Raw genomic sequence first — 72,089 nt, forward strand, 5'->3', positions numbered from 1 at the left:
TTTCATATCGCTTCAGCTGAGGCTTGAGCACTGAAGAAGAAACTCCAGTGTCACCTCATAACAATGGAAGAACATGAGGGGCATCAGTCTACCGGTTATAAGCCATGCCTCAATGCCAAAAAGCCAGTGCCAGGGGTTGCTTCTGATGGTTGGAGATGCCATCTGCCCAAGCTGGGAAGCCCTCAGCCAGTAAGGTAATCATAAGGTGGTTAACAAAGACAGAGGCAGCCAAAGCAAACAGTAAAAAACTGTTAAATCAAAAGCAGTACTGTCCAAAATGTAGCAGCTTTCCAAAATATACAACAGGGTGAGAGTATTTATGGCTTTGTAAACCATTAGTAATATTTTAAAGTCAGTTCTAAATTACACGGGTAACCAATGTAATGTCACTACAACTGGTGAGATGCTTCCTTCCTGCTGCATTCTGCACTAACTGTAACCAATTGATGTCTTTCTTAGGTAGTCCTGTAAGGAGTACATTACAGTAATCTGGTCAACTGAAAACAAAACCGTGAACTAATTTTTCAGCGTCTTGTAATGTTATGAGAGGTCTAACTTTTGCTGTATTCCTTAAGTGAAAAAATGCAGTCCTGCTAATCTGGTTAATGTGTGATTTAAAATTTAGGTCAGAGTCAATAGTTATCCCTATATTCTTTACCTCTGCCTTGACTTTTATTGCTAAGGGATCAAGTTTATTTCTAATGCCCTTGCTATATCCATTTTTGTCAATCACTAAGACTTCTGTTTTTTTCCTTATTTAATTTGTGAAAGTTGATGCTCATCCATTCGGAAATACAAGTAAGAGACGCGATCAGAGAGCCAAGACCATCAGGGTCATCAGGCGCTGTTGATAAATACACCTGTGTGTCACCGGCATAGTTGTGGTAGCTTTCCCTGTGTTTTGAGATATCATCTTTCCATGAGGGGCCATACATTTACAAAGCTATCCTTGAAGCATGTTATCACTGATGCCTTGTTGCTTTTCTGAAATCCCAAATGTTGCTATCCGAGTCCACCAAAGCCCTGCGTCAGTCTCTATTGAAACAGCATATATATTAAATATAAATAGGTTATGTACACAGTTGCGTCCCTCTACATTGCTTTCAACTAGTAGATGACCGTTTTCCGGAACTCTCCATTTATTTGTCTGTTCAGCTATTTATTGAATCCAGAACTCCCAATAGTGTTACAGAGTTATGGGAAGCCAAAGTCTACCTTTGCTATGCTGGGTTTAAGGCAGGGATAAAGCCCAATGTCTTATTAGTTGAAAACAAGAAAGTAATTTATTTTGCACTTAATTATGGGTAATTATTTCTTATGATATGGTGCTTTTGTGTAATCAATTACTTTTTTATGTAAATCTGTCATACATGTTTCCTTAAAACTTGTTTCCATAACATTTAATGAGACTAAAATGGATTTAACTTCTTACATTATATATAATTAATTTACTGTGATAGAGATCTATCTTATTTAATTGAAATTATTTAACATGGAATAACACAAAAACAAACTTGGTTTTCCACATTTTCATGTTGTGGCACCACGATATTATCATCAGAATCAGCTTTTTGAGGATACTAAACGGAGTAAGTATACTAAAGAACAGAGAGACAATTCCCTAAACAGCAAGCAGATTAATACATAAATTAACTGTATTAATAGAAATAAAATCAGAATATGCTAATGTAAGATTTAAGAATCTCAAAAAAAACAAGTTTTTCAAACCAAACTCCTTTTACCTCAGTTGAATCTCATGTCTCATTTTTCTCCAAAGCTATCTCTCCAAAGGAATTTTAGGAGAAACATCTGTGACAAAATGGATTATTGAATGAAACATAAATGAGAATCTCTTTTAAGTCTCATGAGCCACCAAAGATCAACCTTTCAGCAGTTCAGTTTTCCTAAGGGGACTCTGCTTCCTTACAATACATGATCTATTCTATTAATTTCAGTTTAGTTTTATTATTATGATTTTTTGTTCTTAATTCTTGTCTAGTCTTGTTTTAATCTCTTTCAAGACTCCATATCTTTTGCTTATTATCAGACTGATGCCTTTATCCTATCCAAGGTGACTTTCAACATTTGAAATATGATCAGTTACATTTCTTTTGTTTTTCCATGTAGATGAAGTGACTTTCTCATGGTCACATGGAGTCATTAGTGGGATTTGAACGCACAACCTCAGGGTTTGAAGTCCAAAGTCTTACCTGTTATGCCACTCTGCAAGCCCTTTCTTCTGGAATGTGTGTGTTTTAATTGGTGCACAGCAATGTAAATTAGAGTAACTAATCGTATTATTCAGACATGAGAAAAACAGCTTTGTAATCAAAGTGAAGTGTTTTATTGCCACAAACAACTCATCATTTATTATTGAGTACACAGTGCAAATGTTTTTAAATTGAAAAAAAATATCAAGACACTACTTGGAACATCTGAGCCTATTATGTGACTTTGTTGAGATCTCTACTGAAACCCCAGAGGAGACACGTGTGAGCATACTGGGGTATTCTGTGTTAGGAGAAAAAGCTGAGAAGCATGATACAAAGCAACATGTCTCCATTTTATTTCTTACAGATCTCATTGTTGTCTAGGAGAAACCCAAAAGGTATTAAGGAGATCTCTTTTTTGATTTTTGTTGCAGTATAACTGGAACAAGAAAGCAATCAACCTAGGCTTGGTTTGTAAGCGGCAGGACCCTCTGTCACACATTCACATTCACTCAAAAGGGCTAATATAGGGTGACCAATGTCCTTGAGAGGGTGAATGGAAACTGAAGTCCCTAAGGAAAGCCAAAAACGGAAATATGGAGAATGTGCAGTCTAGTATTTGAACCCAGGCTAAAGGCTGAACCAAGACTGAAAAACAGCAGTACTAATCAATAAGCACGTATTTACCTGCACAATTTAATTAACAAAGGAAAACATTTCACTGAATTTTACAAGTCCAAGTATTACATAGAAAAAAAAATGCAGAACTAAATGCGTGATAGTAAATGTGCCTGTTTCCTGTCCCTTAAATCTCATGTAATCCTGTTTCATAAATTCTCCTTTTCATCATATTTTAATTGCCATTCATTTGAATTTCTGCCATGCTTAATGCATGCATTTCTTGCACAAATCTTTAGGTAATTAAAACTGGTTTAACGTAATGTTTGCAAGTTCAGAGTGCCAGCAATAGAAATCAACAGACCTTTAGTGCCACAAACCTAGTACTGTTCAAAAAAGTGTCTTTTGAAAGTATGACACATTCAACAGCTATGGTGACAGATGGTACATTCTGATGATTTTGTACTGGGCCATTGCCTATGCTGCATTTTGTTATTTTCAGAAACTAGATAATCTGGAAAATAAATTGTATAGCTGTTGATGATTTCATATATCGATGCACGGAATTTTGGCTAGAGCTGACCGGCTGGCTTAATGACGGCCACTCAAGGACATTCTCAAAATTGTCCCTAAGCCACTCTTGTGTTGTCTTTGTTTTGTGCTTTGGGTTATTGTCCTGTTGGAAGGTGAACCTTCAACCCAATCTGAGATCCAGAGCACTCTGGAGCAGGCTTTCATTAAGGATTTCTCTGTACTTAACTCCATTCAGCTTTCCCTCAACTCTGACTAGTCTCCCAGCCCCACAGGATAATGCTGCCACCTTTGTTTTTCACCATTGTAATTGTATTGCAAAGGTGATGAGTGGTGTCTGGTTTCCTTCAGACATGATGCTTATAATTGAAGTCAAATGGTTCAGTCTTGGTTTCGTCAGACCAAACAGTCTGAGAATCCTTTAGGTGCAGGCTTTCATGTGTCTTTTACTGAGGAGAGGTTTTCTCCTGGTCACTCTGTCATGAAGTGTTGCATTGATGGTTGTCCTTATGGAAGTTTCTCCCATCTCCGCACAAGTTCTCTGGAGTGCGGCATGAGTGACTATTGGGCTTTTGGTCACCAAGGCTCTTTTCCCACGATTGCTCAGTTACTTGGAAGACCAACTCTAGAAAGAATCCTGATTGCTCCAAACCTCTTCCAATCAAGAACTACGGAGGCCACTATGTCCTTGGGAACCTCCAGTACTGCAAAAATGTTTTACCTTCCCCAGACCTGTTCCTTGACGCAATTCTGTCTCTAGGATCTGCAGGTAATTCCTTCCTCATGTCTTGGTTTCTGCTCTGATACACATTGTCAGCTGTGGGGCTTTCTATAGAGAGGCATGTGCTTTTTCTTAATCATGTCTAATCAATGGAATTAACCATAGGTGGACTCCAAACAAGGCGTAGAAACATCTCAACAATGAAAGATAGAACAGAATTCACCTAAGCCAAATTTTAAAGGCCATAGCAAAACATCTGAATACCAGTGTCAATGTGATATTTCAGTTATTTTATTGTTATAAATGAGCAAACATTTCTAATATCCTTTGTCATTCTGGGGTATTGTAAATGATTTTAGCACAAGGCTGCAACATTACAACATGTATTTCTTGGCAAGAGTTGGCCATAGGAAACCTTAGAAAAATGTCCATTGGCATTAACAATTTACGCCAGTATGTAACATTGCCCCAACATGACTCAAGGTGGCCTTTGGACTTTTATTAGTAAGGGCACCTTTGAGGTGTGGTCTACAGGGAGAAGAAATACAGAACTGCAGAGCAGCTAGAGGAGGACAGAGTCAGGGATTCTGATGTCACAAGTCGGTGCCTATATTTTTTCAGAACTGATCCATGAAAGAGTGACTCAGAGCCCCTTCCAGTTAGTCTGTAGATAAGCCTGGAGTCAAAAGTGGAGTGAGAGACAAGGGCTTGACTTGCAGAAGGAAATGAGGCCAGAGTTGTGGTGGAAGGAAGACATGGAAGGAAAATAGAGGGAGAATTCAGTTGTATTGTAAGGTGGGAATATGCGTAATGTAATCTGATAGCCAAAGTTGCCTGCAAACCTTGCATTAACTAGGCACAGCAGTGCAGTTAGAGCTTTGTTTGTTTGTTAGTTCCTATCTTTATTGTTCCCTTCCTTGTATTTTTATGTTTATTAATAAAAAAAATTCTTTATTATGCAATTATTTCTGTTTGGTAAAGTTTCATTCTTAGAATATGTGGGTCACTTTGGTAAATACTAGAACAATTAAGATTCCTCAGAAACACGTTATCTCTAAATTGCATTATATCAGTATCTATCTATCTATCTATCTATCTATCTATCTATCTATCTATCTATCTATCTATCTATCTATCTATCCATTTCCTAACCCACATATCCAGTGCAGGGTCACAGGGAAGCCCTATGCCGGTTGGATCCCACCAGAGCAAGCATAGGGGCACAAGGTAGGACCAATCTCTGCACAGGGCACTGGTCCACAGCAGAAAGAACACACACAAATACACATCAGAAGCCCATTTAGTGTCACCGATCCACCTAACCGCCATGTCTTTGGTCTGTGAGAGAAAACCAGAGCACCTGGAGGAAACCAACGTGGAAGCTGGGAGAAAAAGCAAACTCCATGGACAAAGCACCTAGGATGTGAACTACAGTGTACTTGTTTTAAGGCAGCAGTGCCACCACTGTGCCACCCATTATGTCATTATAATAGCTGTAAATTAAAACAGCACATTTCACTTTAGCCATTCTACCATTTTCTATTAAATTTTGTGGTAACTAGAAATTGGTAGAGGCCTGCTAACATTCACTGGGACAGTTTTTACTCAAAGATTCTAAATGTACTATGCAGTTGCATGACATATTCTTGTATATATTATCTGATGTCATATTTAATGTGTGGTGCTATAATAAGTTTCCTTTTTTGCATGTTGTTGGTGATATACTACTGTCACCAGTCTGAGGGCAGCATTCAAGTAGGAATTTTATTGTACTGTGTACGCATGCCAAAAATATGAACTAGTTTGCCAGATGTGCAAAGCTATAGTATGAGAAGTGCTCTAAATACTCAAATGTTACTCAAATGTCTATTTTTCTGGTGCAGCTTCTTCTAAAAGGTGGTTGAGGTAACATAATGTAACCCAATAACACCAGTTTCAGTGCTTAGCTATGAGTGGAAGCCAACCAATGCATGTACAGTTTAACAACAACACAAGAATTTATTTCTTGCATAGCCCAAAATCACACAAGGAATGCCTTAATTGACTGTTAATTGGCTGTTTTTTTGACAGCCCCCCAGAAAAGAACAAAATTCCCCCCAAAAAACCTTACAGGGAAAATAAATGGAAGAAATCTTGGGAAAGGCAATTCAGAGACAGACCCCCTTCCGGGTAGGTGGGGCATGCAATGGGTGTCAAAAAATGGAGTAACTACAACACACAAAATCAATATATCCATCCATTTATTAACTGAACTTGCTTTATCCAATTTGATGTTTGCAGGGATCCAGAGCTTTTCCTGCAGCAATGGTTCATGGTCTTTTTTGGCACATTGTCATTCACTTTGGATCTTACTTTGCCCCAAGGTGGTGTTGAAGTTGCTCATAAGTTAATTTATGATGTGTCAGATGCCACATTGCTTATACCTGACAGGTTGCATTCATAGCTTGTACAAACTTTCTTAAAAGTAAAGGAAAGGCTCTCCCTCTTTAGAAATAATACAAGAACTGTTTTGCTTTTTGCTTGAACTTTCAGGTTCAGGTCACGCTTTCTTGACTACAGTTTCTAGTTTTGCCATATTCTGAAAATGTATCCAACTGATTGACCACTACTTGTCTTAGGATTGCACTTAAAACTTTGCTACCTCTAAATTAAAAGAAAAAAATCTACTGAACCAACAATACTCTCTTTCTGTGACATTCACTCAAGTCATTTTTATTGATCATGGCCAGTCCACCACATACACATTCATATCAGGCTAGTTTAAAATTTCCTGTTTACCTAACATGCACGTCCTCAGAATTTACACTAAAACCGAAGTTCCTAATGGAAGCACACACAGACAGGTGAATTGAATCCTCATGAGCGGGCGGCATGGTGGCGCAGTGGTAGCGCTGCTGCCTCTCAGTTAGGAGACCCGGGTTCGCTTCCTGGGTCCTCCCAGTGTGGAGTTTGCATGTTCTCCCTGTGTCTGCGTGAGGGTACTCCGGTTTCCTCCCACAGTCCAAAGACATGCAGTTTAGGTGGATTGGCGATTCTAAATTGTGCTTGGTGTGTGTCCTGCGGTAGGTTGGCGCCCTGCCTGGGATTGGTTCGTGCCCTGTGTTGGCTGGGATTGGCTCCAGCAGACCCCTGTGTTTGGATTCAACGGGTTGGAAAATGGATGGATGAATAGCTCAGCACCCTGAGATGGAATGGCTATTTCCCAAGTCAAAGCTTTGTACATAGAGCTTATATACTTTCCTCCCTCAATTTCAATTTTCTAATACCCTGCATGCAATATGTCCAGGCATTTCTGTAAAGATTTAAAGTGCATATAGAATGTGCTTTTAATAAATCCAATACACCTTAAAGGTAGAAGTGTAGTCACATTTCAAGCAATCATCCCAGGAATTGGGTGTGTTTGCTGAATTTGGAGTTGCCTTTTCAATCAAACTATGGCCCCAAGCCTAAACACATTCAAAATGTGGATTTTTTTGTGTGATGGATGGCATTTAATGCCCCTAGGTGAGACGCGAGCTTTTCTTGGCTGGATCTCTTAGAGTTTTTTTTTTTTATTATCTGATGCTGACACAGGATCAGCAAATGGGAAGGCAAGTTTGTGCGTCTCTCATTCCAAACCACATGTATAAATTGAGGTTGTTCGGCCAAGGCAAACTGCCTTCCTGGAGGATTCAAGTCATAGATCTTACCCCGTACTGAGCTAAAATGAACGATTCAAAGTCTAGAATTCAAGGAGGAGCGGTGAGGTTCGGTGCCACATATTCCGGCAACCGAATCTTCTCTGGCAGCCGGACTGGAGGAGGAGGAGGTGCTGCTGCCTTTGGGGTCTCAAGAGCATTAGGGGCTGGAGCGGGAGCAGGATCTGGACTTGGCCTCAGAGGAGGCCTTGCCCTTGGTGGAATGGGTGGTGGCTTTGGTTTTGGAGGATTAGGTCTGGGAGCAGGGGGTCTTGGCCTTGGCATTGGATTGGGATCAGCAGGTGCCCTTAGTGGCCGAATGGCTAGTATGAGAGCAGGAATTGCCCCACTGAAGGCTCGTCTTGGAGGGCGTAGTTTTAAAATAGGCAGCTACGGCTTTTCTCCATCTTTTCTTGTCACTTCAAGAACAGTCGAGACAGGAATCTCCGACATCCCTTCCATAGACCCCTCTTTGCCATCTGTGGATGCAGTCCAAGTTACTCGGCTGAAAGAGAAAGAGGAGCTGCAGTTTCTGAATGATAAGCTTGCATCTTTTATTGACAAGGTATGTGCCACATTCTCTTTGACCTCTGATTAAACAATCGTATGTGGAATACATGATAACAGGCAAATATGAAGAAAAATGGCTTTAGAATTGAATGCACCTGTAGTCGTATGACCCCAGTGATAATACAGCATAACCCTGCGTGTCTTTGAATAAAAATTTTTATCTGTTCAGTCAGCATGCACTAAAATGTTTAAAGTAAAAGAAAGCCGGGCTCATCTGTCTCTTAAGACATTTTTTCATAAAAATTCAATAACTTTGCAAAATATGTGTCAAAAACTGTTTATAATGTTTATATATGGTCGTGGAATCAAATGACGAGCATTTAAAGTGCTCTTTGTGAGGATGACATCTGACATGAAAATGAAGGTGTGTGATTTTATTGGTCTGCAGTAACATAATGTTCCTGGGCTCGGAGCATATTTTATCTGTGATCGCTGAATTGCAATCCTTACTTTTGTCTTACTAATTGTGTGAACTGCTAGCCTGACCTCCTGTGCTGCATTTAATTATTTAAATTCAGATTATTCCAAAGATTGCTCTAATCTATCTTCATTTATGACTGTTAGTAGACCATTTAGACAGTGAGTCACATTGCACTTCTGCAGCACTGCAATAATGACTGGCTGAAAGTGTCAGTGGGAGACCGACACCTCCGGGTATGAGTGTTCCAAACACAAAAGCCGACCGGAGCCTTGCCAAGCTGGGTTTGTGGAGCAGATGAAGCTATGTCAGAGTGTTTCTGATGGAATTCCTGGCAGTAGCAGTATCTCCCTCAGCATGCTCCCTATTTAAAAGGCACAAAGAAAAATCCTTAAAGTGTTGCAAAAATAGAATTTAAAGGAAATTTTCCTGAAGATTTACCAGTGATTTTTTTTTTCTAACAGTAAACAGGTGGCATTTCCCAATGTGATAAAAAAAGGCAAGAGGAAGAGAACAAAAGCCACAGCATCACCCTGCGGCATGCAAGATCAGATCACTCATTCTCATTGTGAACAAATTGTCGTGCTTATTACATTTTAGCTTTCTCTAATTTGTGGGCAACTCTTGTCATGTTACAGTTTTGATATATGAAATATAGCTCTGCATAACCATAATCATAATTGCTCTTTCCTACTGCCAGTGTCAATACTGTAAACTGACTGAGGTTTCTGTAGAGCTCTTTATAGAAAGACAAATCGGGACAAAGTAACCGAATGGAATTCAGGCATCACAAAGAGATGTCAAAGATACTAAACAGCATTTGTATGTTGATCATACTGTAGGTCCGAAACTTAGAACAACAGAATGCCATCCTTAAGGCTCAGATCACAATGTTCACCAACCCTGAGCAGGCAGGAGCAGGCAACTCCACCATAATTGTGACATCAGCCATTGGAGCCTTCAAAGGACAGATTGACAACCTGACAGCCACAAAGGAGGCAATGGCTGCTGAGATCAATCACTTAAAGGGAGTGATTGAAGATGTCCAAGCCAAGTAAGTCACTCTTTCACATCTATTTATTGTAAATAAGAGGTGACACTCTTGAGGAGTAATGTGACCACTATCTCCAAAACACTATATATCAGTATATGTATCAGCCATATAGTGCTTTTCATATGTTCTTCTTTGGCTCAGTTCCATGAATCACTTTCTAAATATTGTGGTGCTGCTGTATCTCTACTTACCTAGTAGTGTTGGGTATGTCACAACACACCAAAGGGGACTCCATCAGTTGATATATTCTAAATATTAAGCCTTTCTCTAGTGATTTCTTCAATTTCTTGTTTTTATTTCTAAAGAGGTATACCTGACAAAAAGACAGAAAGAAAGTTTGACTAGTTCTACATTGGAAATGTATGTACTGTATTATACAAATATCTGTCATTTATGCATGTAAGCAAGTGGATAAACATCTATCTATCTATCTATCTATCTATCTATCTATCTATCTATCTATCTATCTATCTATCATTAATCACAGCTTATATATTATACTGTAAATTACTGTTCATATCTATCTGTCTTTATATATAATATGCTACCGTGGCTGTCCATTTGTCTGTCCAGGATTTTAAATCACCCACAAACCATTTGACCTATTTACCTGAAATTTGGTACACATATACTACGTGACGTCTAATATCCGCTTTCGGGGGGATGATTGACCTCCAAGGTTATTCCTCTTTATATTTTTATTTTATTTTATTGTAGAATCAACTCTCGACAGTGCTCAGCAGGGCAGCTGTGAGGCTCATGTGTATGGGTGCCGTTCTCATCCCTACCTCTTCATATCTTAAATCATTCTTGAGGCAGATTGAAGGCTTAGGTGCCAGCTAAAGTGAAAAATGAAAGAAAATGTACTAAGTAATTTCAACACAAACACTGACTTAATCAGTTTTAACGTGAAAAGATGCTGATGAAAGAAGAGAAGAAGCAGGCCGCTATGGTGGAAAAAAGAAGAGCTGCTCAGGAAGCAGCAGGCGTATCAACTCTGAGCAAACAAATGCTAAACGTAAAAAGAAAGAGTATGAAAACTAGGAATGCTCAAGTCAAGTGTATTCACTGCATGTTATTGTGTAGTGTGCTGTTACTGGTCTATCTATAATTAATCACACCTTATCTCTTATACCGTATATCACTGTTCATATCTATCTATCTATCTATCTATCTATCTATCTATCTATCTATCTATCTATTAGTTTCTATTATGAGGTGCTGGACAGATATTGGAGAAATAAGAGCAGTCAGACCTTCTCACCTAAGGCTTAAGCTTCCTAAATATCTTTCAAGTGGAGCTGAGTGAGTGTGAGCGCCTTGAAATCCATTTCTGTAAATATATTACTAGCTGAAACACAAATTCAGTATAAAATGGATGGAATTCAACCAACTTTATACACTATGTTTATCAAAATACAAGCTACGATTTTGGTATACTTGTCGTTTTCATGGTAAGTCATTATTCAAGAATTATCTCTGATCTAAAGGACATAAAGGTTAAGTGACTCCTCTGTGATCGCCCTATGAAGCACAATGCAAGTGCCGTCATTCTTAATTTTATTCTGTAGCCTGAAGCGTTTCCTTCTGACAGGAAGGTATCTAGTGGAAATCAATCAATCAGTTGGGCTATCACTTAACTGATTTGTCTGGCTTTTTTATTTGTGATAATGATTACAAATTAAATGGAAAATATAAATTAATAATACAAGTATTTTTATCCTCTGAAGAATAAAGACATGTACAATGTTTGTCCCCTACTAACCACACCTACTACTAAGCAATACATTGATGTATTATGATGTATGTAATGTAATTTACTGGACCTAAATTACAGATATTAAAAGAGTAAAGCTTTTTATCAGTGCCATGATTTCTTACAAATTCTATTTGCAGCTGATGGCCAGCACTCTTTGCACAACAAAAAACAATAAAGTCATTTAGAATGATATGAAAACATGTCTCTGTTTCTGCTACAGGGAAGAAGTGATACATCACTGTTCTAATCAGAACCATGACTGTGGAATTAAATTGGCTCTCTAATGCTTTGATCGGATTTGGTCTATTGCTTATAAGGTTGCCTAGACCACTACTGAAAATAATTATAGGCTCTGGTTTTAGACTGAATTTGGCTTTTACATATAGACAAGTGCAGAGCAGCTGTCTGCCTCACAGTTTGGCCTTCAGTTCACTTAGTTGTTTAATAAGTCTGGGCCTGACTGACAAGAATGACCCGCCGCACATTGCATCTCATTCGACTGCAGACAATGCAATTACATTTGCAGATGCAGGTGCCACAATGGATATTACAAATCTTTAAGAGACATTTTAGAGAAAATAAATGACAAAGAATACATTCACCAAGCTCAAACTATAAAAATTTGTTGTGCTATATATAGCAGAGAGTGTTTGCTTTTTGCTAGCAAAGAAGTCATTATTCACAACACAGAAAACAATAATGTAATGAAATGAAGCTGTCATCATTAAATTTAATAGCACAGCAGGAAAATAGCATTGATTTATTACTCAAGGATACATTTTCTGCATTATGTTTATATTTTGCAACCTGTTTGCAGGTATGAAGAAGAGACCTCTGCTACTAAGACTCTGGAGGCTGAATGGACAACACTGAAGGAGGTAACAGTTTATCACATTAGTAATGGTCATATACTGGATCTGAAACACCATGGCTCCTTGATTTCTGTTTATTTACTTCAGTCAAGTTAACTTTAGCCCCCATGGTGTATCTTTCTGGTACAGCACTATGTAACATATTCTCATATATCCCATGTCCAATGTGATTGAATTCAGGGGCCTACATCAGTGCTCTTTGTGATTGTATTAATTGGTTTCCATCTTAAAGTATTGTCCATGAATGTCATGTAGCTTTTACATGGTGACTACTGTCTTCTCATGGGCTGGGCCCTTTCTTAGTGCAGTTGCTGCCATAATTGAATTTGGACTCATATGATCTTAAAATCCAATTTACTAGCAATAATAAATAGATGTATGAATATATGAGGACATTTTCAACAAATTCCGTTTACCTCCTGCTTTCACTTCGATCTGACTGTGTTCTTCCAAAGCCATGCCAATTCTTCCATTCAGATATAAGCAGCTTTCTGAAATTCAGTATTTGTTTCCACTTATTTTCTTTAAACAGATGGGGATGGTCAGAATTCCACTCTGGAACCAAAAATACATTTACACAGGCTCACATTTTCTTGGCATTGGTCTGACTGCTTCCTCCTTCAATATGTTAAAATAGTATAATGTCCAATCTATAATAATAAAAGGCAAAGCCCTCACTCACTCACTCACTCACTCACTCACTCACTCACTCACTCACTCACTCACTCATCACTAATTCTCCAACTTCCCATGTAGGTAGAAAGCTGAAATTTGGCAGGCTCATTCCTTACAGCTTACTTACAAAAGTTAAGCAGGTTTCATTTCGAAATTCTACACGTAACGGTCATAACAGTCGATAACGGTCGACAACATCCGCCATGTTGAACTTTCTTATTTATGGCCCCATCTTTACGAAATTTGGTAGGCGGCTTCCCTGCGCTAACCGAAACCGATGTACTTACTTATTTCGATGGTATGACGCCACTGTCGGCCGCCATATTGAACTTTCCAACGTCACCAATTTTCAAACTTCCCGTGTAGGTAGAAGGCTAACCCCATCTTCATGAAATTTGGTAGGTGGCTTCCCTGCGCTAACCAAAACCGATGTACGCACTTATTTCTGTGATATGATGCCACTGTCAGCTGCCATATTGAATTTTCCAAATGTCACTAATTCTCCAACTTCCCATGTAGGTAGAAGGCTGAAATTTGGCAGGCCCATTCCTTACATCTTACTTACAAAAGTTAAGCAGGTTTCATTTCGAAATTCGACGCGTAACGGTCATAACGGTCAACAACGTCCGCCATATTGAATTTTCTTATTCATGGCCCCATCTTCACGAAATTTGGTAGGTGGCTTCCCTCCGCTAACCGAAACCAATGTACATACTTATTTCGGTGGTATGACGCCACTGTCAGCCGCCATATTGAACTTTCCAACGTCACTAATTCTCCAACTTCCCGTGTAGGTAGAAGGCTGAAATTTGGTACTTATTTCGGTGGTATGATGCCACTGTCAGCCGCCATATTGAACTTTTAACGGAAACCAATGTCCGTACTTATTTTGTTGGTATGACACCACTGTCGGCCACCATATTGAACTTTCCAACGTCACTAATTCTCCAACTTCCCGTGTAGGTAGAAGGCTGAAATTTGGCAGGCTCATTCCTTACAGCTTACTTACAACAATTAAGCAGGTTTCATGAAATTCTACTGTCACGGTCATAACGGTCAACAACGTCTGCCATGTTGAACTTTCTTATATGGCCCCATCTTCACGAAATTTGGTAGGTGGCTTCCTGAGCTAACTGAAACCAACCTTATTTCGTGGTATGACGCCACTGCCAGCCGCCATTGAACTTTCCAACGTCACTAATTCTCCAACTTTCCGTGTAGGTAGAAGGCTGAAATTTGGTACTTATTTCGGTGGTATGATGCCACTGTCGGCCGCCATATTGAACTTTTCAACGGTCTTTGTTACTTATCGGCCCATCTTCAAGAAATTTGGTACACGGGTTCCCAACGCTAACTGAATCCTACTTACATACATATATACGTCCATAGCCTGCACCTCGGTCACCGTGTGAGGTGGCGTTGGGTCCCCCATCCCAGCGCCTACCACTTTGTTGGCTGCCTGCCTATATAAGACCGTCCGTCGCGCCGGTCTCTACATTCCCTTCCTTGCTTCGCCACGGGATTCACGCCTCCCTACTGATAACTACAGCCTTTTGTTTAATCCACAGCTTCTCCCCTGTTTTATTGTTTGTTTATTACAATTATAGTTATTGTAGAGGTATTTTACACTTACTTTACATTGCTCAGGTACCCATTTCCTTTATCATTCCAACCCCCATTACCATGTCTATCGAGATGATCACCATCGATCAAAGAACTGTCACTTACCGAGTGGTTTCCATGCCCGGAGATGGCACCTGCCTTTTCCATTCTCTTTGTTACATATTACACGGCCATATCAGGCTCACTCTTGATATCCGGAGGAACATTCTGTCTTATGTATTGAATGACTGGGACAGGTTCAAGGTGTGGACTGATGACGGTACAGGAGATAATTATATTACACAGGAGCACTATAAGAGTGAAATGCTTAAGCCCCTCACCTATGGTTCTGCATGTTAGTTGATGGCTGCTGCTGAATTGTTCGGTTGTCGCTTTCAAGTGTACCGAAATGGCCAAATATTTTACACCTTTCGATAACCGCCAATGCCTCTTAAACATCTTAGATTCACAGGTGACGATTTCAGTAGTGCACACTTTGATGTTTATGAATGTTTAAACTCTCAAAAGCTGGATGTGATTTTATCGATGAAACTGTTGTGTGCTTACAACGCTTGACAGATGCCAAATGTCACTTCAACACAACAAATCCTGCAAATACTGTCGTAATTGAAACAAACCATGAAACTCAAACCGATTATGACAGCAGCAATCCAAGCTGTGAGATTTGAGACAAGATTACTGTTCACATGGCCAACTGTAAGTTACATGATCAAGAGTAAGCTCAGCGCACAGCTTGGTCATGTTACAACCGGAGGGCCGAACTGACAACATGGTATACAAAGAGATCCTTAACAAATAATTATTGGCATTTTTTCCCTCAGTTTAAAAAGGTTTAATTTTCTTCTTAATAAAAATTTTAATGCAGTACTTCGACGATGCGAAGCGCGGGTATTTTGCTAGTTAGGATATAATTGGTGGTGACACAATATAGGGGGCTTTGTGCTATGTAGCATTCATGATGTCTTTGAGAATAACTTGTTGATGCATCTTCTTATTCCACAAAAAATGGCTGCCGATGTTGGACTGTACTGCTACTGTAGCATCACACACCAAGTGGCATGTTCCTAATCTGACAATCAGCTATAGGGGGCTCCATTATTTAATATATCCTAAATAAATATGTGGTCCTTCTTCAGGGATTTTCTTAATTTTCTTGGTATTTTTTCTAACAAAGTACACATGGTTAATGGATGCTGCTGCTCTATCTATCTATCTATCTATCTATCTATCTATCTATCTATCTATCTATCTATCTATCTATCTATCTATCTATCTATCTATCTAATAAATATTTTGACCTGTCTTTTCAGGAAGTGGACACTCTGTACCTTACAATTTTTGAACTTCAAACTAAAATAACAGGCATTGAAGATCAGATTGTTCTTTCCAAGCAGTTATACGACTCTGTAAGTATACAATATAAAGCGTGCATTGTACGTGTATATTATTTGCTATGGCTATTACTTTACAAAATAACTGAAAATATATTTTAAAAGTTTGAAACAACAAATTAATAAAAAAAGAAAAGAAGAAAAGAAATGTACTGTGTATAGAAGGCTTCACTCCAATAGTAAGTAAAAAATATGAAGTCTTGAAAAGTTAAAAGAAGACAAGAAAGAGATCTATCAAAATATGCCATGCTTTTCAATCCAAAGTCTCAGTTTTCATTCCTTTTACCTCTTCTATATCTCAGGTCTACTTTTTGTCTGAAGCTATATAAGGAATCTGTTGTTTTTTAAATGAAACATAAATGAGGATCTCTTTTCAGTCTCATAAACCATCAAAGATCAACCTCTGAACAGTAAAGGTTTCCTGTGGGTAAAGGGTCTATGTCGATTCGGGTAGGATAATGGTCATGGGGCCACTCAAATTTAAAATTAGCAAGGAGACTTTACATCTTTTATTTATTTTTTATAATTTCTTGTAAAGCACTTTGAGTAGCATATCTTGTATGGAAATGTGTTATAGAAGTAAATGCTGTTGTTTTTGAGTACTCCAGTACAATCGTGAATTACAGTTCTTTACATTAAATACAATTAGTTTACATATTTGGAAATGTGGGATTAATGGCTTTATTTAATCAGGATATCTTAAACAAAGAAGTATTGTTTTATATTTTACCATTCTTTAATATATACCAATTTTTAATATTAATTTTGTATTGCACCCATCAGATACCATCCTATTACAAGGCACTACGTAAAACAAAAAAAGAACAATTCAAAAACAAAATAGATTATCCAATACAGAATACATTATAAGGAGACAAACTTTGAGGAATCTGCATATTTTACAGTATGAGGGCAGTGGGATGACAAGATGGAATAACAATACAGAAGGAGCACTTTCAGCACAGCACAGTTGGCATAGAAGGTTAGAGTATAAAAGCACAGCCTGATTATAATAAAGAGAAACAGAAGTTTAGTTTATAACCATGAGTTGAATGTGAGCACTGATGGAGTTTCACAAACAGACTCTGGGGGCTTAATTTAAGCACTGATCAGAAGATCAAATGTTTTCATGTTTTGTTTTACAACCAGAGCATAGACAGATGAAGTGACCATTTATGATCAGTCGTAGGTCACAACTAAAGAGAAGCTCATCTCACATCAGACATCAGTTGTTCAATTATTGTGCAAGCACATAATGGATTAACTGAGTATCTGTAAATGGCATGATGTTAAGAATTGCAATGCTCTAAAGGACTTCTGCTTAACAGGCTTCTCAACTATGATGGTTTTCAAACACTATATGTTTCCATGCAGACATACATATGTCTGTTCATAGATTAATTACTAAATGTACTTAATCCTATTCATGTTGGTTGGAGATGGTTCCAGAAGAATCACAAATTCAATATCTGGGTAGAGTTTCATGGCACATTAATGTACATATTGACTCTCCCCTGTTTAAAATAGTCATTAGTTTAAAGAATGGAGGACAACTGGAGCACACAACATTCTGGAGAATACGTGGAAACTAAACCTAGGACCCTGCAGTTGTGAAACAGCATCTCTGTCCAATGTACCAGGATGCTACCCACTATATCCATCCATCCTTTCATCCACAGGATGTCCTAATCCACTCTAGGGTTGTATGGAAGCAGAATAGACACAACTGGGTGCCAGGTGGAAACTAACCATGAACCAAATGTCAGAGCACACATCCCTACTCACTCACACTGAGCCAATTTGGTGTCATTACAATATATGTGATGTACTCCATGTAACCCTTTTTATACTAAAATTAGCATGTTTTTGGGTGCCCCTATTGTTTCTGTGACCGAATATTCTCTTTATATTGGGAGAATTTCAAAATATACCTTTGCATTTACTGTATATATTGAATACCACTTTTATTCTTGTCATTCCGTGTTTTCTGAAGGTAGACTAGACATTAAGATGATGTCTGTTCACACTAAGCTGGTAACACATGGTGTAAAAGGAGAAGGCAGTAAAGCCAAAAATGTAATATGTTTCTAGGAAATGCTGAGAACAAACATATAGCAGGAGTGGCTAATGGTAAAATGAAGAAATCAAGGCATGGAGCAAAGCCATCCACACAGAACTAGTTTAGGATGTTGCAAATATAAGCAACTGACAAAACAATGGGAGCATTCTTTCTGTTCTCAACAGGGTTTATTATTCGTTAAGTCACATTACACTATCTAACTGGCCATCAATTACTCCATACTGGGCTTGCTAGACTGGCGAAGTCGCCATGCACAGCTGCCTCTCATACTGTATGTATTGCATTTATTTGAATTAAATGAGAGTTCTTTGATTCCCTGTGATCTCCTCCATAAACATTAAATGCATTTATCACATTCTCAGTTTCTACTATTATCTGTGTTGAAGGATTCTACTGTCTTACAGTATATTCTGGAATAGGATGGCACAAAAATATTTACTTTTGATAGGCCATTGTACTCTCAGAAAAGCTGCATTAAATGTGCTTTCTGTAATATCCATGAGGAGACCCTGTTTACAAAAATTAGTCTTTGAGCACTTTACAAATGATATACAGTAGCTTCCCATCGGGATAAAAGACAAACTCATTTGCTTACTGCCCATATTGTATCAGTGTTATTTTCGAAATGCCCTTCTCAGGAGCTCTGAATTGACGTAGTATATGTTATTAGAATGTCTTTTCATCAATCATGGAAATTCAAATGATCTGAAAGCCTTTCAGCACCATCTTCTGCCTTGTTCAGCTAAAATCAATCAGGTAGCTACAGGGAATGGTAATGAAGGTGCAGGCTGTGAATGTTAAAGAGCTTTTAAGTGATACTGTTAAACATTCTGGTGAGTACGTCTCGCAGACCTGAAGTGTATTAACTCCCCCACTCTCTGCAGCCCAATGCTAATTTGTAGCAGTAGGAAATGTGGTTAATTAGCCCAGACAAAAATCTTCATGAAAGAGGTTTTGTTTCTTTAGTTATCTGCGATCATTCCTCTAGTAGCTCCTAATGCCCCTGAAATGGGCCAAGCGTCCCAGTTCAATACTCATGGTGCGTCATTAGATCAAATCTGCTGTCTCTGATGGGAAACAAGAATGAATATTTAGCAGCACACACTGTGCCATCTTTCCCTTTTTTTAAAATGTGTTGAAAAATGATAATAAAAAGACAAGAGGAAATAGCTGGAGCTGAATAGACAGCACTAGAGAAAGCAACAGAGAGGCAGAGAAAAATGGAACCATTACTTGTAAAAAAATTCTTTAGCCAACTGCACCAAACTCACCAGTGGAAAAATATACTTTGATATGCAGTCTGATATCTCAGACTCAGTTCTTCTGCCAAAATTCAAACAGCACCTCGGTACAGGGTGGCACGTCTATTTCAAATCAGGTGTTAGAGGCCTACTGAGAAGATTTATTTTTTATTAGGACTTAACAGAATGCCCTCTTTCTTTCACTAAATAAAATAAAACTGGTTTAAACTTTCATGCGCAATCAACCATTCAATTCAAACTTTACAAATGAAAGAGCTCAGCGAATGTATTTTTAACACTGGAGACCCAGCTCGGTTGTGTCTGCTTGCGTGTTTCTCAACGGTATTCTTCACTACTTCCCAAAGTCATGCCTGTTAGGCCAATTGGCAACTTTAAACTGGTGCCAAGTGAATGAATGCAAGTGATTTGCGCTCTGCTGGACTCACACTTTGCTCCTGATTGGTTCATACATTATGCCTGATGCTCCTAGTAAGACTCTGAATTAACCAAGTCTGATAATGAAGGATTTATAGTAAGTATTATGACAAGGTGCTTTAAAGAAAAGAGTATATTACTAATTAAACAGAAAGTATGATAAAGTACAAGCCAATCAGATGCCAAATCTTGGGGTTAAACACTGGAAAGAAACTATTAATTGAATGTTTTGACTTTGTATTATTTTCTATGCATTTTCCTTGACGTCAAAAAATGATTAAACTCAGGTCTAAGGGTTTCAGAGTTGAAGAAATCCTGCAATCACATATGTTTCTTGATTTGATGTATTTTTAAAATCATTATTTTTTTTTATTTTCAAATAGTTGTTTTTCACGGTTCCTTGTCATTGTTAGGCAGGATGGCTGGGAGTGTTTGACGTGTGACATCATTACCGGCATAAAAGATCAGCGTTGTGCGTTTTCTGGGCTGTTCAAGTTCGCGTGGATTCAAGTACATAGACTCTAGTGTACTTCTTTTTTGCATATTTTGATTTCTGGTTATGAAATATTTTCTCTCTTTATGACTGCATCATTTGGCTTACATTTTGCACAGTTCACATGAATATCCTGGTTTTTGAGTCTCCTGCTACCCCCCGATGACAACATTAGTTTTGGACTCTTAGCTGGTTCTCTAAATCCTCAGGCTCACAGTAGTTAACCTTAACTAGTTTATACTTTCCTCCTGATTCCATTTCCTCCCAAAACTGCTGTTTCCCTATTCAGTCAGTGCAGTAGAGGGCAAAGTAGAATGAACATGGGAACGGAAGGTACAAAAAAGTTAATATAAAAATAAATAAATACATATGGGCATATACAGGAAAGGAGACATTGTTAATTTTATCCTTGAGGTTCACCTTTCAAGTACTAGCCAGGTCTCACTCATTTTTAAAGGACTTATTAGGCAAGTAAACATGATATTCTGTTTTTAGGATATAGCAAAAAGGAAGCCTTTAACTATGTGGTGGTGACATCATGGTCATGGTTTCAGTCTGTGTCATTATGCAGCTGAAAAAACACTTACCAAAACACAGTTTTGAGCAATGAGATATCCCAAGTGCATTAGACCATTGTAGTTTGATTGATTTTGATGTCCATTATGTGACTTCTGCATTCGATGACTTGAAAAATCACTAAGAAGAATATATATAGGTAAATCTCTCACTCTCTCACTCTATTGCATAGATCTACATTCCTCAATTTATCTTTCAGTGATACATCACACACCCATCTTATCATACACATCTGAGACACAACTTCCCTAGGTAATCAGAGGACCATACCATACAGTATATGGCTATGAAGTCACCTTGGAGTTTATAGTAATGGCAGTACTTTTCTAAACTTTACCACCTCAGTCTGATGGCCACTGTTAAATCTGCTCCCCCAGTACAGCCTAAAATATCAACAAGATAGCAAAACTTACCAACCCACTCTAGTTGTATATTACCTCCAATCACAAAGTCTTCAGGGTCACTGACTGTCTGTGGGGTTCCATTGCTGAATCTTCTGTATTCGAAGGAGATGTGGATCTTTGCCAGCTTTTCCTTTATGCCCCTGCACTGTACATAAGCCTTTATCTCAAACTGTTCACTTTAGAGTTAGAACTACACCTGTAACACATACACTACACTGCATGGCCACCTTCCAGATTCTTCTACAGCTCCCATCATTACCTTAGTTTTGTCCAGGTTGTCAGTTTTAATCCCATCTCAACCAATCTGTTTTTCCATTTAAGAAACTTTTCTCTTAATTCTTCGTCATTATAAACAATTAAAACTAAACCATCCGCATATAGGAGTTCCATTTGGAAGTCCTTGTCTTATTTTTTAGTTACTGCTTCCGTTACGATAGCAAATAGCAAAGGGCTAAACTTTGATGTACTCCCAATTTCAAGCTAAAGCTCCTGCCTTCTGTCTCAGCACCTGCATCCATGGTCATGACCACTTTTATAAGATAGTCCTCCACTCCCATATACCACATTGGCCATCTGATAACTTCTTTTGGGATATGGTCAAATGTTTCTTTCTAAATCCACAAAAGTGAAAAACACTGGTTTCCATTCCTCTACATACCTTTCCTGAACCTGTCTCCTAATATAAACTGCATTGACAGTTCCCTTTCCTGTATTTCATCTGTGGTTATCATTCCTCTGATTCTTTGCTTGATGACCCATCTGATGAACTTCATTCAATGTTCAAAGAGCCTGACCGCTCTATATCAATCATAGCTCATAGGATCCCTCTTTTTCTTGTACACTGACAGTGACATACTTCTTCTTCACCATACCTCTGGCACCTTGGCTTCTTCGATGATAGCATTTCACAATTGTAAAAGTTTGTTCCAATCCACCCCAAATGACTAACGAGACAAAGGAATCAGCCCTTTCCTATTATCTCTCTCCATAACTTCTAAACATTTTGTTAACATTTCATTAGGCATATCACTGTTTCAAATGGAACCAAGTTAGCTGAGAAGATGGTGGTTCCAGGCCATTGACATCTCATTATAAAGTTGGGGTTGGTTAATAACATAGAAAACAATTAAAACCTGAATGCAATTGTTTAAAAATAAACAATTAAGAGTTCTGAATCATAACAAGTGTGCTATTAACTAAAATTAAGCTAAACACATATTCCTTTTGCAGAAAATAAATATATTCTAATTACGAAACTGGTTGAAGCATTTTACTGCAGCCACTGCAGCACTCCAAGCACATAACTGAGGACTCCTGCTGTAGGATACAAAGTACAGAAGAAAATAGTTCCTCAACTTATTCTTACCTCAACTACCATTTTTGGCAATTGAAGCTGCTTTTAGTTTTTCAGAAGTTTCGAATTAAAAGCTAAGTTGATTTTATTCAAAACTGAGTTCTTAATTAATTAATAATGAAAACAACAATAAGCACATATTCATAATGAACACTTTCATTCAATTTTAAATGGTTTGGCACCTGGATTATTTAGTGTCACACCTAATCACTTTAACTACTTGGCTCTAATGCACCAAAAATTAATGGAGGGATTATGCCGTTTAAACATTCATCCATTTGCTTTCTATCCTTCTGGGAACTGAATGTTAATCCAGCAGCAGATTTCCTTTAGATCTGTCGAAACACTTTACCTATAAAATGAGGCTGGGAAAAAAGATGAAACAAGAAGCGTATTGATCTATTGCCCTCTCTTTAAAGGAACCAAAATACCTCAAACCCCCATTAGACGAGTTTCAGTGTATGCTGTGGTCATTAGAGAGATGCCTTGTTCTTCCTTTTTCTGCCAGAATTAGTTTGTTATATCAGCTGATATCTAGCATGGCTGAAGTTCCACTAATATTTTCAGAAAGTAATATTTTATAAAAATGTAAATAAATTTGGTAGCCCTCTACTCCTCATATGTGATAGGAAAAGCATGAGCAACATTTTTAATAGGTATTTATTAATTAGTTTTGTCTTAAATGGTAGAATGAAATTGTTCCTTGTTTCTTTTTGTTTTCCTCAGAAAGTCAAGGAAGTTAGAAGTATTGTAACTGGAGGTATGAAGGCTGCATTCTCCATCTCAGTCGATAATGCCGCCCAGGCTTTGGACCTAACAACAGCTTTGAGTGACGTAAAGGCTCATTATGAGGCCTTAGCAGAGCGAAGCAAGCAGGAGTCCTTCACAGCCGTGCAAAACAAGGTATTTTGATGCATTGGTGATTAAAGTGATTGCATACTCACACATCTTTTTAACGCCTCTTTTAGAAGGGAAGACCCGAGGGATATGAGTAACACTTTTCATGAAATGATTTTCATTGCTGTAAACTGTCATTATGTCACCTCTTCCAAGATGTCTTGTGTTTTACATCTCTGTCTTGATCTTATACTTAACAAATAGAGGATATGTGGTTTAATCTGTAAGTTCAATTTCAGGCTCAAAACCAGTTAATGTGGTATATTAAGCTGTTCTCTTTGTTTTCTGCATACTGTGGGAAATACTGTATCATGATAAATTTTAAATCTTTTTTATTTACAATGGAATATGGTGAAGATCAACACTTAATGCTACAAGCTGCACATCTAAAACTCTGGTGTTAGTATGTCAAGTGCCAATGGATAAGGTACAAAACAGTGTAATGTCTGTTTAAATGAGGTCTGTTGTGGTACCAGCGTAAAAGACACTTTAGCTTCAGTGTACTATAATCAGTTGCCCTATTGCATGACAATCATGTTTTACTACATTTATTCCATTGTATGTAAGTTGGAAAGTTTGTCAAATATGCCTGACATCCATCCATTTTCCAACCCACTGAATCCAAACACTGGGTCACGGGGGTCTGCTGGAGCCAATCCCAGCCAACACAGGAACCAATCCTGGGCAGGGTACCAACCCACCGCAGGACACACACAAACACACCAACCCACCAAGCACACACTAGGGCCAATTTAGAATCGCCAGTCCACTTAACCTGCATGTCTTAGGACTGTGGGAGGAAACCGGAGCGCCCGGAGGAAACCCACACAGACACGGGGAGAATATGCAAACTCCACGCAGGGAGGACCCAGGACGCGAACCCAGGTCTCCTAACTGCAAGGCAGCAGCGCTACCACTGTACCATAGCATCTTCTAAGCCTGCTAAATCTTGAGGGTAGAAGCAATACTGTCTTCCAATAAGGAATACATAGGAAGTTATTTCTATACTTTCTCACTTACTTTCAAAATGTTCAGCCCCCAGGATGACTTTTCTGCCTCACTCTGTGCTGTTTGTGCAGCGTGGCCACAGAGAGCTTAAACAACTCAGCATATTTACATAAAAACTACATAAAAAGTGAGCTTTCATGTAGGCTTTTACTGGACGTACCTCATTGTACACTGAAATATATATAAAGGAAAATACAGGTATTTACAGGAAAGGCAATAAATAATGATTTAGAAAGCAATACATAGCAGAACATATACATTAAACAACAAAGCTTTAAAAGACACTTATAATGTGAGTGATTTACATGGGCAGATCGTGACAAAGAGAAGCGTCTAGACAAAGGTCCAAATTACTGTGTACCACAACTAACCAGACCCAGGGGTTTGTATACCTTAAAGATACGCTTCGGATGTGACCAAAACAAGAGATAAAGGGGTGCCTACGTGAGACACATGGGGTGCATTGTATTTCAATGTTCATTATGGGACCTACATGCTTTACATGAGTTTCATAGACATTTATAACACCACTGTGAGTGTGGGACGTGACTGACAGGTGTGATAATAAGTGACAAAACAAACGGGGAGCACAGTTCAACAAATAACAGTAATAGTTAATACGCAGGGCAGAACAATGACTTATGGAAGGTTTGGGAAAAGGGATCTTTTAATCAGAATTTCAGATAAGCAATCTAATTTGGCTATTCACAAGACAGGCCCCTCAACAATCTATGCGAAACATCATGTAATTCATCTAAAAACTGTACTACATTCATCTCGACTCAAGATCTCTAAAATGTGCCCAGGCCAAGACCCTAATTGTCAGTAAAGTTGCCATGTACCCAGTCAGGGTACCAGCAAGGATTTCGGAGGAGCATGTCTACAGCTAAAATCCACTGGCCTGGGTGCATGGCTGCAAGCGAGATTTCAGAAGGATCCTGGCTTAGATCAGCTTACAGGGTTGAGGAAAGTGAGTGTAGATGCTGTTACCTTCGAACATAAGTGAGGTGCGAGGTGTTAAGAATGTGCATACAAGTACTTCACAAAGTAGATGAGAGCATGTGGAATTGCATGGAAGGAGTCAGGGAAGTCCAGGGCACCAGCGCAGAGCAGATGTGGAGTGCAGAGAAATCATTTGGGAGCAATGTTCCTTTCTTTCTGCCCCAAAAAAACTTTAAGAACCCCCAAAACATAATTTCAGTAGATTTCACTTTTTGAAATTGTGAAATCACCTGCAAAATTACATTCAGGGTTAATCTCACTAGACTGTATGTGAAATATAACTGCTGTATTCAGGTATCAATAGTTTATACTTTTATTTTTTAGCTTTATCTACAGACGAATTAGGGTAGTTGTTTAAGCATAATTTGATAGAAAATATGGTCTTACTTAATATAAGTCAAATATTCTCTATCACATTATTTTTAATGTAGTCAATGTAATGTTAATAAAGGGAAAATAATGAATTTGTTTTTACTTTTGGTCTTTGATAATAGCCTGCTGATTATATGCCATCTTTCAACAGTGACATTCTCTTTAAAGCACTGGTATCAGTTATTAAGAAGTGACAGTCATTTCACGACTCTGTGGATCTTTGTTCTTCATGCATCTTACAATAAGTACTGCAACAACTTAGAAACTCACCAAAAAACATCTCACTGTATTTTCGTTTGATTTTCTTGAAGTGAATTTTGACATTATATTTGTTTATTTCCTTTTGATTTTGGTAAAGATTTCTGTTTGAACTCAGCTAGTCTGATTATATGTACCTCTGGAGAATTCTCTGTAAATGATGTCTTTGAAACATGAAAAAGTTCTAAAAAGATCACTGGGGAGAGATTGAATAAAATAAAATAATTGGGGACCATGTCTTCAAGGTCCAATATTTACATATCACAAAATCAGTAAGATGAGAAATCTGACAGTATGAGATGAAGTTATTGATAATTGCTGTACTGATAGTTTAAACTGTAGCAACACTACAAAAGTTTTACATCTGAACAAAATATTTATTACATTTTTTTAAAATTCATATGTCACAATCAATATTCATTTCTTTTAACTGATCAGGCATCATGGTTCGCATGATCATCTTGCTTTAAATTTGTTAACTTTCTTATTGAAGATCACAATGGCATCAGGAGCTTCACGGCCTAACGTTCAAGCCCTCACTTCAATAAAAGAAGAACTCCGACTTTACAAGCTGCAGATTGACTCCATCCAACGAGAGATTGATCGAGTGAAGAATGCGGTAAGTTTTCATGTGCCAGTTAACTGCAGTATTGGGCCACTAATTGAGCGTGGACAGTTGTTAACACAAGCTGTGGTTAATGGCATCTCATATTTCGTTAGTAGATATTTTTTTCATGTATTAAACATACAGTGTGATGCATTCAAACTTAAATCTAGTGGCGATCAATGGAAAATGTGATATCAATTAAAATATAAAGATGGAAATGAATAAAGTTCATAATTTATATTTTTACAACTGTTAAACTACTTATAGGGAAAAAGAATAAGGGCTCACCCTGAAAAGTAAGAAAGTATATCATTCTTCTTTGGTAAACACTTACTTCTATAAATGGTTTCGTGCATACAATATTTTAACAGTAAATATTTGCAATCTGTGAACGGTTTTTCAATTAAGTTAAAATTAATTGTAAATATGGTTGCATTATAAGGATTGTACTGAAATGAATGCCTCTTGGGACATAACTCTTTTATTAACAACACAAGACATGTGCAACTACATGCATGTGTAGAGTAACTCTTTGTCTACAACATGGTATAATTCAAAATGGTTTCTGCCAATAGCTTTGCATTTGTACCACCTTTGAAACCACTTATCATACCCACTTTGGAAAATCTCCAGTAAGCGTGAATCATGTCATCCACTCTGATTTGGTTTTCCTCGGTGACTGCAGTTGATGGCCTTCCACTGCATAGTCTGTCTTCAACACTGGTTTCACCATCTTTAAACTTTTTCATCCATCTTCACACATTACTCTCATCAACCATTGCTTCACTGTACACATTTCTAAACCTTCTGTGGATGATGGCAGCAGTACATCCTTCTTTGGTCAAGAACTGGATGACTGCTCATTGTTTCCGCTTCATATCCATAATAAGAAATGATGCCAGATATGCAATATCTGGTGGTGTAAAACCATCACATTTGGGTTAATAGTTTTGGAGAAAAGTACTCCAGTAACACCCTTGCAGTTTTATTAACTAATATAGTATCCTATTGATACAATAAACCAGTTGTAAAGTGAGTAAAATAAATAGTAATATAAATAATCAAATGAAGGATATTTGGCCACTAGGGAAAAGAGTAAAAAGATAAACAACTTTTATATCTATAATTTTTAAACTTTTTTTTTTCTACCAAAAGCAACATAATAGGCACACATTTATCACAAGCTATTTGCCAACTACTTCTTATGCGGTGTGATTTAAGGAGTGCACACCACTACAGTAGGCGGAATAAAGCTGCTGGCTCAGTCTGTTGTGAGTGATTTTAATTAGACACTGCTACCTGCTCTGACCTCTTTAGACAGATTGCAGTGACTGCTTTACGCTTGGTCTCTGAGGTGTAATTTACTCAAAGCTTAGCTAAGGTTTTATCTCTGCAGCATCTGTTTCTTTAGGCTAGTGGAATGACTTCAGAGCATCTTCTCTACTTTTCAGGTTTCCATATTATTAAAAGTTTCACAAGAAAATGAAAAGTGTAATCCATTTCATACATTCTTTAAGACAACTACTTCATTATGAGCTGGGCTGAGGGGCACCACAGCCGATCCCAGCTAAAACGGATAACTTGTTTGATGGAACACCCATTTGACTTGACCTTTATTATGAAAAACATTGCTCTCTGTTTGCATGCAAAATGAATAGTGCATCTTATTGTGCTTCTCTCTCAGTATACACTTTTGGGGGAATTCTGGGCCACTGTACAAATTACTTTAAGTGCTCTACCAGTTAACAGCCAGAATAACCTCTGTTGCCACAATTGGAATAACCGCACTTGAGATCGTTAGGTTATGTTATTCTTTACTGGTTCAAAGGCTGGTCTGTTACGGCACAACGGTCATGAAGCGTGTTTCCACGAGGGCCCATAAGATCCTCATTGTTGGGGACCCGAGTGGCTGGACCAGGCCAAGGGGTCACCCATGTAACACCTGGCTGCAGCAGATAGAGGGTCATTTCCAGAGGGTGGGACTGGACCACATGTCTGCCCAGGAGGTTGCCAACTGGGATCCCAAGTTGCATGCTTCCCAACTTTACTTGACTTCGTTAGGTTATGTTATTCTTTACTGGTTCAAAGGCTGGACTTTACTCTAGCAGTAGTTAGCATGATGGAGAAGATGAACCTTGAACGGAATTCACAGTGCCAGGCCATTTTAAAATAAACAGTTCAGCACTATGTCTTTAGACAGACATACCAGCCAGGAATTGAATCACACACCATGTTCTGCAAGGATTTAAACCATAAAAAGATCAAAATAATGTTAAAGAAGAAAATGAAATAACATTTATTCATTCACTTTCTGAATTTAATTATTTCAGTACAATAGTGAGGGGGAAGCAGATATTTTCCTGGAAGCACGGAGCACAAGGAGCCAACGTCTGACATGGCATTAGGCCATCACTGAGAAGACTTACTCAATTACTGAGACAGGGCCAAATTAGCATCACCAATTAACCTAACCTTGGGATTTTGGAGAAAAGCCTGCAGAGATGTGGGGAGAACATGCAAAGGCCACTCAAACGGTGACTGGGATTTTAAACTCGATGCTGCAGTTATGAGGCAGCAACACCATCGTGCCCCTAGATATCCTGTCGGCAACAACATAAAGAAGGATAGTGACATTTATAGACAGAAACAGTCAGAGGACAAAACTGGGAGATTGAGCTAATCAGATTGTCTAACTACAGGGCACAAGATGGGAGACAGAAACCGAGAAATGAGAGGACACACTCAAATACCAGGAGATTAAAAATAAAAAAAAATTACAAGAACAAGGTATAGAAAGAGTTTTGGCATCCTAAAGTCGGGTGCCACAGTGTTGTTTTGGACCTGTTGCCAATTACAACGTGATCAGCGCCGCGTCTCCTACAGAATGCTAGGATTGTTTCCATAGATGTGGAAGACGTGAACAACAGAAAACAGTGGCGCCCATCGGGCTGCAAAATGGTGTGGAGGTATACAAAAATAAACAATCAACTTTAAAACAAAGCGTTAAATTAGAAAATTGATAGAATTTTCAGATTTCTTAATCTACAAAACCCCCCAAATCCATATTTAGATCATGGCTAGGGATGTTACAAAGAATGAGGAAAATAAAAATAACTAACATAACACCTGAAATGTTGTGATGTGAACCTTTATTAATGTGAAAGTAGACCATTAGGAAAAAGAAAATCCCTTGAAACTTACAATCAAAAGTCTGTCGCCTCCAGCTAAATGAATGCTTTAGTTACTCAATGAAAACCTATTGGGTTCCACTTCTGGCTTAAATAAACCTACAGACTTTTAACATACAATACTCTCCTTTCTAACTTCTGTCCAGTACACGATGTTTTAACAGTGACAATTCTGCTGCTATAACAACATGTGTGTTTATGCCTGCTAACGTGTAGGTTTAGATAGTTATAATCATTATATAAAATGTTATTAAATAGGTGTGCATATTTAGCTACTGTTACTTTTGCATGCATTTTTTATTTAACTAAGTCTGTAAAGTCACTCTCATTCTGTTGTCAACAGCAATTGTTCCCAAACTCATTCCTGGGGACCCTCTGTCGCTACAGGGGGTCCTAACCTAACTAAGCGAGCTTTGATTTTTCAGTTTCTGTGTTTTGGGGTCAATGCAAAAATTACAAACTAAATCTGGCAAATGTTTGTTTGAAAATGTACTAAGCATTTACATGGGGATAAATTAGTTGTTTTTTTTTTTACCTTTTGTTAAACTGTATTTCATCATAATTTTCTTTCTTTTTTCCAGGCATTCTGTTTATTTAATCCATTATTTACTAATAAGCACATTAATGGGCCAGAAACTGAAGTAGTTGCAGCTTTTCATCATTCAGTGTCTTCTACAAAGATGTCTACTGTGCTTGTTGTTAGTTGTCACTGTTAGGGTAAAATGAAGGGGGCAAACACAGAAAAGGGCAAAAAAATAAAATCAACAAAAGACAGGTAGGCAGTTAAAGCTATAGCAAAAATAGAAGTACGTCAAATGACTTATACATGTAAAAATTACACTGCTGCACTTTTCTGAATGCAAAATAAGAAAAGGGAACAAATAAGATCAACTAATAGCAGTTATTATTAATGATTGTGAATTTGGTTGGCACAAAAACCTGCAGCTACATGGGGTCCCTGTTCTACATCATAATCCATCCATCCATCTTCTAACCCGCTGAATCCAAATAGGGTCACGGGGGTCTGCCGGAGCCAATCCCAGCCAACACAGGGCACAAGGCAGGAACCAATCCTGGGCAGGGTGCCAACCTACCGCAGGACACACACAAACACACCAATCACACACTAGGGCCAATTCACCTAACCTGCAAGTCTTTGGATCGTGGGAGGAAACCGGAGTGCCCGGAGGAAACCCACGCAGACACGGGGAGAACATGCAAACTCCACACAGGGAGGACCCGGGAAGCGAACCCAGGTCCCCTAACTGCGAGGCAGCAGCGCTACCACTGTGCCACCGTGCCACCCACATCATAATCATTTTATTATTTAGTAGTCCTGTGCACATCTTAACGGCTCATTTTCAGTTTATCTATTTTCTCACTCCTTTGTTTAATAAAATGACGCTAAAACATTAACCAACTGAAATGTGCATCTGACAGAGACTGATCCCAAGTTCACAGACCCCTGGGTCCAACAAAACATTGGGCCCCCCTAACATCACACTTGTTGCCAGCAACAACCAAATGACAATGTTTATTTGTATTTATAAAACAGAAAACATAACTAATACCTTCATTATACTGCAATAGCTTTGTAGATGCCATATAACATGTAATTTGCAGAACAATAGTTTATGTTGGGATTAGCATGCTGCATATGCAGAGCTGGTAATTAGTGAAAAACACAAGAGCCTACACAAGTTTTGCATTCAATTATTGAACACAAATAAAACTTGACTTGCTTGTATTGAATGTTATTTGATTTTAATAAAATCAATAAAATGCAAAATAATAATAATTATAATTGAACACAAATACAAAATACTCTGCAATAATAGGCCCCACTATAAAGCAAATTGTGAAATAATGTGATAATTGTTTGGCTGTCTTCTTTTCCCATTAGCGATGACAAAAATAAGAGTTTCTAGATTTCTCACACTGAGACTGTCCTCTTGAAAGTCAAACATGCAGGTCACCTCTGGATTTTGCTAATGCGAAATGTGTGGCGACCTTCACAGCTTGTGCTCTTAAACATCTAGGACTGCGCTGGCAGTGAGGTGTGCCAGACCAGTTTTGTACAGCTACATAAAATAGCATTATAATCATCAACAGTATTTTGTGTTTAATATCCTAATACAACCAACCACTGTAAGAACAGCACATATCACAAGTTCTAAATACAATAGATAGAAAGCAAAAGAAATATAAACTAATAATTCACAAATCCTACCTTACAGAGGTCTCCTCCTTGTTTGTGTTCCTCACAGATCTTTACCAATGTCATTACAAGTTGTGGGATCCATGTATGATAGCAGGGTATCATAGTAATAGCCATCATCATGGAAGAAATACACAACTTATTTTCTGATTTGTATTGTAAAGTATTATTATCTACCACCCTAACTAATAATTTAATATAAATATCTTTGATTCACTTTGTGAAGAAAAACTTGCGAACATTTGTTCTAAATTTACCATGAACCAGCTATTATCTTTGTTGCATTGTGTTTGACTTGCTGTTTATTTAATTATTATTTTGTTTTTCTTTTTTTTTTTTTAGAACTTGCAGTTGGAGTCTCAAGTATCAGATGCAGAGGTAAATGCAAACAGCCACACTGACCAGTATCAAGATCAAGTAAACACACTGAAAGCACAACTGGATGATCTCAGAAAAGTGAGCATAAGCTGTCTTTTATTGTGCTGTACTTGAGCAGCTTTGCTTCCTCTGTTTCTATCATTGCTTCTTTTCACGTGCAGAACACATTAAAAAATCTACCCCGCTCTCTTTTTTAAGACTCTTATTGCAAAAAGCCGAAGGTAGTTTAACTTGATATTATCGAGAGGATAGCAGAGTGCTTTATTGTACCACGCGCACATTTTTCCCCGAAAATTAGCATTAGAAAATCAAGTGCGCGTCATACACGAGGAAACGTGTCTGTAATGTCTGTAATGTTTACTTCTACTGCATGGGCTCGCAGGCTCTCTCTCTCTATCTCTTTCTTTCTCTAATCACTTCCTATACAATCACAACGCGCGTCGTACACGGGGCAAAACGATTTTCGCGATTTTCTTTGTAAAAATTAGGGTGCGCGTCTTACACGAGGGCTTTCATTGGAAAGGATTCCAGTCACATTCACCCCAATGGGCCAACCTAGAAAAAAAGTGGCAGCATCCCCTCTGCCCATAATGCACTCTGTTAACTGAACGGGCGGCCAGATACAGAATTGGGAATAATTTTGAAACTGTTTCATTTCTAAATTAAAGGGTTGCAAGTCTTTTAATCAGTGCAGTATTTCAATTGCATTTGGTATTATGTTCAGAAATTTGCATTTATTCCTTTGGTAAGTTAGAGTAAATTGAGCCCGCTCCACAAGGACACTTTTATTTATTTATTTGTCGAACTATTAACATATTAATAGCTTGGGCTATATCAGATTCATACCTAAATGATTACTACCTTTTCTCATTCAGGTAATTGTTGACCCTATTTCCTTTGCTGTGTAGTGTTAATGAGAAACAGCTCTTACTAGTGGTTGAACTACTGAAGCCACATGTCATACTTCTTTTTACTTTCACGTGTATGAAGTATAGGGAAAGTATTGTAATTGTCCAAAGATTCAATGTCGAGATTTTGATGAATCTCAACGTTTTTAGACCTCCCTGACTTCCACGTATACGAAGTGTAGGGAAAGCATTGGAAACCTCCAAAAATTCCATTTTGAGATTTTGATGAATCACATCATTTTAAACCTCCCTGAGTCTGAGTTACCATTTTTGGAATTATGTCTGTGTGTCTGTGTGTGTGTATGTAAACACGATAACCTGAGTACGCTTTCATTTAGGCCAACTAAATTTTGCATACAAGTATTGGTACAAAACGTAGATTTCTATCACCTTTTGGGCTATTTCCACTAACCCGGAAGGGGTACTTTACCTTTTATTCATGCAGCTGCAGAGTCCGATTTATTCAACTTTAATTTTATAAAAATTGTTCAATACAGTCGATTCCTGTTAATCGGACAACATTGGGACGTGATCATTTTGGTCCTAATAACCGGCTGGTCCGATTACACAAACAAGCCCTATACATGTGCAACAAAAACGGGATGTGCTATAAGTAACATATTAAAATGTCATTATGACTTTTATTGTGCTGCACACGCGTATGACGAACGTACAAACAAGAACTACGTAGATGTACATGTACGGTTGCTTACAACTTTGTTTATTGAAAAAGAAATCTACAAATTCTTCGAAACGATCTACACGACACTCAGCATGCAAAGCACAATAAAAAAGGTTACATTACCAAATTCCAGTCAACGTTTGAAGAACTTGTCTAGTGTGATCTGACGCATTCTGTTTATGCACTGCATTTGTTTTCCACTCGACTTCATGTTGCTGGCTACTGGGCGGTGCATTTTAGGAAAGAAAGGGCAGGCATGTTCACCCCCACTGGTTTGCACTTGGTACAAATTTTCCGACTTCCTGACCTTTGATAAAAGCATAAATTCTCCTGGGGAGCCCAGGGATCCTCCCGATGTCGCTGACCTGCTTTACATCCGCTTTCCACTCGCGACTTGTGGCTTCTTTTTCTTATTCTCTGTCACGTTCTTTGGTCTGATTAAACAGAATTTTGGTCGAAATAAGCGAACAATATTAGCCTTATGTAATATGATCTGTTTCGGTTCTTTAGGATTCAGTCCGAATAAGCGGCTGGTCCGATTAACCGGTGGTCCAATTAACCGGAATCGACTGTATACATTATTGTTAATTTGATTTGCTTTGTTGTTGATGGTTCTTTAATGTACATAATATAAAAATATAATCATTGTCTTGCGGTTTACTACTAAAATATCCATCCCCATATCTGAGTATACGAGAAAGTCAGGGGAGACCACTCCCGATTTTTTATATACTCAATATACTGTATCAAGAGAGAGCACCCCAGAGAGAAACACATGTCTGAAGTGTGGACAGTTAGCAGGGTTCCTTGATCTTTTCCTTTTGAACTCACAAGCCTGCACTTTTTATTTCATTTAATTTTATATTTCCAAGTATATTTTCTTAGAGAAATTTGATTTTTTTCAAAGAATGGGTTTAATCTGTGTCTTGCAGCAAATTGCTCACTATGGGCAAGAATACCAGGAGCTGCTGGCTAGCAAGATGGCACTGGAAGTGGAGATCACAGCATACAAAAAGCTTTTGGACAGTGAGGATGCCAGGTATTACAATTCAAATATAAGCTAGACTTCCATGGTGTTTTATTTTTTTGAACTAAAGGATTTCAGACGTATCAATGAGGCTTGTTTACAAGTATTGAAAGTAAATCACTGTCTAACAACAGTGAACAACACCGTGAAACTACAGTAGGACTTGAATCAAAATACTGGTGCTTAGTCTATCACCTCATTCCAGAGGCTACACCACCTGGACACGTTGAGAGATTTGCTGTGATGGAACTCCTAACAGACACTTAACAATATGTGGCAAATTAAAAAAGAAAAAAACTAAACTTTCAGTTCAAGACACAGTAGATGGGTTCTTTTGCAATTTGAAGCAGCATAAATCACAACCAAGGTCAGAACTGCTATAGCATGAGATATGTAATTGAAGCTAATTTAAGGAATGACATGTAAATAATTAATACAGAGTGACTTTAAACACAAAAGTCAGCGCAGTCTGTTTTCGTAAAGGGAAACACATTTTTTCCAGTCATGTCTATACTGTGATTTGTAAAACCAGCCACTGTGGAAATCTAGTGATATGATCAATAGATCAATCCATCAATTTCTATTTGATGCAGCACATTTCAGAGCTTGCAGTATTCAGTACACTGGAAAAGGCAGATTATGTGAAATGTTTGTTATTTATCTGCAGTACTTAAAGAAGCAAATGTCACTTCTATATTGGTTTTATAATGTAACAATTTACTGCATATCTTACACATGTTCTGGCTTAACTGGCATTGGAAAGATACAAATCATGAAGCGTTTTCCAGTTTTTAAAGCTAGCCAATAGTGCTGAATTTTAATTTAAATAGGACAAGTATTTTTACATATAAGTTCATAACATTGAACTAACCCTCTTCTGGTATAATTGCAGGCTGAACTCTGGTGGTGGAATTACAGTTCATATGTCTAAGACCACTGTTAGTGGAGGTGGAGGAGCAGGGGCCGGAGCTGGTCTTGGAGGAGGACTCGGCCTGGGCTTAGGAATTGGAGGAGGTCTTGGAGGAGGCCTTGGAAGTGGCCTTGGAAGTGGCCTTGGAAGTGGCCTAAGTGGAGGCCTGGGAAGTGGTCTTGCTCTTAGTCTAGGTGGAGGTAGCTTCGGAATGGGTGGTGGAGGCGGCAGCAGCAGCAGCAGCACTTTCACTTCCAGCCTTAATGCCAGCTCTCGTGAGTATAACTTTTGGTAATTGATTGGTGTAGTTTATTGGGATAATATTCAAAGAGAAAGTTATGCACTCCTGTTTTTTAGAAACTACTGCAATGAAGTAATGCTGCATATTTTATGGACTCTTTTTCTTGGAATCAGGCCTGTGTAATTTTAATTATTGATACAACAAAATGAGGAGTTTTAACTACCTTAACTAAGGGAACATTCTATTAGCTTGACAGATTAGCAAAGGACTTTGGGGGAAAGTCGGTACAGTGACATTAGCTCTTGTTAGGGTCTCTCTATTTGACTGTTAACCCACACCGAAAATGTTGTTTATTTTAAAGGTTTTTCCATACACCTGTCTCTCATCCCATAACCTGAAGCCAGTCTTCCTGTGAGCCAGTGACCTACAATTCTGGCATTGTAATGTATTGTAGTAGTAGTGCTATTGTGACATGTACAGACAATAGTGACATTCTCACTGCAAGTCCAACCACAAAATGGTGAAAAGGGGTGATAAGGCCTCAAGAATCACACAGGCCAGACCTGAACTTCAATAAGTTTGTCTCGAAAATAGGCTTCCCCCTAGGTAGCCAGACCCTAAACTCAAAAGGCAGGTGTTAAATGTTCAAAATTGGCCTCAGACTTTAAAAGTTCAATGAACACTTAACAATAGAAAAATGCCCTGCAGGGGAGAAGAAATCTTCAAACTTCTGGCTTTACAACAACACCAAACAAGGTTTTATTATACTTTATAAGAGAAGGAAAACAGAAAATGTAAGCAAAAAGGGCGTCATGGTTGTCCCACCTTTTGGGGTTGCACCCATAAAATATAATGAATATAGCTTTAATGCAGAATGTGTTTAATGTGAATTTAATGCAGAAATTCACAATAATAATAATGAAACAGCATTTACAGTATAGCAATATTAACAAAAATTACATGAAAAATAATACAACAAAAACAACAGAAATGATAACAAAAAGGAAAATAAACATACGCTTTGGAAAAAACTTAAGTTGAAACATAATGGCCACTGTCTGGAGTTATGATAAGCAAAAATGTATTATTGGGAATGTAAATATCAAAACAACATATAAACTTTTTTCAAAAGTACAAATAGAACTTAAATATCTTCATATACAGTATATATAGGGGAGGGTCATAAAGTGTTCTGTGTTCTATCTGATCTGAACCCTCAAAGCCACATTTAAACCCTATTATTATATTTCTCCAAAAACATAACTAAATTCATGGCAATGACTTCTAATCCTAATAAACGTTTATTCATTTTATACAAGTAGGTTTATGGAGTTATACCTATTTTAAATTAGACATCTGAAATAATAACAAGAAAAAGTTATATCAAAAGTCATCAGCAGATAAATACCCTTTTAATAATGAACCATTAGAAAATGGTTTTGTGTCCTCTGAATATCAAAAGGCAATAGAAACTTAAGGTAACCTAAGAGGTTGACATTCACCCCGCGTGATATAAATCATCTTAAACTCAACACATGCCTGACAAAATCCTGAAATTGTAGATATAATGTATAAGAGAGCTTTTACTTGCATGTATGCTGAGTCTGTGAGTCATAATGTCGTCTGTTAGGCTGCCATAGTCAGATGTGTATCTGTCAGTTAACTGAATTGGCCTGTTCTGTGAGTAATGCAGCACAGAAGGACCGAATTAAGACCTCTGTTCTATAAACATAAGAACCTTTAATTTCATTGCATTAAAATATGATAAATTATATAAAACAAATTACACAAAAGCTTGAGAACAGTTGTAAGAGAAAAACTACAGTTTTGAAGATAAAAATTGTGATATGGGTGAAAGAGTTATAATAAATGGTAGCATCTAATAAATATAAAAATGTGAAAAGTAAACTTAAATTATAATATTTAGTAATTGTACCAAGACAAAGGTTAAAATGATACAATACAAGTCAAAGGTAAACATTTAGTTTTGTAAATAGTACTTGTAGTAGAGCAAAATTATACAACATTTTCAGCAATGTATTTTCTAGCCAGTTACCTGTACTAGTGTGAGGTCAGTAAAGTGAGTTACGTGCTATCTGTATATAGATAAAGGTTAATTGTCAAGTGCATAATATGAAGTCAGATAAAAAATATTCCAAGATAAAAAAGTACATTACTACATATAATTTCAGGAAGGCACAGTTCTTCAAATGCCTTGGACTGAAATTCTGGTCCAGTTGTAGTCTGCATTGACCTTCTCTCCATATATGTTGGGATGTTCTCTGGATACTTCACTTTACTGTACCAACCAATGAAGAGTGATAAGTATGCAGTTAATTCGAATGGTCCATGTATAGACTGTTTCAAGGTGGCAGCTTGGCGGGGTTCAAAGGCACATTCATGTATGTACATTTACAAGATGACTGTGGTTTGCAAAGAGTAAATTGCATAGAAATGTGTGTATGCCATGTTCTATTAATCACATTTTTTTGTGTAAACATTTTTTTTTTGTTGTATTCATTCTTTCACAATCGAATCCAAACAAAATTTTATAAATGAGACCCCCGGTTACACCACCACTCTGTAAAATCAGCCTACAAGCTATCAAATATTTGAAAGGCATCACCTGGTGGGATGTTCATGTGAAATTAACCATTTGGACAGTCACGTTTCTAACATCTCCCATAGCTTAAGAAAACTTCAAAACCACAGCAGTGATTCTTGTCTTTCCTGATTCTTATGGACAGCTATATCTTGTTGATGCTAAATAATGCAATTGGTTACAGTTGGTCAAGACAATTAAATATTTTCATTTTTAGTTCTTTTTATTTAACCATGCTTATGAACAGTGGAGGGCAGCACATTGGTGCAGTGATAGCATTGCTGCCTCACAGTAAGGAGACCAGGGTTCATGTCCTGGGTCCTTCCCACATGGAGTTTGCATGTTCTCATCGTGTCTACATGAGTTTTCACCAGGTGCTCCAGTTTCTTCCCACAGTCCAAAGACATGCAAGTTAGGTGAATTGGCGATGCTAAATTGGTCCTAGTGTGTGGTTGGCGAGTGTGTGTGTGTTCACCCTGTGATGGATTGGTGCCCTGTTCAGAATTTGTTTCTGCCTTGTGCCCTTTGCTAGCTGGGATGGGCTCCAGTCGATCCTCATAACCTTGTTCAGGACTAAGCTGATTAGAAAACGACTAACTGACAAAATAGTGGAGTGGGAAGATGGTTTCAGCTGAGGATGCTGCGGCATCCTTTTTTTCTTTTCAAATTTTAAAGAGTGTTCATTGATTTGTTTATCAGTCAAAAGAGGGATGTTTCTGCAACTTTCACATCCCACTTCCCACACTTATACAAACATACAAGCGGATAACCGTGTGTTTATTATCCAGGTGGGTGTAGTCTGTTTCAGCTGAATGCTGAATGTGTCAGTTCAATCAATTCAAATGATGATTCCTCTTGAAACCTGATAAGTATTAAGTGATTATACATGGATCAAAAAGTAAGTACAGCAATGCAGGCTAAGGGGCGCTATAGCACTCTTAACAGCATACTTCACAAATCTAGATGCATGATGCAATAGGAAATAGATTTTTTCGTTCTGAAATCTTTTTGTTTTTCAAACAGAAAACCCTGCTGGCCATTAAAATTGCAACACTGGGAATAACGTGTCATAATGGTCCTAAAGTTGCAGGATGGATAGGCATCATGATAGAGTGTGAAAATGAAATTTAGGAAAGTGCAAAAGTGCTACACGTGGGCAAAATGAACATCAATTATAAATGCAAGATGGGAGACACTGCCATGCAGGAAGCGACCTCTGAAAAAGATTTAGGGGTTTATGTTGACACAATGTTTTTATCGTCTAAGCGAAGTGCAGATGCAATTCGAAAGGTAAATAAAATGTCAGCGTATATCATAATAATAAATTGAGGGACATTATGCTTGGACTATACAGTATAATGCACTACTGAGGCTGCATCTGGAACATTTCTGGACACCAGGGTACAAAAAAGACATAGCAGCACTTGAAGTTCTGCAGAGGAGAGCAACCACATGCATCCCATGACTTAAGGATATGTTCTGCTCCAATAGACTCAAACCATTAATCATGTTTAGTTTCGAAAAGAGAAGACTGTGTTTATAATAAGGTATTAATAAAGTAGATCCAGCAGAATTCTTTCATCTTAACTCTGAATCACATACTCATGCACAGCATTGGAAATTAAGCGGAAGTGAATTTAGGACTGAAGCCTATAAGCTATTCTTTATGCAAAAAGTTGTGGGACTCTGGAACAAAGCACTAGAAGTTGTATAAGTTGAAGCTCGATGGACTGAATGACTTCCTCTTGTTTATCAAATTCCTTATGTTATTATGTAGAAATACAGCACATATGCCAGGAATAAAGCCTCCTGGACTTTTCCACAGTGGGTTTAAATGGTGCCTGCAAAGGGTACCTAACTTACTGATTTTTTGCAGTTAGTGTACTCTAAGGAACCAAACATGTCCCAGCAAAGAGGACAAAAGCCATAAGTCCAGCTCTCACAGTTTGAGTGAGGAGTAATTTTGGGAAGATGTGCAGGCAGTTTATCTTTTCCAGGTCATTGGCACTCATGTTGGACAGAACACAAGCACACTGACTAGAGTATGGCATTGATGTGTAGAGGTGGATAGAACATACCGAAGTGAGCAGTCTGAAGCACTCTACCGCATGAAAAAATGGGATGACAGAGATCTTGGGCACATGGCAGTAATGGCCCAAACAATCACATCATAGATCCTAATCCAACAGTTCAGGTCTGTCACGTGTCAACGGGTATCTGCATGCACTGTTCAATGCCATTTGCAGCAGTAGGGCCTCTTCACTCATCACCCTTTGAAATGGATACCCTTGACCTTAACAAACAGGTAATAATACCAAGAATGTTGCCAATGGTAGGATAACTGACATTGAATTGTGTTTATAAATGAGTCCATCTTCAATTTTCTGAACCATAATAGACTGATCCGTTTCTGGAGGCACAGTGGCAAAATATCCCTGGAGGCACATGCATTTTGTAGCACAGGCCCAGCAGCAGGTGTTACGCTGTGGGGTGCCATTGGCCATTCTCACCTCAGACTCATTGATGGCACCTTGACCAGGCAGCGATACATCACAGGAGTGTTAGAGGCTAAGGTGGTTCCCTATATGCAGAGGTCCCTTGGTGCCATATTCCAGCAGGGCAATGCTCAGCCATATGTGGCATGACACATCCTACAGTTCCACCATGTGCCTCTTCTTCCCTGGCTCACACATTCACCAGATTTGGTCCTCATTCCCAGAGCATGTCTGGGACACTGTCAGACAACAACTGGCATGCCAGAGACCACCAGCTGTTACCAAATATGAACTTTGGGCACATATAGGGTCTGCCATTTTAGAAACACACAAGCAGTTCCTTCTAAGCAGTTAATTCCACCTGAGGTGGAAACACCAAATACTGATTATTGTGCATTCCACACGTTAACTGAGCTAAACCTTTAATCATGTACGCCATGTATCATAAGTAATCTGCCATATTAATATCCCTTTGATATTGCATATTATTTTTGGGTGTTGAAATTGTAATGGCCAGCAGTGTACCTTGAGCTTTAAACTCAGACATTGTCTGCTTCACTTATCACATATTTCAGAGTCATAATTACATGCAGTAATAGAAATTCTTGCAATTGCCTTGAGTCCATCTGTTTAAGTGTCCATTTTACATAATAGACACCTCATTTTTTGTGCTATAGACGCCCCACCGAAAGCACTAATAAGTGTGAGATTGTGAATATGACCTTCTGTTTCACTTATATGAGAATTAATGCAATTTATGGCTGTTTATTTTTAAAACTGTATCTAACCTCTTTAAAATGCAGCCCAGCTATACTTGATGTGAAATGTGACCTTAATTTATGATCTTAAAGCTGTACCGTAACTGTGCTGCAGTCTAACTTAAAAGCTTTACCATTGCAAGGATTTTACATCCCAGTAATCGAGTATGTCAGACTTCTCTAACCTTATTATACTTCATTTTTTCAGTTTCATCCTCCGCAGTCTACTGAAAAATACCTGAAATCAAGCAAACTGAGAGAACTTTTAAATCATCTACTTTTCCCACTGACTCGATGACCTCATTTCTGGCAAGCAGTGCAAAATGGGACAATGGCCTAAATGGAAATGCTCTCTTCCTTTGTGGAGTAAACTTCTAGTCATCCTGCCTTTACAAAAAAAATAAAAATAAATGGGATTATTCTCATACATAAGTCACATTTAGCTATGAAAGCATCTGTACTCAAAAAGATTTTTTTTTCCTGTCGATGCTTTCTGATGAGTGTTTCTGCATTTGTCTCCCTTTCTGATGTTTCTGCTTTTGTCAAAACCCCTGAGCAGTGAGAAGAATACCAGACAGCTCAAAATGTCGGCTCCATAAAAGTAACGCATTTGATTTTAAAACAGGACTCATTTCTAATACAAGCTTGTTAACATCAAATAGCATGTCATTGTTCAATAAATTACAGAAAAATTAAGAAGCTGCATTCATGCTCACAATACTGGCTGTAAGCTCCGTGTTCAAACATCAACGTGATAAACAGAATGGTCTGAGGTCACTTTTTTTTTTTTTTTATGAGAGAAATCTATGTGGAGAGTAATGTGAAAAAAAATCCCACTCTAGGACTTGACCCGGAAAGAAGAGTTCAGAATGTAAGGAGTTGAATCCAGTGTGACTGTGTCCAGTGTTTTGTGATGCACAATAAATACACACCATTGCTCACCCTTATGCAGCCTGTGATTGTGTTTCTTTATTAATGGACAATAAAACCTGATTTAGTACTTGCTATTGTATTATTGGTAGTAAAAGTTTACCACATTTTTCTAATCTTCCAAATTGTCATAGTCTCAAGCAAATGAACAACAAAATAAGGACATAAAACAGGAGATTGTACTGACTATATGGTAATTTTATGAACAAGGGTACCATTATTTGGTGTTGCAATTCTTAGGAAAAGTACTTTGTAATTAAAGTACTTGTGGGTCACCGTTAACAATGAATTCAAGATTGACATCTACTGTGGCAGACAACCAGGGACCTTGCCCCACTGGGACGCCTGGAACAAGGAAGGACTGGGAGAGAAGCAATATATTCCTCTGGACGCAAGAGGACAGCCCCCCTGGATTCCATCAGGGCCACTGATACAGAGCTGGGAAGCTCATCCTAGTGGTAGTCTGTGGTCGCCACCAGGGGGCACCTGGATGGTTCCTGAGCCATGAACCGCAGCAGGAAGTGCTGTCGGAACAGGAACCAGATACTCCTGGAGTGCTTCTGGGTGCAAGGGCAGCACTTCTGCCACACCAGGAAGTGCTGCCGGAAGATCACCTGGAGCACATCCGGGTGTGCCTCACTCCATTTGGGGAGCCGGAGTCGGGTGGAATAGGATGGAGCTTGTGATGGGAGAAGTAGAGGTGGCAAAAGGAAAGAAAGGCAAAAGGACTGTGAGCAATATTGGGGATTTTGTGCACTGTGTGTGTCGTGTAAATAAACGGGTGTGCATTTAGACATCTGGAGTCCATGTCTGTCTGAGTCGGAGGCTGGTCTTTCGCACTCCATCCATCTACATCGATCCTGATGAAGCCTTTCACGTGCATTGCTCAGTGCCCTGTGACAAATTAATATAACAAAGCAGTTAGCATGGTCAAAAAGCATTTCAGTTTAAACACCAACCAACAAATAGATAAATGGTATATTCTTATAATATGCCTATGTCTTTGTATTATCTAAAGGTCCCAAAAATAGTTAAACATATTAAAAGTCTTTGGGAAATATCTGATTCATTTAATAGGACTTTGTATAGCTAAATTCCTATAGAGAACCAAACAAAATGTTAAATGTCATATGATCTTGATGCGCTGGTACAAATGAAACAGAATGTCTTAGTTAAACAAGCCGTCACAATTTAAAGGCATGTAACAAATCCATACAGTAAGTTTTTTCCTTAAAATTCTTTCCTTTTCGAAGAACAGACTCATTCAAGTTTTTAATTAAGTTTTTTATATCATCATAAAAGTCACCGGATTTATTCTGAGTCTCAGTTTGAAAAGAGATTTCACCAAGTATAGTTCTGACATAAAAACAATCACAACAAGAACAGCATTTTCTGTTATGAGCAAGCCCTGCTCCTGTCTAGGAATATAAGCATCATCTTTGCTTTTATTTTCTGAGAACAGTGGCTTAATATCAAAGGTCATACCCAGTGTGTAAATGGCTTCATAGTTGCCTTTTCCTTCTGTAACAAAGACACTATAACAGTTCAGAATGAACAGTTAACATAGGTTGAAACATGAGTGCACAAACAAGAGATGCTACTGAGTATATGGTACACTTTATAAACAAGGCTACCATTACTTACTTCTGCCATGGGAGTCTAAAAGTTTACCTGGGCAGCATGGAGGCAAAGGCTTTAAGCACCACATAATCACACAGATCCAGTGTTTCAATCACACAAGTTGTTGTCTGTGCAGTTTTCATCTTCTCTCTCTGTCTGTGTGGGTTTTTCTCTCACATCCCTAAACGCATGTAGATCTTGATAGCTGTCAGCTCTAAACTGAAGTCTTGTGTGGGACTACCCTCGGCTTACCTGCCTTTCAGCTGATGCTGCCTGGATAGGCTCTAAACTCCAGCACCCTGAACTGATTTAAGCAGGTTTGAGAATGTGATGCTATTTTGCTCTGATTTTCCTTCAGTGTCACTAAGCATGTTCCCATTACATTAACTGACATCCCATTGTGTATATATGTGTGTGTGTGAGAGTGGTGCCAGTGATTGGACTGACTTCTTGGCCAAACTCAGTTTCTGTTTTGTACCCATCGCTGCCAGTATAGGCTCCACCACTCCATGATCCTGAATTGCATTAAGTCAGTTGCTATGTGATTTTTAACGTGGGCGTGTGGCTTTGAAAAGGATATTCAAATGAGGCTGTCAAAGGGAGAAGCAATGCATTAAGTATGTGTGAGTTTGCTGGATAAATGTAGAAAAAACCTAAATGGTCTTTTTGACTAAAGAAGCACAAACAACTGGGGAAAGCTTCTCGTGAATATAATATAGAAGTGATAATTCGGACCTCAGCTTAGCAGCATCAGCTTCCTCAGCTTTGTATTTCTGAGGACGTCTAGCCCCTTTTAATTGTTTGTGTACCCTTGATTAGGTTACTTCTCCTTTAGCCCGTACAAATGAATCATGATTTGTTTTATGGAGCACATTTCACATTGCACCTCACAAGCCACTGAAAAGCAATTTAAAGTTTAAATATGAAGAAGCACAAAACAAGATTATAAAACTGGGGATTATACACCTGAAAAAATGTACACAGCAGGAGATGGGCAGTAATGAGAGGGTGGGAGCACACGCTGATACAGCGCTTTGCTGCATCCGCCACACGATGAACCACCTGGACTGGGACTCAAGTACAGCAGGTGACACCTCAGCACCACACTGAAGGTGTGTTACGGTGGCTAGAGTGCCAATTCTGCCACCAACCCCCAAGTTTTACCTGTAAATTGGAGGACCTGTTTCCAGGGCTGGATGCAGATTAACGTCAAGCCCAGGAGGAAGCAATTGCAGGTTAAGGGCCTTGCTGAAGGGTCCAATGGAGTAGAGTCACTTCTGGATTCGAAGTGGCAGCCAATTGCCGGCGCAGATCCCTACCTCAGAGCCACCACTCCACCCCAGTAATAGGTTAAAAAATTTATCAAATTGATTCCCTCTTAATTTGAGTCAACAAACAAAAGTCGCAAAATACATGTCATTCACACAAGAAGAAAGGTGTTCAGCTCTTGTCTTGAAGCGTTTTCATGAATTAACTCCACGTGTGTCTACCGGTCCTTTAGTATTTTAATAAAGAACTCTAGTGATGACAATTTAAAAACACTGGAAGTGTGCATATCCTCAACTAGGACAAACAGTAGCATTCCATGTACTGAGCTTTCCTGATGAGAAAATGCAGTAATTAGAACAATTGTGATGAGAACAGGCCATTCAGCCCAACAAGATCGACCACCTTATTTTCCAAAATAACATTACGTTGGGATATGAAGGTCCTCATAGTCGTACTGTCCAGCCCACTAATTGCCGCTTATTCCATGTGTCTGCAGTTCTTTGTATGAAGAAGAACTTTCTAAAATTTTTGTGAAATCTGCCCTTAAGAAGTTTCCAACTATGATGTCAAGTTTTTGCGAAGGAATTTATTTTAAAGAATCCAGTATCCTAATTTGTTTCGTTGTTCACAACAGTGTATTTTAGGGTATCTTCTTGTGGAAAATATGAAGTATGTCACATTTAAAAAAAAAAAAAACACACTGCACTCATCTGAAGTGACGTAAATCACAGGCAGAAACAGAACTGATTTTACCATGGTATGGATTACATGCTTTATACAACTGCAGAAAAGAATAATGATGTAGGGAGCAGTATTCCTTGTTTCCCATCCCAAGAAACATTTAAAACCCCAAAAACTCTTTGAAATCTGCAAAATCACCTGTAAAAGTAATGTTAATGTTTTGCAAAACTCTGTATGAATCGAAACTGCTTTGCTCATCATTGGTCACCATCAGTACGGTAGGTGAAGAAAAAGAACTAGTTACGTCATGTTAGGTGACTCTAAATAGGCCTAGTTACAATGAATGCTAGGGAGCTCGTACATGTGCTTTGTCTATCACTGGGGCCCAATCCATGCCAGTGTTAGACAGACATGGCAGATATTAGTGTGGCATGTGCCTAATGCCCCATTCCTCAGCAACAGTGAAATACAATTACTGGATCGATAAAAGCAGTTACAAAGGATAGCTATTCAAATGTGAATTGAACATTAACTCTAATGGAGCCTGGTGGACAGTTCGTCAAGTCCACAAAGCTGAAAAAACACTCATTTAGAGTTCCATAAAGAGTCTAAGGAATAGAGACAAGCTGCTGTAGTCAGTAAAAAAGTAGTTTGGAATGCTCAGCTTTTTAAGCAAGCAAAGAATTATGATTAATGCTCAGGTCTTGAAAAGGTACTACGAAGAAAGAAACCATCAAACATTGGCTCAAATGTAAAACTATTCTTATTTAATAAAATGTATTGAACTAATTTAAGAATATACTAAAAACAATCAAATAATTCCAAGAGATATCCAGTGCATTCACAACTTCCAACAACAAATGGTAATTATTCAAACAAAGTAACAAAACAAAATACCAAATAGTGACCTTTTAAAATCAAGAAAGTAATGGAAAAAAGTCTGTAAATCCAAGAGCAACAAATCAAGAAACCTGAAATCCAATACAAAAATCATTAAAAGACCAACAAATTTACCATAAGAAAATTACAAAGAGAGTAGAAATGACAGAAAACACTCAGCCCATCACAAGAGGCCTACTGAGGCGTGCGACCATTCATAGGCCTCATTAAGAAGCCTACTTAATGCACCTGAGCCCTGCAGTGTAATCAAGAACTGCATCGCCCCACCATCAAAAACAATTAAACAAGTCACAAACAAGAGGAAATTATCTGAAAGAAACAAAAAGGGAACACTTAACAAGTAATTCACGCACACACAAAAATGAAAAGTGCAAAATGCAAAGATAAATACAAAACAAGTGAAAGAAACAAGACCCATGATAGTGATGGAGTTTCCAAAATGATTTAATATCAGGAAAAAGGTCAATGTAGTCAGGCTTGGTGTGTTCAACTTGTGCACTCCATGTTTTGATTTTCAAATGCTACACACCACATGGTTTTTTTCTGGCTCAAGCATGTTTCTAATAGATTTGTTAGTTTTATTTTTTTATTAGTTACCAGTGATGACGCACTGCATGATAATGTACAGTGAATACACTTGACTTGAGCATTCCTGGTTTTCATATTCTCTCTCTCTGTACGTTTACCTTTTGTTTGCTCAGAGGTTGATGCGCTTGCTGCTTCCTGGGCAGCTCTTCTTTTCTCCACCCTAGCGGCCCGCTTCTTTCGTCGGCATCTTTTCGCATTAAAACTGATTAAGTCAGTGTTTATGTTGAAATTACTTTGTACGTGTTGTTTAATTTTTCACTGAAGCTGGCACTTAAGTCTTCAATCTGCCTCAAGAATGATTTAAGATATGAAGAGGTAGGGGAAGTGATGGTAAAGGTGATAGGGATGAGAACGGCGCCTGTACGCTTGCACCACATGGCTGCCCTGCTGACCACTGGCGAGAGTTGATTGTACAATAAATTAAAATGAAAATAAAAAGAGGAATAACCTTGGAGGTCAATCATCACTCCAAAAGCATATATTAGACGTCATGTGGTACAGTATATGTGTATGAAATTTCAAGTCAATAGGTCAAACGGTTTGCAAGCTGCAGGTGATTTAAAATTCAGGACAGACAAATGAACAGCCATGGTAGCGTATTATATATAAAGATTATTTTGTAAATGATATAATTAATTAGATTTGTGGTTCTCTTGTTTTGAATATATTTTTTATTTGTTGTTAATTATGCATGTATTACGTTCTTTGTTCTTCTAATGTATTTAGTTATGTGCCCTGTCTCCTTTATGTGTAGATTTTGGGCCTACATAGTCCAGGCAGTGAGTCAGGCCCTCCATAGAATCCATTTTGTGAATATGTTGATGGATTTCCTGGTTTCTATTTCATTGTGTGATTTTTCATTTTTGGCATTCAAACTAGGTTTTTCTATTATGGGTTGCATTTTTAGTCACACCCTTTTTGCTGTTTTTGATATTTGTAAATTCATTTGTCATGTCACTTTTTTCTTTGCTAATAAATCTTCACTATTTTTAAAAAGTCAGAGGTTTCATGGTTTTTCAGTCTTTGTGTTACTTAGTTAGTACTGAAGATTATTTAAGATTATTCTGATATTGGACTTTAACTTGGTTTGAGTCAGTGTAGACCAGAGTATGTTTAATGTCTGGGAAAAAATCATTTTGAACAGGAGGTTTTAGTAGAACCTGGACCTACATTTAGGGGGGTAAGGTCTCACATTTTGGTATTTGATGGCAGGAAACACAATAATTCTATGCTACCTGATAACTTAAATCATGTAGCCAACTGAAGGGCAGAACAAGAAACATCAACTTTTTAAGCCTTTTTGGAATCCACTCAGTTGCTCTAGAATGCATTTAACCCGTTGCCTGTTTTAGAAAGTTTCTTTTGGAACTGTAATCTTTAATAAAAATCTAGCTTTACAGAGGCTCGTCTAAATGTAAGAGGGGGAACCCATAAACATTCATAATTGTTAAACAAAAAACTGAATTATACAATGTACAACAATTTCCTTTTAGTTGCTGCCAAAATACTCCCCTTGAGATACAATGCAGTTGTCTCAGCACTTCTTCCATTCCTGGAAACATTTTTTTCCTGGATTTCTAACACGGTAGCAAATCCTCTTCCCTTCATTCCCAATTTTAATTTCAGGGACACAAAAAGTCACTTGTAGTGAGATGTAGGGAATACAGAAGGTGTGTAGCTACAACCACATTGTTTTTGGCTAAAAGCTTTGATAATGCATGGATTGTACAATCATGATGTAAAACGTGGTGTTATGTGCGCCACTGCTCTGGTTGTTTTTTCCTGATACTTTAACAAAGATGCCTTAGCAGTTCAGTGTAATCTTGTTTATTAATAGTCAATTCAAGGGGAGACTCTTTATTAACAAGCCTGTTAAAGTCAGAAAATATGATCATAGTTGTTTAGATTTATTTTTTGAATATTAGAAAAAAAATCGCCAATATCACACACACGATGATCACACAAATGTGAGGATTACACATCTGGATCAACTCGGCGCAGTGCCTGTTGGCAGTCTGATTAACAAGACTGTAGACATGCGACACCTAGTGGAGTTGCTGATAACTACACCCTACTCCTGTGCTATTGGCCGATTCTGGGAATTTTTGGTTCCCCTCTCATTTTTGTCTCTTCTGTGTATCTTGCTCTGCCTTCCAAATTTGTCCTCCACTGTAGACTCATTATTGCAAGAGATCTTTCTTCTTTCCGAAAAATCTGTTCCATAAACGTCCGTGTTTATTACTCCGAGAAAGTCACCATTTTTTCAAGCATAATACTAATTCGGGTAGGTTTAATCATACAAGATTGGGTATGCCGACCATTGTGGTTAGGCTTTCAGGGCCATTGAAAACACTGAACAATCAGGTGAGGCTGTATATGTTTTGTGTGTTGCAAATGATGAGAACTGCTTATAAAAATTCAGGCACACAAAGAATTTTCAGAGTCAATGAAGTGCAGGAGGACAAAGAGTGATATTAGTAAGCAGAATGCAATGCTAAACTCTGCATCATCAAACAAAACGAGAGTGGTAACCAGGAACACAAAAAAGTATTACTGCTCAAACACAAAAGTCTCTAAGTCTTTTCTTATTTATTCACAAAATTCAGATAATGTTTGAAGTTTACAAAGCATTGTTGCATAAAATAAAAACCTTGACATCATCTGTCATGCCCAATACATTATAATCTTAACTAATGAAATTTTTTTCTGTTATTTTTTAGTGGAACGACTCCGTGTTGATATTGTCTTTTCTCCCATAACAACAAAAAATATTTGAAGATTTGAAAATTCTTTTAGAGTATCTTTAGGTCTGCATGGCAGGAACATGGGAATATTTTATTTCTTTAGTGTCGGAATGCATTTTAAACAATTAATATTTATATTTCTTGTCATTTTGGTGATGTTATTTCATCACCATATTGTGTATTTATTTTTCATGGGTGTCATCATATTGTGCTTCTGTATTTCATGGATGCCGCCATCTTGTATGTCTGGTCAGTATGATACAGTGATGTTTCTAGGCACATGATCTGTGATATGTAAGATGGCTGCTTTCATTAAAATACATCCACACCTTATGTACACTTAGGGGAGATACAGAGTGCTATAGACTTGTGCTCAAGCAGAAAAGACATTTAGGTTTAATTTCTGCTTTTGACTTAGCCTTTTGCTTTGTGTGAGATTACTGTAGACCTATAAAATCTCACTACCCTTCTGAATATTCCTAAAGAAAGACTCCTGGATCTTTGCGACTGTTATTTAAAAACTGCCCAAGAGAATGGCATGACATTGAATAACAGCCCAAATCAGTTATCAGCTTTGTTATTGTATGGCATGTTACTGTTATTCCATTAGCATGACTAAGTTATTCAGTCTCTAAAATATTTTTTAAAACTCTGGTTGTTTATCACCATTTTTAAAATCCTTGTAATTTTTGTCTTCCTCTAATTGTTTATTTTTATAATTGTTTCTCTATAAATTCATTAATCTTAAAACTGTGTTTATTAGCCAGCATCACCATTAAGGTGAATTAGGCATTCACCTTGGCCCCAGATCATAAAGGCGCACAGGTTAGCTACCAAGCAGTCGGTTGGCACACTACCCAGCGCCAGCACTTATAGCTACTACTCATTGTATTTTGTGTCATGCTTTAACAAGGGTTTCAACTACAGGTCTCAGTTTCATTTATTTTAGTGTGTATATCTTGCTTTTTACTAGATTATTTTGTGATTTTTTCTGTGTTACATTTGTTTGTCAATTTCTTTTGATATTTTATTTTGTCTTTATTTTTAAAAATTACTTTGTAATTGTTAATGATGTTTATTCTGCTTTTGTCTGCATCAGTTGGTATGTTGAGCCTAAGGAAGTGGGACCATTTGACAGAGCACTCCCTGAGGCCTATTTAAGGGCCCAGCATGCCTCAGGAAAACTACTGAGGTGTTCGCTAGCCAGAGGTTTCTCTTTCAATTTTTGTCCACCCGTTTTAATTATTATTGAATTGGGTGTTTCATTATTTGCTATTTAGTCAATCTTTCACAATGTAATCGTTTGTTTTGGGGTGTTTTCATAATTTGCATTATTGGATATTTTTGCTTTGTCGATTTTTTCTTTCTTTGATTTCATTAAATAAAATGATCAAAGTTTTATTTATTTGGATAAAAGAGTTTCTCAGTTCCTCTCTGACTTTTTGACATGTGTTTAAGTGTTTAAGCCTTAGGTCTTTTTTTTTAGTGTATTTTTGGTCGATTGTGAGGTTTTTCAGGCCTAAAGTTATTATATTAATAATATATTAATAATATTAAAATATTTTAATCCTTATCACTTCTGTATTTTCTTAACTCATTCTGATTACTGTATACTCTTGTGTTGTGTGAATTAAAATTTACTTTTAAAGATCCCACTAATAAATACATGATCATTTACAAGTGTTAACTATTGACATCTTTTCTTAATAACCAACCATGCTACTGAGTTGCCCATGATAAGAAATCTAGTGTTTTCTGAATTTTTCATATTTTTACATTTGTGTTTACAATAAAGCTTCACTATTTCATTACAAAATTACGTCTCTAATCAGTAGTTGAAAATAAAAAAAAAAACACTTGTTGCATGATTTATTTCCACAAAATACATTTTAGACTAAATAAAGAGAGCCAGAAAGACCACTGACACACACTACAAACACACACACCCATCTATATAAATAGTTTGCTTGTTAACATGGATGCTATGATAACTGTATATTGCTTTAAGTCACACTGTTACACTACAGAGACACATACCTGTAAAAGGTAGCTTCATAAAAAATCACAGTAAAATTGTATGCATACTGTATCTTTTTCTTTTTGATTTCTAAGTATTTTCTGTGCCCTTAATGCACATGCTCTCAAGCTCTGAGATGCTTTCCCTTTCATCATTTATATCTTGTCGACATTTGGTGAACCAGTGGCAATTTCATGTAAATTGCAAATACTTTTTGAGCTTCTTTTATTCCATTTAAGCACAGGAATGTTGCAGATGGAGAGGATTTTAGTTGAGTGTTAGTTTTCTCAGCATTTTAATTAGCGCATGGTAATTAACAACAGATATGATTGGAGCAGGTGTGGAAAAGTAGCATACAGTAGTCAAAGTGAGAATACAAGCTGGGAGGACATAAGGTGAGACAAAGGGTACGTATTATATATTATAAATAAATTACAGATGGAAATGTACTGCCTAGACTATATGAAAAATAATTTTCACTAAGAGTCTAGGTTCAATACGAGCAAAGAACGCACAGAAAGTAATTCAAATTAGTCAAACCTCCACACTTTAATAAAACAGAGCTTTAGAAAATGTTATTACAATAATAAAAATAATAAATATAAATAAGTAATAATAATAACAATGTATTACAATAATTGATAAATATGTTCACACAGTCAATCGGTAATCATTTCATGAACAGATCTAAGTGGAATAGGCATCTTTCCTACTCTTAAAAGTCAATCACAAGGATACGACGAGGGATGTTCAAAAACTTTCCGGGAGGAGTAGTAATTGGGCATTAAAAAGTTGTTACGACACTAGTAAAAATTGCATCGCAAACGGAGGTGACTGTGTAGAAAAGTGACGTGATTTACTTTTGAAATTCATACTAAATAGAGTTTAAAAAAGGGCGGAAACTTCTTGAACGTCCTTCATAAAAAACAAGACAAATAGTAGAATGACAGACGTGCATTTTGGAGTGGTAGTCCAGACAATTGATTTATATGATTTTTTCTTTCAATAGTATCACAATTTTAACCATGTGGATTGGTTTATGAATTTGTACATCAGACTTGTTTATATGTTTGCAAAAGTTAATTATTTAAATGTACAAAGCTCATTTATAAATCTGCAAAATTCTGTCTGTAGCTGTTAAACCTTAAATGGTCTTTCCTTTCACTGGGGTAGCTGTTGATTGTAAACTTTAAAACCTTAAACCAAACACTGCCTCTAAAGTTCCATATAACCTTAAGTAGGTCACTTAAACTGCCAGTGTTTGTAAAAATGTGTGTACTTGGAAAGCGTAGAAAGTCACTATACAAAATAATGTATAAATAATAATAATGGATGATCATTGTCACATATGTGGGCGTGCATAGGGGACAGGCTAAGGGCTCTGGTGATGGTAATTCTCCAACACTCCACGGGTTGACGCTCTGTGTTGATGCCCTTTTTTTTCCTCCCCTTGCAGATCAGAAGACTGACGGCTTTTCCACCGCTGACGTCACTTATGGTGTCTCTTCACCTGGACCCACTTCTTCCTGCTGGAAACCAACACAACCAGAACCATTTTGAGCAGTCAGAACGAGACTCCTGTCTGAAAAGATGTTCTCTTTAACACTGTTCAGTGTTGTTTATTTTCTTTTTAAATTTCAATTTCATGGGGTTTGTCTGTGGGTGCTCCAACACTCCTTATTGTCTCTGCTTTGTTGATGCAGTGGTGTAGTCAGCAGGATTTCTGAAGAGCTGTGAAATGACAGAGTGCCAACCCCTGTTGCAGAGGAGAATTATCATCAGCAGAGCCCTTAAACTGCACATGACAACCTCCATCATGAGGAATAGTTCTACTCAGTGTGTGCAATGCCCCAAGGTAATCGTGGGGTCAATCAGTGCTCCACTGTTGGCTGAAAACTGAAATTTTGTTCTGGTATGAATTATGCCATAAATTAGTTATGTAGAATGCTATCACTTAAGATATGCATATCTTAAATTGAGGAATTTAATCGCTGAAACCTGCCAACAAAAGCCACCCCACCTTGTACTTCAGTCCAGCATTGCACATTACTGACACTTTTTGTGACATATACTGCATACACATTGCACTGTGACTATATTATCTTGCACATGAATTTTTCACCTTGTCATAATGCTGCAGCTCTGGATATTTAAGAGCATAGAATGCAGAAGCACATCTTCACAAGGGTAAAGTTTGCAAACCAGGCAGAACAAGTCATATTGGACTCATGCAACATGAACACTGTCATTATGATGATATTAGCAATTTCTGTAACATTCTACTATCCACTGTCATACTCTTCAACATCACTAACATCTAGACAAATGCTAACGGTAGTAAGGAATGAAGAAGACACTAGTGCAAACAGCATCACATTAAGAAATGTTAAAACTTGGAATGCATCAAAAATTCATGTATGTTGCATGGAGATAATTATTTAGTTTTTAAGATTTTCATCATTATTGTAATACCTGTTTGGCTTTTCTGGTTATTTAAGCCATTATTTACTACACAAAGGAGTCTGAAGTAGCTGTAGCTTTTCAGGAATTGTCTCATTTAAATCTATCCATCCATCGATTATCCAACCCGCTATATCCTAACTACAGGGTCATGGGGGTCTGCTGGAGCCAATCCCAGCCAACACAGGGCACAAGGCAGGAAACAAACCCTGGGCAGGACGCCAGCCCACCGCCGGGCGTGCACACACACACTCACCCACACACCAAGCACAATTTAGGATCGCCAGTGCACCTAACCTGCATGTCTTTGGACAGTTGGAGGAAACTGGAGTACCCGGAGGAAATCCATGCAGACACGGGGAAAACATGCATACTCCACGCAGGGAGGACCCAGGAGGTGAACCCGGGTCTCCTAACTGCGAGGCAGCAGCGCTACCCACTGCGCCACCATTCCACCATTTAACTCTACTTATTGTTAAATGTCGTTATAGGTTTATAGATTTATTAGCATAGTAAAATGTCTGATTATACAACAGGTACAATGGTAAGTCTTTTTCAATCACATCATGCATTTAGGAACCTCTGTTTACTGGTTACGCTAGCCATTATGTCCCTTGGTGCTTTTGATGCATCAGACATTGCAGCCCTCTTGAGGACGCCCAGTGACATTATGCCCAGGAACAGATGCCAGACAGTTTGTAGTTTTGCTGTTTTATATAAATACAGTAGACAGGGTCATTGTCATGTGTATAGAGTACATGAAAACTCTTACTTGCAATGTAATTATCAGTGTTGCATGCTAGTAAAGTAGAAATACTTTGTTACTTTACTTTATGTTTTGAGAATATTTTTACTTTATTCAAGTGTAAATATTTCTGTCTACTTTCACTTTTTCTTCACTTCATTTTCAAATGTAAATGGATGTTTTTACTTCAGTATATTTTGCTAGACACATTTGTTAGTGTAGTATTAAACCAGAAAACAAACATACATAATGCTTTACTCAGTCACATATTTAATAATTCTTTTTCTTTGCATTTATATAGCACTTTTCTCACTACTCAAAGCAGTCAGCAATTGCAGGTTAAGGGCCTTGCTCAAAGGCCCAACAGAGCAGAGTCCCTTTTGGCATTTACAGGATTTGAACCAGCAACCTTCCGATTGCCAGTGCAGATCCCTAGCCTCAGAGCCACCACTCTAGAACACAGTTAGTGCCTGGGAAATGGGATACGATCATTATGATGTCCAGCTCACGCTGAATGTCACTTCTTCAGGTTGCAGTTACTCGCCCAATACTTCAGTGGGTATCATACTTCTCATCAGCATACAGAAGATAAGTTTGTAAGACCTTCTTTAGCTATATATAACTATTGTGAAAAGATTGGACAGACACAGGAAAAAGTTTGGGGGTTGTCGCCTGTATACTTGAATTAGGCTGCCAAAATTGAAAGTTTTTTTCCGTAGAACAGGTCTCAACAGACTTTAGTCCAACAAGGGAACAATCATAACAGGCAAAGATGGGGGTTTTAAAACCGGACAGGGGAAGTGATGTCATCAGGGCAGGAACCGGAAGTGATGCTCTCGAGTCCTGGCAACATTTCCCGTGCTTGGTCTGTCGATGAAAAAGAGGGAGGATTAGTGCACCCTGCCACCCTCTGCTCTGACATGGAATTATCCCTTTGTAAGCCCTTCAGCTGCCTCCCATGTGCACGTGTTTGACAATCTATAAAACTATAATATACAGTATATATTATATATAAGTATATATACTGTATGAGCACTTTGAGCTATATTGTTGTTTGAAAATGTGCTACATAAATAAATGTATTGTTGTGATTAAAACCCCCTACACTTAACTTGAACATTAGAAACTTAAGTACATGTAATATCACATACTTAAAAAAAAACTTTAGTAGATTTCTCATTGGCAAATTTTACTTTAATTTGAGACATTTTCCACAAAGGTAGGTCTATTTTTATTGAAGTATGGCTGCGGGGTAATTTATATAACACTGATGATTAGTGGCTATAGCAACCTTACGTCAAAAACTTCTGTTCTCCTTACCTGAAAAATCTCTATTACTAAACAATAAAGGAAGCAAACTCCACAGAAAGAGGGAAATTGATTAATGATAAAAGAGAGTTAAGTGCTTTAAACCATAGAAGAAATACAGTATTTTAAAATTTCTTATGAATGTAAATTTATAAATATTCTGCACATTCCTGAATGCAGCATAAGAGAAAAGATAATGTAAGATAATGAAATAATGAGATCATTTACAGGTAAAAACTAGTTGGTCATTGGGGTTTCTAAGGACTGAGAAAGGAAATTGCAGGACTCGATGCTGATCAGCTACAACTGGAGCAGTAACATATTTATATTATATTTCAGTGCTTTCTCTTTGTGAGAGAGCATTTGGTCTACTTTACAAATATAAAAAAATAACATAACTGATCACATATGTATTCTTCACTTTTAATTTGACATACCTAAATTTTCTGCCTGGGGTTTCAGTTGATTGTAATATTTTAGCGCCTTATCGGGAAGGTACAACTTGCAGTGAGTCAGTATGGTGGCCTAAACTACACAATGAAGACAAAAGAACACTCCAAGGAACTCCACGAAAAGATCACTGAAAAGCACAAGTCAGGGGATGGAGGTAAGAAAATATACAAGTTACCAAATATTTCTTGAAGTTCAGTTAAATTAATCATTAAGAAATGGAATAAGCTATAAATCTGCCTAGAGCAGGCCAGCCACAAAAAACTGAGTGATCGTCCAAGAAGAAGACCAGTGAGGGAGGCCACCAATAAGTTACAAGTTAGAAGTTACATGCTAAATTAGATGAGATTTTAGAGACTGTGCAGACATCGACTGTTGCAAGGGTGCTTCACCAAGAGAAGGCTTCAAAGGAGAGTGCCAAAAAGAAAGCCATTGTTATTGAAAGCACATGATATCTCGGCTAGAGTTTGCCAGAAGGCATATGGGAGACATTGAAGTCAGCTAAAAAGAGGTTCTATGGTCTGATGAGATTAAAACTGAGTTTTTTGACCATCAGACTAAGTGTTTACAATAAGCCAGCCACAGTAGATGCACAAACCAGTGTGTTTCTTTGTGATGGTCCCAAGCCCAGATAAATGGGAAGGGTTACGTCAGGAAGGGCATCCTGTGTAAGATTCTGCCAAATCAATATGCAGACAACAATACAAATTTCCAAACCAGATCGATCGAGCCCAGGGTTAACAAGAACCACCACCAGTACTTTTAGCCAACAGGGTGCTGGAGGAAAGTGGGCTACAGTTGGCCGAAAAAGGAGAAGAGGGGGGAGACTTGTCCGGAGGAAAGAGGAGAGGAGGAAGGTAAAGGGAGTGGAACTGAGGGTAGGATCTTTGAATGTTGGCAGTATGACTGGTAAGGGGAGAGAGTTAGCAGATATGATGAAGAGAAGGAAGGTTGGTATATTGTGCGTGCAAGAGACTAAATGGAAGGGGAGTAAAGTCAGGTGGATTCAAAATTTTGTATCATGATGTGGATTGGAGGAGAAGGAATCTGAAGGAGATTGAAGACTGTAATGTTGTGGCAGGGGCAAGTGAAGTTAAGCAGCATAGGATGGTGATCTGTAGGATGCTGTTGGAGATTAAGAAGAGGAGGAGAGTAACGGCACAGCCAAGGATCAAATGGTGGAAGTTGAAAAATGAATACTGCAAAGTCTTTAAGAAGGAGGTGAGACAGACAGTGGGTGGCAGTAAAGAGCTGTCAGACAGTTGGGCTACTACAGCAGATGTAGTAAGGGTGACAGTAAGAAGGGTGCTTGGCTTCACATCTGGACAGAGGAAGCAGGAAAAGGAAACCCAGTGGTGGAATGGGGAAGTACAGGAGAGTATACAGAGGAAGAGGATGGCAAAGAAGAAGTGGGATAGTCAGAGAGATGCAGAAGGTAGACAAGAGTACAAGGAGATAGAGTGCAAAGTGAAGAGAGAGGTGGTGAAGGCTAAAGAAAAGGCGCATGATGAGTTGTATGAGAGGTTAGACACTAAGGAGGGAGAAAAGGACCGGTACCAATTGGCTAGGAAGAGGTACTGAGCTGGAAAAGATGTGCAGCAGGTTAGGGTGATAAAGGATAAAGATGGAAACAAACTCACAAGTGAGGAGAGTGTGTTGAGCAGATGGAGTACTTTGAGAGGCTGATGAATGAAGAGAATGAGGGAGAGAGAAGGTTAGATGATGTGGAGATAGTGAATCAGGAAGTGCAATGGATTAGCAAAGAGGAAGTAAGGACAGCTATGAAGAGGATAAAAAATGGAAAGGCCGTTGGTCCAGATGACGTACCTGTGGAAGCATGGAGGTGTTTAGGAGAGAGAGATGGAATTGGAATTTTTAACCAGATTGTTTAATGGAATCTTGAAAAATGAGAGGAAGCCTGTGGAGTGGAGAAGAAGTGTACTGGTGCCGATATTTAAGAATAAGGGGGATGAGCAGAACTGTGGTAACTACAGGGGGATAAAATTGATGAGCACAGCATGAAGTTATGAGAAAGAGTAGTGGAAGTTAGGTTAAGAAGTGAGGTGATGATTAGTAAGCAGCAGTATGGTTTCATGTCAAGAAAGATCACCACAGATGCAATGTTTGCTCTGAGGATGTTGATGGAGAAGTATAGATAAGGCCAGAAGCAGTTTCATTGCATCTTTGTGGACCTGAAGAAAGCATATGACAGGGTGCCACGAGAAGAGTTGTGGTTTTGTATGAGGAAGTCGGGAGTGGCAGAGAAGTATGTAAGAGTTGTACAGGATATGTGTGACAGTGGTGAGGTCTGCGGTAGGAGTGATGGATGTATTCAGGTTGGATGTGGGATTACATCAGGGATCAGCTCTGAGACCTTTTTTATTTGCAATGTCGATGGACAGGTTAATAGACAAGGTTAGACAGGAGTTCCCATGAACCGTGATGTTTGCTGATGATATTATGATATTAGCCATAGTAGCGAGCAGGTTGAGGAGACCCTGGAGAGGTGGAGATATGCTCTGGAGAGGAGAGAAATGAAGTTCAGTAGGAACAAGACAGAATACATGTGTGTGAATGAGAGGAAGGTCAGTGGAATGGTGTGGATACAAGGAGTAGAGTTGATGAAGGTGGATGAGTTTAAACACTTGGGATCAACATTAAAAAGTAATAGGGATTGTGAAAGAGAAGTGAGAAAGAGAGTGCAGGCAGGGTGGAATGGGTGGAGAAGAGTGTCAGGAGTGATTTGTGGCAGACGGGTACCAGCAAGAGTGAAAGCGAAGGTCTACTAACAGACTGATGAGATCAACACCCAGGACGGTAGAGAGACCAGCAACGTTATATGGTTTGGAGACGGTGGCACTGACCAGAAAGCAGGAGACAGAGCTGGAGGTAGTATAGTTAAAGATGCTATGATTTGCACTGGGTGTGACGAGGATGGATGGGATTAGAAATGAGGACATTAGAGGGTCAGCTCAAGTTGGATGGTTAGGAGTCAAAGTCAGAGAGGCGAGATTGTGTTGGTTTGGACATGTGCAGAGGAGAGATGATAAGTATATTGGGATAGAGCTGCCAGGAAAAGAGGAAAGCCTAAGAAGGTTTATGAATGTGCTGAGAGAGGATATAAATTATTTAATTGAAGTTAGCACAGTAAGCATCTTGCGTGAGGCAGGAACAATCTCTGGACGGGGTGCCAGTTTGTCACTATCACAGTGCCACCGTGTTCCCATGTTTAATAACACGCTTTAATTCTTATAATCATGAAAATGATATCAAGTATATACATCTCAGTATTTAATTTATTCGGAGAGCTGTAATATCATGAATGTAATGGAACAAATACAATTCAAAGCATTTAAAGTGCTACTTTAGTTACTGTGGTATTTGAGAAACAAGTAAATTAAATGATTTTAAGATGAAGTTTATGATGTTCTACTTTAATGACAAAATAAACTATGTGATTAAAGTGGAAATTTCAAGGTTAAAGCTGACATTTCAAGCTTTTTTTGCCACTGTGCGCCTATTTTTTGTCTTTTCTCTGTATCCTAATAAGCTTCCATATGACTCTCAGCTGGTGGGCTACGACTCACCTTTTCACGGTGACTTTGATATCTGACAACCTCTTTTTTATTTAGGGAACTGTGTGACTTTGTGAACTTGAACTTTCGAGTTTCTCTGACACTCTGTGTCATTTGATCAACTTCCTTTTTTTGCTTATACCACTGTTTAAACCAACGAATAGTACATTTTTCCTTGCCTCCACTTGGTATTCGCTAAAATTCTTTTGCTTTCCCTCATGCTTTTGCCATTGCCTTTTCATAGAATGCTGAGCTTAAGGGCTAATTATATTGATTTGCATTTTCAAAGATGCATAATACTGGGAGGAGTTGGGGAGTGGCAGCAGGTGCGTGCGTTACTTTTCACGCTGACTGGGATTTATGGAGAGGAAGAACGTGGAAGTTGGCGTATGCATAGATTCATGCATCAGGATTTTTTTGTACGTACGCACATTTCCCCTTTTGTCCATATATCATGTTTTAGTGTGAATTCTACGCACAGTGTTATGCATGATGCCCCAGGTGAGAGTCAAGATCTCAAACCAACTGAGCTTCACGAAGAAGAATTTGGAACAAAAGTGCAGGGTCCAGATGCACAAAATTAGTAAAGACATGGAAGCCTGAGCACACACACTGAAGGCTGCCAAGGCTGTCCAATGTGCTTTTACTAAATACTAACTTGATGAGGGTGAATACTTATACGATCAATTATTTTCTGTTGTATATTAATTTAGTCCACTCTGAAGACATCTGTTTTCACTTTGACATTAAAGAGTTTTTTTCTGTTGATTGTTGTCAGAAAAGCCAAATTAATACTGCTGTGATTCAATGCTGTAAAATAATAAATGTGAAAACTTCCAAGCAGGTGAATACCTTTTACAGGCACTATATTGCTGAGGTCTTGATTTATGTCTTTACTGGTATCAAACAATTATTTAAATGAGAAAAGGGTAGTAGTTTGGACAGATTTACTGTTAACGTAGCCTACTGTAAGATGAAAACATATCCTTGCTTTTATTGATGCAATGGATCTCATTCTCCTTTATTAGAGAAGTGGGGCTATTAGCTCCTGAAAGAAATGTGTTCTGGCACGCTGCCTTTGGAGATGTGGTCAGATAAGGATTACTGAAGTCTGAGGGAATCAGGAACATCAATTAACACTTGGAAAACATCCTACCCTGGTGTGTCCATAGCAGAGGGAAGGATCACCTCGCTGCACAATTGATTCCAAGGCTTTGATAAAAATGACCCAGAAAGGGAGTGTAAAGCTTCCTCACAAAAAAAAAAAAAACTTTGAGAGCTTTGAGTGAATGCTTACAGGTAGGAGTGCCATAAGAAACAGAGACAGAAAGAAATTTATGGGTGAGTAATTTACCCTTATCTGAAAGTCATGGGTTCAAATTCCAGTGCACATGTGCCAGAAGAGGTAGCAGCATTCATTTTGTATTCTGTTGTCCTGTGTGGAACTCTTTTTGGTTGCATTTAATAAATATATTTTTTCAAACTCTTAGTCTTCTCTACATCAATTCAAGTTTAGAAAGCAATTATAAGTGCACCCTCTTCTGTTTCACTGTATAATGCACTGCTTCATTCAGAGACTCTGCACCCAATCCTCTTATCAGGACCGGCCAGCTTTTCTTGCACTCAGAATACGTTTATGTTGAACAGCCTTCTCATGAGGCCAGCAGCAGACTTGACGAGCCTCTTATTGGAATGCTGCAAGGATGCTGGAGTAAAATGGAGATTTCATTAGAGATCTGCCTCCTTGCATCTGCCACAAGTGTAACATTATGACTAATTTTTGTATTGTGATTATCTAGTTTTTCATTATATAAATATGAAGCAAATTCCTTTTTTATTTGCAAAAACATTTGTAGAGCTTAAAATTAGTTTTCTCCAAATAAGACATTAATTGCAAAAACACATCACTCTGCTAAAAATCCTTTAATTAGTAATGAATGTCAACATTTTACAGCTCTGAATTGCATTAGGCTGGATTGGTAAGAGATAAATGAGTTATGTGTATTATTTATAAAATTTCATATGTAATGGATTTGCACCCTGTTCCCTGTCAGCTCACAGCCTAACCCTGATGCTGCTTGGGTAGTCTCCAAACCCCCATACGCCTGTATTGGAAGAAGCACATTATGAAAATGGATGAATGAATAGACTCATATTCCCAAATGAACACCACTGAAAATTCAGCATTCATTCATTTTTCCTGCTGACAGTTTATCCCATATAAGCAGACAGGCACAAGAATAGCTTGTAAGATATCCAACAGAGGGAACTGTGGCATGATTTATGATGTGTACCTGAATGCTTCATACAGCGAGTGCGGCTCACTGCTGATTTATTTTTTCAAGACACTGCGAGAATGAAGAAAGTACAGCATAAATAAGCGTAAAATACAGTGTTAATGAATGCGGCTATCTGAAGACCTGTTAATATATAAATCAGAATTTTAAATTTACTTTCAACATATGCAAAGATGTTTTTTTGGATGTGTTCTGTATTGCTTGCCAAATGTGTTTGCAAATGACTTTGTTGTTGAAGATAAAGTAAGTTACTGCCATCTGGTGGCTAACATCTGGTGAGACTGTTTGAGAGTAAGTGTAGGACACAGTAGCCCTACTCTTGGATTTACTCTGTGTTTAATCACAAAGTAGGCCAAATCCTGTCAGCAGATAAGACGGACATTTTTAGTTTTTAGGGCAGCATGTACAACTTAATACATGAATGTCAAACATATACTGTACACTATGCATTACATTTTTTTTCATTATTCTACTTGGAACTGATTTAGTTTCTTCTGGCAGAAATTAACAATGAACGATGATAACCACTTTCTGTTACAGTTTTACATAGAAAATGAAAATTTTTGAATTAATGAAAGGGGTTTAAGAGTAAAGATAGACAGGTAGATAGGTATAAAATCATTAAATAATACAGAGAGATAGAAATGGAAGGTACTCTACAGCACAGATAAACAGACAGATAGATAGATAGATAACAAAGGGGGTCTCACACCCCAAACCCTGGACACAACTGAACATGACACAAGTCCTGGGTTCAAAAGACCTTTAATTTTAAAGAAGTACCTCAATAAAAAGTTTTTTTTCTTCGTCCACTCTTTCCAGGCAAGCTATTCCTCCTCTCCAAAATGTGACTTCTCAGGATGAGGTGGACGTTTCCTTTTTAAATTAGATCTGGGAATAATTCTGGTGCCAAAATAGTGTCTCAGAGAAGCACTTCTAGGTCAGGTGGAACCTTGGTATGTCAGCTCATACTAGCTGCACCCAAGGAGCCCAACAAGGGCAGACCAACAGAACCACAACTCCCATGGTGCCCCATGGGTGTCCAAATGGGGTCTTGTCAAGGGGGATACTGCCACCTAGTGTACTGGGGGATCACATGACAATGAGAGACAGTCTCCTACTGTCCCTCACTTACCCGAAAAGGGAATACCAACCATCCAAGTCAGAATGCCCTTCCATTCGTACTGTCCATCCATGACAGCCTACTGGCTAGAAAAGGGAGAACCATTCATCCTGGCCATCCATTTGATATAAAAGTCTGTCTGCTGCCAAAGGGCACACCATTCATTCTGGCTAGGTTGCTAGTCCATCCATGTCTTCCATCACAATAGATAGATAGATAGATAGATAGATAGATAGATAGATAGATAGATAGATAGATAGATAGATAGATAGATAGATAGATAGATAGAAAATTAATGAAAGATAGAAAATTAATAAAAGATAGATATACAGGCGGCACAGTGGCGCAGTGGTAGCACTGCTGCCTCGCAGTTAGGAGACCCAGGTTTGCTTCTCGGGTCCTCCCTGTGTGGAGTTTGCATGTTCTCCCCGTGTCTGCGTGGGTTTCCTCCGGGCGCTCCGGTTTCCTCCCACAATCCAAGATGCAGGTTAGGTGGATTGACGATTCTAAATTGGCGCTTGGTGTGTGGGTGTGTTTGTGTGTGTCCTGCGGTGGGTTGGCACCCTGCCCAGGATTGGTTCCTGCCTTGTGCCCTGTGTTGGCTGGGTTTGGCTCCAGCAGACCCCCGTGACCCTATTCGGATTCAGCGGGTTAGAGAATGGATGGATGGATAGATATACAAAAGGCACCATAGACAGGCCCAGTACATCAGTGTTTTGTCTAATAGAATGTGTGATTAGGAGGAAACAAAGTCTTTACTGTTCGACATTGAACCACATATAACACATTTTTTTTTATTTCTTTTTTGACATAGTATTGTGATTATTATGACAAATAAAGAAGCCAACAAAAATCAATTAACTGATTGACCAATTCACTGATTCATTGATCTCCATTAGATACCTTCCTGTCTGACAAAAATGCTTCAGGCCAAAGAATAAAATCAAGAATTGTGGCAGTTCCATTCTACTTCATAGGGTGATCACTGAGGAGTCACATAAACTTTATGTTATATAGCTCACATTTTCATGATCATTCCATATAGAAGTTGAACTTTTGAACTGTTGTTGTAGGTAGTGAAATGTTTAGAGAGAGGGTTTTCAAGCTGCTTACACTCCATTTCCATGTGAGCTCCATTTCAAAGATATTTAGGAAATTGGAGCCTTAGATAAGAAGATCTAATTGGTCTTATTTCTTAGATAGATAAACAGATAGAGCTATCTACCTCTTAGTAGCAGGCTTTAGTGATAATATTATGCCCTTTCCCCTTATTAATAGGATGAATGGTTGTGTTGATTTCACTCTGGGTGCCCACACAAATACCTGTAGGCCTGAGTTTCTGCCAAGGTGACAATGAAACAGTCCTCACAAACTCAGACTGATCGATGCTTCAGTGGTTTGTAGAGTTATGTTTTACTGTAAGAAGTTAATGAAAGGTCCTCCATTTTTTGTGCACAAGTATCAATTGTATCTGTGTAGAAGTTTAGTTATTCATTTTTAAAAAGAGCAAAATCTAGACCTTCCCCCATTCAGTTAAATGAAACTTGAAATATTGTATTTGGAGACATCAATCTGAATAGGAATCAAATGTTCCTGTTTGAAAAGTTGGCTTTCCAAACATATACTGTAGTACCACATTTATGTTAATTTCTTAGTGATTTTTGATCTTACTCAATACTAAAATTAATCATAATTAGTTATTCATCAAAAGTAGCACCAAGCGAGTGTGAGACATGGGAGCTCCACCCTCTCTTGCCAATTGGACAAATTTTCTCTTTTCTGCATCTTGAATTAGCTTTCATTTATTTCTATTTCTATCTTATTTTACCAAAAGCTAATGGTTGTTTTGCTAAGAATAAGCTATTTGTATGAACCTTTTGACTCTGTTTAGGAGAAAATAAATCTCCAAAGATTTTACTGTTCTGTATCATTAAAAATTTAATGATACCGTAAAACTTGATTTTGCAGTTTTCAGCATCTGTGCTGACTTAGTTCTGAAGCAAGAAACACAGACTGTAATCCACATCTGCTACAAACTTGACTAGCACTGTAAAATACCCAGTTAATGTTCAGGCTCAGCATTTCTTGGTCACTTTTTGTAGAACCAAGTTAATACTGTGAATTAAGCTGTCATTGAAGTAGAAGACTTAGCCATACTTTAGGACTTAGCCATTTTTTAAGAAATTCCTGTGAGAGTATTTTTTTATTTTGTATGAAAATGAACAAGGAGAGGCAATTAGTAATGCTCAGTCTTCCTTTTTTCTCTATTTGCTTTTAAAATTCTAGATGTTAACAGCATCTTTATGATAAAAACTAACATGTGCAAGTGCAGTCCGAGTTGGTTGCTTAGTTGTTTTGTAAGATCCCATTTGTGCCTCATTTGAAAAGAAAACAAGAATGAAAATGAAGGAAAATCTATGGAAAATGAACAGACATCTGTACATTAATATTTTGGAAAGTAATAAATAAGTATTTTAATTTGTAGAGAAATAAAACTTCACAGGTTCAAGAGTTCATTATCTGCATGGAGTTTGCATGTTCTTGCTGTGACTTTATCTTAAAGTAGTCAGTTTTGTTTCCCATATTCCAACAGACACATATGAGAGTTGGACTGGTGATGGTAAATTGCCCCGGCGTCAGAGATGGTGCCCTGTGATGGACTGACTCGCCATTGTGGATTGATTCCTAACTTGTGCTCAGCCTCCCATGGTCCTAGACTTGAATAAAGAGATTGAGATTTCAAAGTATAATAAAACATGTCATTTGTTTATGTTCACCCTCCATTAACCATCTGCACTGTGAAAACTTACACTATTGCGGTGTCACTTCTACGAAGCTAAAAAACTTGCTCATTGTAGTCATAGCCTTTGTTGCAGTGGGCCAATCATTCATTCATAAGTCTTTACACTTATTTTTCTCCTAAATTAATTTTTACACTTACTAGGGGCTGTGCCCCCTGCTCACTTTGTTTACCCACCCCTGGGTTTGGTTAACCGGATATACAATTTAAAGGGATTGTTATTTTCATGGGAATTATTACATATGCATTATTTTCACTTTTACTTTACAACTTGTAAAAACAATATTTGGAATTAACTTTTCTTCAAGATCACATTGAATTTTGATTCCATGTTTGGACTTACATCGTGACAAGGCAACATATAACTGCCTGTGAGTGAATTTAGTTTCTTTATCTCTAGTAAATTACCTGTCTTTTTCGAATATTTGTCCCTGCTCTTTCTTCTTCGCTTAGTCGTTGACGTGTCTAGACCGTATAAAATTATTGTCCTGTTAAAATTCATGAGCTGAGAGTGAAGGAAATGTGTCTGCCAAAAGCATTCACACGACTAAGAGCTGAGAGCACAGGAAGTGTGTCTGCCAAAAGCATTCTCACGACTAAGAGCTGAGAGCACAGGAAGTGTGTCTGCCAAAAGCATTCTCACGACTAAGAGCTGAGAGCACAGGAAGTGTGTCTGCCAAAAGCATTCACACAACTGAGAGGTTAGATGACCAGGGTCTTGTTCGAAAATGTTTGTAAGTAGGGCGTGACTTCTAATGGCAAAAGTCACCGTCTCACGGGACTTCATTCCAAAACGTCTCTCAAAAAGTCACGTCTCGTCCCAAGATTTTGTTATTATAATAAAAATATTGATATTGAAGCTAATAGTTTGTAGGTTATGTATGATGTAAGAAAGAAACTACAAAATGCGCTTGTGATGCCTGATCTGTTATAAGCTAATGGAAAAGCTCATATCTAAGGATTGAGAAATGAAAACTCTGAAAGAGTGGTCAGATGGGTTTTGGACCAGGAAGTTAAAGAATCAAACTGACAAAAGCCCAACATGGTTTTTTTTTTGCGAACAAATTTTTATCAAAGAAAATAAAAGAAATAGAAAAAGAAACGGGATTTGTGAAAATTACAAGATAAAGGCACCCCTACAAGCAATCCTTTGCAAACATAAACAGAGAAGACAACTATTGTAAATGGATCCACAGCCTTGGTGAAACAGTAAGCCAGCAACAAGAATGAGCTCCCATCATCACTAGCCAACAGATAATCAAACACCAAAAAGTTTGATGACAGAAGTTCATTCCCTAACATTAGAACAGGACACTCGGTAATCTTCAGTGCTAAGAGCTCAAGAAGAGTTAGCAAAACAGAACAGGAGAATTTCCAACGAAAGGCCAGTTCCAGTTTAACAGAAATTGCACTCACAGAGAACGAATTCTACTGGATTAGACTAAGAGAGTGTGTCCAGTACAAGGAAAACATGTAGTGATACAAGAATCTGGACAAAGAGGATTGAAGAGAAGGAATTCCAAACTGTAAGCGAATAGGGAGTGACAATGGCACAGTTCCAAAACATATGGAGGAAGGGGGTCAGTGGATAAACCTATAGGAATGTTTATGTTGGGTAAAATACAAGCAATGGATAAAACTAAACTGAGAACGCTGATGACTGGGGCTCCTGGAGGACAAAGTGATGCTCTTAAAGGTGGTGTTCCATGACAAGGCAATGGAGGATGAAAGATCACATTACCACAGCAAGTACAAGGGCAAGGGATTGTAGGAGGCTTTCATATTGGTGTTTTATATTTAATTTATTCTTGTCTTTTCATGCGTTTTTTTCTGGATTTTCCCTTTGTAATTGGATTTATGAATAGAATAATTCTAATTATTACCCTTGTTTTTGGTTTTTGATACTTCTGAAAAAATTGTGTATTTATTATTTTTAATTGTATTGTCCATATTGGCTGTATTATTTGTCCTGTGTGTCTGTCTTTGTTTTTATGTTTTTGCTGTTGTATGCATCTCAGTTTGCCTATGGGATTAATAAAATGCATCTAATCTAATCTAATTTAATTTATTTTGCCGGTGCTACTGGCCATTTGTTTACAAATTTCTTTGTGTGAGGTGCAAATCAGGGATATGAGAACCAAAGGAAAGTTTTGGTGCCATCCAGGCCACCCCATTTGCTAGCAAAATCCAAAACACAGAGCAAAAATGACAATACAGAGCTGCAATACAAATGAGACCTAACAGATGCCTTCCTACCTTCTGTGGCTTCTCAAAACTTTCATCTCTCTCGAGCAGGTTAGACTGAGACACAATCTTCAAAATGATGTTGTCCTGACCGATGAGGCATGCTTTAGTTGAATTGGGGCATAGTTTAGGTGCCCTCCCTGGGTGGATAATCTGAGCTACGGAGGAGAGAGGAGACAGCATTTTCCCAATGGTGAAACCTTTTCTGAGCCTAAAAGGTGATTCTCAGGTGCCCATGCATGACACTTGGTTATGACCCAGGGGCGCCTGACTTGTGATGTCATTTACATAGCAAGATAAAAGGTTATAGACTGCATTATTTGAGATCCCAAATCCTTTATGCTTGATATGAGAACCTTATTGGAAAAGAATTCGATTTTCCCAGTACTTAATTGCCATTTTCTCCTTCTTAAGAGTATTAATTCATTTGTCAAATATAACTGTTGTGAAGCCACCATAACCTGGACACATACAGGCAGGACACAGGTTCAACACAACACCCTGTTTATTTACAGCTATTTACATCTATATACAGTCCCTTGTTGCCGCCAGTCCATCCGCCTCCACTCCTCCTCAGGCTTTGTCTTCTTCCTCCCGACTCTGGGTCTTCCATAAAGTGAGATGTCTCCTTTTATTCAGGTCACAGGAGTGTTGGCTCATCAATACTACCTGGAATCACTCCCAGGTGTACTGGAGGTCCTCTATAGAGCTCTGCAGCTCTCCTTGGTGGCCCCCACAGAACCCAACAGAGCTTCACTAAACTCCAGCTCCTGACATGCCCTGCAGCAATCCGTGGTGCCACAGACGCCCAGGAGGGCTGCCCTCTAGTGTCCCATGGGAGGTATTGCTTCACCAATGATGTCTCCCCTGGTACTGTTGGCGTCCCGTGGCCACCCATCACGCTGTATACTATAAATTGTTCAGTGCTTTACTTACAAAATGTAGACCATAATTATTCTGTTCATACATTATTAATACAAAACTAAAACTTACTGTAATGTGTCTGATTTAAACACTAATGAAATGATAAAAAAAAATGGTGCTCAGTCAAGGGAAGTATTAAAGGGCAGTAGGTTTACCAAATGATAATGCAAGGTCCTGACAGAATAAAGTTTAATAGGTTCTGGTAATGCTGACCATCATTGTCATATCATATCAAAATAAATGCTACAGGCAGGAGAAGTAGTCTATATATTGTATAAGCTGATTTCAATATAATTATACTAGGGTACTGGACATACAAAGAGGACAGTGAGGAACTTCAGAATGTGGAATGTGGTTTCCCCAGTTGATTAGGTTGCAGGAGAGGGTTCTTTCTTTTATCCTTGCTATGAATAAGGGAGATCAGACTACTAAAGGGTGGGCTAACTCTTTTAATTGGAGCTGGAATTTAGGGTTTCAGGACCAATTAGATCCACTCGGGAAAGAATTGGAAAGGCATCCATGGGCATACGAAGTACAAGGCATCATTTCAGCAAGGAAATAGATGTGCAGTGTGAAAATGGCACAAAGGAGGTGTTAGTGTTTCATTGTCTCCATACTGATCTGCAAGGCTACAGGCTGACAGTGCAGTCACATTAAACAAAAGCTCTTCTGTCTGTAGCTCTCACTTCGAACATGAAAGTCTACACTGAAAATAGAGCTAAATTCATGTTGAGGTTTTGTGTCAGACTGGCATGCCTATAGTCAGTGCCCTTTTCTTGCTTTCTTTTTTTTCTCTCCTCTATTTGTGTCTATTTGTGTCTTAGCTTGTGTTTGTCATGACCACATACTAGTTTTAATTAGATGTTATTTGGAAAGAATGTGTAACACATGGAGAGTTACAAGGTAATTAGGAACACAAAAAGTAAATAGCAAACATAATGAAAGGCTGTCATCTCCCTTTCTATGACAACATGTATAGAGTCATTAGAAAGTCATAATAGAAGCACAGAGCCAAAGCAAGTGTTGAATGGCCAAATAACAAAAGGGCAAGCATCTGTATAAGTGGCTCAGTCAGAATCTTGACCGAAATTCATGGTGACATTTTAAAAGTGGTATGGTAAGCGCATCCTGTAATTGCCCCCCACGCATGTTAAAGCACTA

At 38.1% G+C, this 72,089-nt stretch overlaps 1 protein-coding gene across 1 annotated transcript; it reads left to right on the plus strand.

Annotated features, from left to right (window-relative positions):
• The first annotated feature begins 7,729 nt into the window (after positions 1 to 7,729).
• Positions 7,730 to 43,200, plus strand: si:dkey-183i3.5 (uncharacterized protein LOC566445 homolog). Its single transcript, XM_039745621.1, has 10 exons — positions 7,730 to 8,322; positions 9,588 to 9,799; positions 12,376 to 12,436; positions 16,039 to 16,134; positions 23,429 to 23,605; positions 26,733 to 26,858; positions 32,595 to 32,708; positions 35,153 to 35,259; positions 36,140 to 36,432; positions 42,462 to 43,200. Exons 1-10 carry the CDS (start codon positions 7,786 to 7,788, stop codon positions 42,482 to 42,484), a joined length of 1,746 nt encoding a protein of 581 aa, XP_039601555.1. The 5' UTR covers positions 7,730 to 7,785; the 3' UTR covers positions 42,485 to 43,200.
• Positions 43,201 to 72,089: the final 28,889 nt, after the last annotated feature.

The sequence above is a fragment of the Polypterus senegalus genome, chromosome 2 (assembly GCF_016835505.1).
Source record: "Polypterus senegalus isolate Bchr_013 chromosome 2, ASM1683550v1, whole genome shotgun sequence".
Classification (NCBI taxonomy): domain Eukaryota; kingdom Metazoa; phylum Chordata; class Cladistia; order Polypteriformes; family Polypteridae; genus Polypterus; species Polypterus senegalus.

What these genes read in the sequence shown, in the direction of transcription:
- si:dkey-183i3.5 (XM_039745621.1), top strand. Translation starts at nt 7,786, where the DNA reads ATGAACGATTCAAAGTCTAGAATTCAAGGAGGAGCGGTGAGGTTCGGT. An exon ending in AACTGGATGATCTCAGAAAA is followed by an intron (nt 32,709 to 35,152) that starts GTGAGCATAAGC and finishes TGTGTCTTGCAG; the next exon opens with CAAATTGCTCACTATGGGCA. An exon ending in CAGCCTTAATGCCAGCTCTC is followed by an intron (nt 36,433 to 42,461) that starts GTGAGTATAACT and finishes TCATTTTTTCAG; the next exon opens with TTTCATCCTCCGCAGTCTAC.